The following is a 72,089-nucleotide window of genomic DNA, read 5'->3' on the forward strand; positions in this document are numbered from 1 at the left end:
AAAAAAAAAAGAGTTTCCATAAATCCCACATTCAGATTCTCCTACTATTGTCTTACATTAGAACAGTACATTTGTCACCATTAATTAATCAATCTTGATGAATTGTTATTGACTGAAATTCATACTTTATTCAGATTTACTCAGTTTTTTCTTAATGACCTTTTTCAATTCTAAGATCCCATCCAGACACCATATTGAATTTATTTATTTATTTTTAAAGATTTCATTTATTTATTTGACAGATAGATCACAAGCAGGCTGAGAGGCAGGCAGAGAGAGAGGAAGGGAAGCAGGCTCCCTGCTGAGCAGAGAGTCCAATGTAGGGCTGGATCCCAGGACCCTGAGGTCATGACCTGAGCCAAAGACAGGGGCTTTAACCCACTGAGCCACCCAGGCTCCCAACCATATTGAATTTAGTAGTTATGTCACCCGAGGATCCTTTCAGCTATCATGGTTACAAAGAATTTTTTGTTTTCATGGACCTTGATGTTTTCAAGAAAACTAGTCAGGCATTTGTTAGAATGGGCCTCCACTGGAATTTTTCTTACACTTTTTCTCATGAATAGACTGGAATTTGAGGTTTGGGGGAGGAAACTATAGAAATAAAATGTCACTGCATTATACTAAATCAAGATTGCATATTAGAAACATGGTTTAAAAAAACAAAAAATAACATGGCTTAACACTTCTGATATTAACTCTGATTACCTAGTGTTTTTGTCATGTTTCTCTACTGTTATATTAATCTTTTTGCCCTCACTTGCTTTCCATTCTATACAGTTTGTAATAGAGTCATTATGGATAGCCCACACCTAAGGCATGGGGAGCTATCTCTATCTCCTTAAAGGCAAAGAATCTGCATCAATTACTTGGAAATTTTCTATATGAAAAATGCGTCTATTTTACACCACTTATTTATTGAGTCACTTAATTATAACACTATGGACTTCTGGATATATATTTTATATCAGGGATTGTAATGCAATACTATTATATTGTTATTTAGACTTTCTAAGTTCAATTATTGGGACTTCTTTCTGTTGGTTCTGTGTCTCCTTGACATACTGCCATCATTATTTCTTTTACCCCAGTAAGCACTTCCTTACTTTGACAATTCCAAGTGCTCCGAGCTCATCTACGTCCTAGAATCAGCCATTTCTCCAAAGTCATTGTTTGATTTCTTTTCTTGGAGAATGGTACTAGAAACCAATATCTGTTGCTCAGTGTGTTCATTAAACCTGGGTATCACTTCCTCAAGGTTTTCCAGGCCAGGCCAAAAGGGTAAGGGAAAATATATATATATATATATATATATATATATATATATATATACACATATATATATACACATACACACACACACACATACATATACACATACACACACATATATATATACACAGACACACATACACACATATATACTAACCCACATACATGTACTTTATATCTATCATCTATCTATCATCTATCTACACATTTATATATGTAGACTTATATGTGTATATACACATACATATGTACATACAGATTAGACATTCATTTATATAACATAAATAGCAATATAGATATCTAGACATATAGAGATGGCACAATTCTAATTAATAGCAACCTAATTTTATCCGATGTCTCAAACTTTATCACTACATAGATTACTATAGCCTTCTATTCCTTTTTTTAAATTATTTTAACTTTTTATTTTAATTCCTATAGCTTCTATTCTTGTTTCTCTGAAAATGTTCTCCATGGAGAACAATTTTATTAACTAGAAAATAATTCTTTCACCCAGTTCCTTTTGACTTTAGCATTATAGATTTCACTGTTTTCCAAAGTTACTTAGGTCAATAATCTTATTTCCCACCACTTTCGATAAATTTGTAATTTAGTTAAATTCGTCTGTAGCATTTTCGATTCCATTATGTGATCACCTGACCTACTGAATGATTTTAACTGTTTTGATATATTAAAGTTTATTCTTTATTCTGTAAATTTTGATGCATTTTGATAAGTACATCATATGTTTCCACCATTACAACACTATACAGAATAGTTTCACGGCCCTAAATAACCCCCCCATGTATTCTCTATTCCCACACACCTACTCCTCAAATCCTGTAAAGTGTTATTTATTTCTTGTCTTTATTGTGTTTCCTTTTTCCTAAATGTCACAAAATAGAATCCCACAGTATGTAGAATTTGAGACTGGTTTGTTTCCTTAGCAATATACATTTAAGATTCATCCATGTCTTTTTATGGCTTGATAGCTCATTTATTTTTTATTGCTGAATAATATTCCATTTTATGGTTCTACCACAGTTAGTTTATTCATCCATCTATTGAAGGACATCTTTGTTGCTTCCAGTTTTTGGCAATTATGAATAAAATTGCTATACTCATTTGCATTACAGGTTTGTTTTATGTGGACAAAAGTTTTCAAATTAGTTAGTATATACCTAGAAGCACAATTGCTGGATAATCTGGCAAGACCATATTTTGGATTGTCAAAATGTCCAAGCCCACCTTGCATTTCTACCAGTAATTAATGAGTATGTTTCTTGTTCTGCATTCTTGCCATATATTTTTATTGTCAGTTTCGGGGTTTTATGCATTCTAGTAGGGTATAGTATTATCTCATGGCCAGTTTAATTTGCATTTCATCACAATTAAGGAGTATATTTTCATATGCTTATTTACCATTGGTATATTTTCTTTGATGAAGTGTCTGTTCAGAATTTCCCCCAGCATTAACTGGAATGTTTGCTTCTTCACTGTTGAATTTTAGAGTTCTTTGTATATTTTGGACAGAAAATATTGTAAAATATGTATTTAAAAAATATTTCCTCCTAGCCTATGGCTCATTTATTCATTCTTTAAGGGTCTACTATAAAATGGAAGTTTTTAATTTTAGAACACTCCAACTAAGCAATTTCTTTCATACAGCCTGCTTTTGATATTGTAACTAAAAACTCACCAGAAAGCCTAATGATATGTAACATTTCTTCTATGTTTTCTTATAAAAGTTTATAATTTTGCATTTTACAATTATGTCTTTGATCTATTTTGAGTTAAAACTTGTGTAACTTGTAAGATCTCTACATAGGGTAATTTGTTTGGGTGTACAATTGTTTCAATACCATTTGTTGAAAATCTTGGAGGATTACGATCTAATTTCACACCATTATGTATAATGTTTGCTATAACTGTTTACGGTTGTATATATAATTTTTATCCAATTGTGGAAGTTCCTCTCTATTCCTACTTGGCTGAGAGTTTTCATCATGAATGAATTTTGGATTTTGTTACAAGATTTTTCTGCATTAACTCATATGATCATTTGATTTTTATATCTTAACTGTTAATATGGTTGATAACAGTGTGTGATTTTTAAATGTTTTTTTTTGTTGTTGTTGTTGTTTGTTTTATTTATTTATTTGACAGACAGAGATCACAAGTAGGCAGAGAGGCAGGCAGAGAGAAAGGAAGGGAAGCAGGCTCCCCGCTGAGCAGAGAGTCCAATGTGGGGCTCGATCCCAGGACCCTGGGATCATGACCTGAGCTGAAGGCAGAGGCTTTAACCCACTGAGCCACCCAGGTGCCCCAATGATTTTTAAACACTGAATGATCTTTCCATACCTGAAATAAAATCATGCTTTGCCAAGATACATATTTCTTTCAATAGATTGTTGTATTCCATTTTTAAATATTTTTTAAGGATTTTTGTTTTGTTTTGTTTTGTTGTTTGTTTGTTTGTTTTTGCTTATGTTCCTGATAGCTATTGCTCTGCAGGCTTCTTTTCTTGGAATTGTCTTTAGTAAGAAATTACTGAGTCAGAGTGGAGAAAGTGCCTTAGATAAGATCAATATAAGAAGTCCTCTGAATGGAGGTACTTAGGCTAGAGATGCATATAGGTGTATGAGCATAACTGGCCTGAGGGATGTGACTGCAACTTCTACTGGAAACTATAGTGCACTTGCTGTGCACCCAAACTGATGTGGGTGGGCAGGTTCCTTCCCTCCCCTTACCCCATGAAGACTTCCAGGCAAAATCTTGTAATCACCTATGATAGATCTGAAAGATCACACAGGATCTGAGGCTAAATCCAGACCCTTCCAACTTCAAACCTTGATCCTTCAGGGGTCTTAGTGAATAATATGGTCTACCGACCATGAACTCAGATGAGCAGAACATTAAGGGGCTGTAAAAATAACTGGTTAATCTGTCTAAGAGAGATTATGTTCAAATTTGTCTCAAACAGCCTGGCAATGCTTGCTTAGAAGAGTAAACATAATTAGGAGTCCCAATAATTACCATTCTGGAAAAGATGTCACATAGATCACTAGGGTCATTTCTAGAGACCCAAGGCTTTCTGTCCAAGCTTCATAGAGAACTATTGTACTTTGATAGTTTGATTGATCCAGATGTAATACTAGGAGCTGACAATCAAATAAATTGTTCCAGAATCATTTATTGTAAGTTTAAGGGGATTATCATTCAGTTTCTCAGCATTAACTTTCTCAAGTCTCAGATTTAGTTATTCACCAAATGTAGCCATTGGACTGAGACCTCTGTTTCTGCCATATTAATGAACCATCTTCAGCTACTATTATGTGCATTTATAGTTTTAAATTCTTTCTTGACTAATTTCTCTTATTTCTCTGACTTATTTCTCTGAGTCATTTCTCTTGACTTATTTCTCATGATATCATCACTATAATGAATCAGTTTTGTTTTGATAGTGACCAAATTGAAATCTGGTTTCTGGATTCAATATAGCTGAGCGTTTAGATACATTACCTGAATGGTGATGGTGATGTATAATACTCGCTATAACAAAGTGAATTTTGCTTTGTTTCCTTGCAGTGTTAAAATGAAACAGGAAACATTCACCAAGTCTGTGGGATTTCCTGAATAGCTTTAATCATGTCTGATAATGTGGAGGATAAAATGCATGAATATGTTCTAGCCACAGTAATCAATACTTAGTCCTCATGAGCCATTTAATTTTTTCACAGGGTTCTCAAGACACATGTAAAGAAATCTGGTGGGCATCAGCACCGTTTCTCCTAACATTTCTGGAAAGGTGGGACTTCTCATCTTTGCAAACTGTGGTACTATTCAGTATGCCTGATAAAGTGGAGTTTGAGAAAATTTAAGTATCTGCATTAGTATGACCAATTAAAACTGAGCAAAATGCACATTTATGCAAGAGCCAACCATCGGTAATAAATGGCAAAGCCCTGTACACCTCACACTCCTCCAATCATGAGTTTCTCAGTAAGTGATGCCACTCTCAGGGCTACTTTATTTTTCATTTTCCACTTTGTTATTTCACCGTAGCCGTGTTGTCCTCCACTGAAGTGTCACTTTATCACTTTACCCACCAAAATCTACATTTGGCTTGCTGAGAACCCCTTCCCATTCTCCATAAAAACAACAAATACAATAAAAAAAAATGAAACTGTTTTGTTGAAAAATGTTTTTCTGACATTTGAATATGTTGAGGAGAAATGTGGCTCCCTTACACCATCCTTATTTCCAATCCCACCTTTCTCTCAGCTTTGTCTCCTTGCCCTTTTCTTCTGTTAGTTGCATAACTTCTCCAATTAGGCTTCGGTTTAATCAAGATTCAATGGTTTCTCCTCTCTTAGACTTCTTTTACAAAGAAGCTCTCCTCCTCTGCCACCTTCCTTACCTAGCCTAAATATGGCTTTCAGGAATACCTCTGTAATGGAAAAGTGCCATAATAACCTTTTTTTAGGTCTCCTGTTGTCCTTTCTTCCAATAAACCCTACACAAATGTTTCACACTCATCGAAACTGTTATTTATTCTGTATGTGTCTTTTTGCACTATTAGATGTTAAAATTTATTACTCAGACATGATGTATTTTTTGTTCATTGCTTTATATAAAATTTATATAAATTTTTATATAAACTTATATAATTTATATAAAATTGCTTTATATAAAAATTCGGTGAACAATAAGTTCTCAAATATATGTTAAATAAATGTATAAATTAAATATATTTTTCATCTGATATATTAGTTTGCTAGGACTACCATAATAAAATTCCACAGACTGGGTCCTATAAACAACAAAAATTCATTTACTCACAATTATGGCAACTAGAAGTCCAAGATCCTGGTGTTGGCAGATTTGGTTTCTCTTGAAGTCATTCTCCTTGGCTTGCAGGTGGCTGCCTTCTTGCTTTGTCCTCTGTGCCTGTGCATCCCTGGTGTCCCTTTTATTTCCAAATTTCCTCTCCTCTATCTCTCTCTCTCTTTTTCTTTTCCCTTCCAAATTTCTTCTTCTTATCAGGACAGCGGTCAGATTGGATGTGGGTCCGTCCTAGCAGCCTCAATTTAAATTAATCACCAAATTCCAAATACAATCACATTCTGCAATACTAGGTTTTAGGATTTCACCATATGAATTGGTGGGGTTGATTGGGAAAATGTAGTCCATAATGCCTGGGAAACGGAATCAAATATAGATGGCAAAATTCACATAGTTTGTTTTTATTTGTTTGTTTGTTTGTTTGCTTTTTTTTGTCTATTTCTCTTGAAACTAAGTTCTTAAGGACAAGGGTAGTGTCTTATTCCTCTCTCCATCTAATAGTCTAGCATTTAGTAGCAAATGGAATGACAAAAAAAGTGTTTGTTAAATTTAATTGCATTAAATTGAATTAAATGCAAGGACACAAAATGAGCTCATTTACCACTGAACAATAGAAGTTCACTTGAGCATGTATAAATTCTTAATGCATTAACTATGTAAAATTCCCACAGAACCTGAGAGAGAAACCAGCATCCCCTCTGTGATTGCCCTTGGAGTCTTAAAAATTTCCCATTAATCTTCTTACACAACTTTATTGTGTTGATGAATCCATAACCATCCCAAATTATCCAATGTGGATATATTCAGTTCTGTACTTTTAAATATTCTAGCTTGGATGCTCAAGTGAAAAACCACCAGAATTGTCACAGAGAAGTAATCAAACCAACTTTATTTTTTTTTTTTAAGATTAATCAAGTGTAGGGTAATTCACTGTATTCTTGCTCAGCAATACTAAGCTTGAAATTCTTTTTAGCATAAACAGATCATTTTATTATTTCTTTAAAATCCTGAATGTATATTTATACCAAACTATTTCAACAGTATGGAAAATAGTTAAAATATGCCTTACATGTGTGGGTTTTATCTATCTGTACACAACTTCAAGATGTTTAAGTTGTAGCTATGCATACAAGATGAAATTAAATCAGGTCTTCTAAAACATTTACATCTCCCAGAAGCAGAAGGGTATTTGATCATTTTTGGAATATAAAATTATGATTAAAGTTGATGTGATATGGTTTATATAAATATTTATAGCATGAATAAATGAACTCAAAACATTTGCTGTTCCATATAAATCAGTCAACAAATAACTTTCATGACAAGTTTTTTCATTAAATTTAAAATTTTGCTGCATGCATTTTTCAATTTAAAACCTTGAGAAGTGCGAACACTAGATTTTTTCAAAATATTTGTATATGTGTCTTTCATTATAACTGACAATAATGTTTTATTATGGGATGACTAACTAATTTCGTTGTGTGTGTGTGTGTGTGTGTGTGTGTGCGCACCAAGATTGGTTGAAAATTTTTACCTGCTTTACCATTTCTTTTTAAGCACTTTTATTTGAACCAGAATAGACGCACTGATATTCCTCAATGTGAATAATGAAAAGGTGCCCAACCTACACTAGAAGGATAGATCAGTGTCATAAAGGAAATACCAATTTTCAGAGTGTTATAAAAGGACAGATAAAAGATTCTCTGGAAACATACAAAAGGATATTAGATATAAAAGCAACCATCGGAATAAGAAGGAATAGAAAGTCTCAGTGAGGCTCCCTGCTCTGTATGAACCTTAGTTCCTGGTCCCTCAGTGAAAAAACTGCCACAAGCTATGAGCTATGATAGCCCTGGCTATCTCTTCATAAATTTTGCTTCTCTGAGGGATTTTAGCCTTGTGGTCCCTGTCACTCACTGACAAGAAACTGTTGCTTAATGTATATTATTCAGTTTTATATTATTTATGGTGGTAGGGCTAGTCTGGTGATAGGGCTAGTCTAGTACCTACTCTTACTAAAGCTTGAAATTTTATTTCATTTTATTTTAAACTATGGTTAAAATACATTTACCTAATGAAAAGTGATGCTTAGTAATTTCCATGATATGGAATATTCAAATATTCTCCTTTGACTTATCTATTTAAGCTTTTACCATTCTTTCAAATAATGTTTTAAGTCATGATGTCATTTTTCCATTTTCAACTCTTTACTTCAAGACACCACCATTTTCTCACTTGACTTCATCTCCTCATTCAAACTATACTAGTCAAACACAGTGACCATTCACTCTGCCTGAGTCTTGTCTCCTACTTTAGCGATAATTTGACTGTTTGCTATTGTGTGTTACACTCTATTAATTCCCTCTCCAAAAGGAACAGAATCATCTTTGCTCACAAACCCAACCAGCTCAGATAAACAATATCAGATTTTCAGTTCTAAGGATCTCTTACCTAATTTTACCATGAAATATATTGCTCATTAGTATTTAATCCAAGGAAAATATATTTTATAAGATTTTTTATCAGAAAGAATTAAGTGTGAGAATTTAGATTAGCAGTCTTAGGAATAGCAGTATATTAGTTTGCTAGAGATACCATAATAAATATCACAGACTGGGTGGCTTAAACAACAGAGAGTTATTTTCTCATACTTCCTGAGGCTAGAAGTCAAAGATCAAGGTTTTGTCAGGAGTGGTTTCCTCTGAGGCTTCTTGTCTCTGTTTGTAAATGGAAGCTTCTTGCTGCCTCTTCACATGGGTTTTCCCTCTGGGCATGTGTGCTCTGGTACATCTCATTGTGTCATGATCTCCTCTTCTTAGAAGGACACCAGTTTGATTGCATTAGGGCCCACCCAATGTCCTCATTTTAAATTCATCATCCCTTTAAAAACCTTATCTCCAAATATAGTCACATTCGGAGGTACTCGGAACCTTAACATATAAAATTGGAGTGGATGCAATTCAGCGTATAACAGGAAGGATACACCAGCTGTAGGTTGTTATTCCAGAAATGACTTCCAAAACCACAGAACTGATTCTCTGGGGATATTATTGCCTCTGCTACCATCTGGAAGATTGGGAACAGGAAGCCACAAATGAAACCACAGAATCCAAGCACCACTGTCAAAACTGGCATCAAAGGACCAGGAAATAACTATGAAATGCTCTGCAATTTTTGTCTGATACCCTACTCAGAACTGATTAAAATACTTTAAATCATCATGTCTGTATTAAATGCTTTTATTTTTGTAGCTTAATTCAAATTCTGATTGCTTCCATTTTCTTGGGTCTTTGAGTACAGATAGACAGATATTATATTTTAGCTTCGTTTAAATATTGTCATTAATTGTGTACACCTCTATCTCAGTATATTACCATTTTTGTCATTGACAGTCATCTTCAGTCATTAATTGTTAGACTTTACCTTTCAAATGTTCACTTTGCAATCATATTTAATGAGCATGTTAAAAACTGTGCATTTGTAAAACAAATTTCCTATCTAGAAATAAAGTGGTTTTGGCTCAGAACGTTTTCACTTTGTTTATTATATAGACGTTTTGAAATCTGTAATCAAGTTTGATTTTGGTTCTGTAATACTCCTCAGATTCACTGTCATCCATTCTGCAAAATGAATGTCTCAGTTGGAATATTTGTGAAAGACATATTCAAGCAGAAGTTTAAACATAAGAAAGGTGAGAGAAACTGTAAAGCACATCTTACAACAGATTAATATGAGTATGGAAAATCATGGAAATTCAGCAGCATAATTTACATTTATGGATAATCCTTTCGGTCTTTTTTAAAAATAGTTTTTGCTCTAAATCATTATAAATGTTAATTCCCAAAGTTATGAAAAATAGAGGACTTAACTTACAATATTTTTTCCTAAAAACACTATTGAATTGGATTGTTTATCTGATTCGATTCCATATTAATTGTATTTCTCATTAGTGTGTTGGTAGAGACTAAATTGGAAAAACAGATGAATTTTGTATTTAAAAAAGCTCAACTGACTTTGCATAGCTGATTGTGGTATTAAAAACTTTGGCCCAACAGATATCTCTCTGTGCCTCTACATGTATCTTCTTTCTCTTGTCTTATTTCATTATATCTACAACTCAGAAAGAGGCAAGGCTTATCTACATGAGCAGATTCCCGGCCTTGATTTGATCATATTTATTAAGGCTTAGTTCACTGTGTCAAAAGGTCATGAGTTTTCTTTTGTTTCTTCTTCTTTATGCTTTTCAAGTAAACGGATATAAAACATAAGCTCATTCCTGGGCTTTATGGTAAATTGGCATATTTGCTTACTTCTTTCTGTTCTTATACTTTACTTCCCTTTTTTTTTTTTTGTTTTCCTAAGATGTTATGTACTTAGATATTCTCTTCATTTTCTGTTTAGTGACCAACTGAAGACTAGAGAGTATTGGAACATACTCTCTATGTTAGGAAGAATGCCAAAGTCTTGATTGAAAATTTTACAAATCTTAACATTGAAACCCACAGAAAGATACATAATAGATGCCTTTCAAATAATAGTTAAACATCTATTGTGCCTTCAAGCAACTTACAGAAGGACAGATTGTGCTCCAGGAAGAATTTCTTTTTTAAAAAATCTTATTTTAATTGTAGTTACTTAACATACAGTCTTATATTAGTTTCAAATATACAATATAGTTCAACACTTCTATACATCACAGTGTACAGATCACAACAAGCACCCTCCTTAATCTTTATTACCTACTTAACCCATTGCCATGCTCTCTTCCCCCCTGTAACCATCAGTTTGTTCTAATTTCTGTATTTCTTATCAAATTCATATAGAAACACAATCATTACCAGATACATGTGCATATTAGAGCAGAAAAATGACTATGCGACAGGATAGGAGATTCACAAATCATTTGGGGATAACTGGCTCTAGAAATTGTAAAGTACTTTTCCTAACAATTAGAAATTTTTATTGTGTCACAGAAATGAATAGGAAAATGGAGTGAATTCTTGGACCTAGATAAGAAACTGGATATTAAAAGGAGTGATCAACTATATTTTAAATAATATGTTCTTTCTCTTAGAGGATTATACAAAAACTATACAAAAAGGGAAAATTATACAAAAGAGGCACCTGAACCTCTTAGGAGCAGTATTGAATAATATAGCAGACATTTGCTGTATTATTCAACATTGGGAATCTCTCCCTTTTTTAGCATGTCCTCCATGTTTTGGTCTTGGTGAAATCTAAAAGGAGGAAAGATCATTTTCTCACTTATATTAGCTAGTTTTCAACCACAGCCATGATAAACCATGTTTCCCAATACATAAATCTTGGGGTGGTTTCCTCACATACTAAATTAGGCAGGCCCTGTGATAGACTATAACCAAATGTGGAAGAGGCAACACTGTGACCATTCCATGATATGGCATATAAAGCCATAAAGGTTTCTACTTTTGCACTCTTAGAAACCCTGAGCTATTAAGTAAAAATTATAGCAACACTATCAGTGAGAACGCATGGAAAGAACCCATGAAGAAGCCTTCTGGACATAATGAAACAGGCCTGAGACAGACCTAGGCCTTCGGTGTTTTGCTGAGCCCATCTACCAGCTCCCCAAGAGGGGATCAGATACATGAGCAAAGCCATCTTGAGGCAACATCTGACTGTAGAGACATAGGAGACTCAATAGTGAAGAGCATAAGGACACCCAGCTGGGTCTCAGTCAAACCACAGAATTATAAGAAATAAATGTAATTATGGCCTTAATGAACCCATTAGGGAAGTTTCTAGGAAAATCACTAGCACAGCAATTGGTAACTGAAAAGCCACGTACAGGCAACTAAGACATAGGTACACAATTGTTTGCTGTGCCCTGAGAGAAATCTGTCGTTGTTTAACTGGATTAGTTGAATCTGACGGCAGTGAAAATGTAGTTCATATTTAAGTATGGGACTCCAGTAGCCCACAATAAACAGTGCCAAAGGAAATATTTTTATTATTACTTGGAGACCCTTGAAATGCTGTACCAGGCAGGACAATAAAAGCAACTTTTAGCAGGAATATCTTTTACTTTCACTTAAAGGACAGTAGAAATTCAAGACTTACGGGGGGTATAAGAGGGCATCACTGTGTGAATTCACAAATGAACCTGAAAGTGCAAAGTTTTCCCAAAAAAAAAAAAAAAAGAATAAGAGTATTTAAATAAAGAGTACTGTTGGTAAAGATCTGGAAAACAGAGTCCAGAGGATTTTTACTAAAAAAGAGCGAGCATGACTATATGTAAAAGAACTTATTTAAATATGTGTAAACATCAAGATGTAGTGCAGTGGGTCTAACAGCTGTGAATGGTTTTAATTAGTTCGTGGGATAATTGACTAGGAGATGACCTTGGTAGCTCCACATATGATATTAAGTCTCAATGTGAGAAATTCTTTGGTATAATTTAGGTAAAGAAATCATAAGGCTTTTGGGGATATTATTTCTGGAGTGACATTTTCTTGTGTTATATGTAGCCAATATTACTAATCAAAAGACAACTTCTGCTGAGAAAGTTCACGGGCTAGAGGAGCCTAAGAAGATATGACAATGATATGTAATGTGGTAAGTAGAGTCATCTCAGAACAGAAAAATAAAACAAGTCATTAATATAAATTAATGACATACAAATAAAGTAAGGATCCTAGCTAGTATAATGATGTACCAATATCGGTTCATTGGTTGTCACAAATGTACCATATTGATGCTAAGGTAGTAACAACAGAAAAAACTGGGTATAAAATACTGAATAAAGCATATATTAGATTTCCTTGAAGAGAACCATACAAATATTAGAAGTATGAAATTTTTATCTTACTCTTAGCTTTCTGTAAAGTGCATTTCAGTCCATGGCAGTTTTGCACTAAAACTAAAGGATGCGCCCAGGCCATGGAGTTAAATGGAAATGCTTCAGAAGTAATGGTAACTCCTGTGGACTTAGTAAGACTCTTGATACACTGAGGAAGAAGTGAGATTTATCGTGGACAAACTGCACAGACAGTTTTGATGTGAGTATGGGGTCTGGTTCCTTTGCTGACAAAGCTCAAGAAATATATAAAAAAGAAAGAAAAACCATTATAACCCCCCAAAAAGATGCAACATATAAGAAAAAAAAGCCACTAATGAAAACAGACTGAAGGGAAAAGTAAGACTGAGAAAGAGAAAGGTTTGTTTGTAAACAAGTTAAGAGTAATTGAGGTTATAAATCTCTAAGTCTATGTGTTTGTCCAAACGGGACCAGACCCAGTTTATAATAGAGATCGACATTCCATAGATATATGCTCTCACTATATATATATATATATATATACACACACACACACACACACACACACACACACACACATACATATATGTATATACAAATACCTATAATTGTATATAATAAAAATTATAACGCAACATTTTACAATGCAGTGTTTGGAGAGACTGAGTGTAATTTCAATTGGCAAGAGCCTTGGATTATGTGTGAAGCCCTAAACCAGTGAGTTGGCTAACTTTAAGGTAAGAATGACTAGGTTTTAGGGAGAAACCACTTGGAACTATGTGGAAGATACATACAATCATGGTATTAATTACATGCTCTGAATCCCATTATCTCTCGCTCAGCTGGTTTAAAATGGTAGTCTTTCGGATTGATAACATCTTTCTAATAATTGTTATCATCAGTTCATATTCTCTGATTACAAAACAATAAAGTGAAAAATCAATAAAACAAAACAAGCTAAAAATTTAAGAATACTGCAACTTTGGAAATTAATAAAAAATACTCTTGATTGGGACACCTGGGTGGTTCAGTTGGTTAAGTATCTATCTTCTGCACAGGTTATGATCCCAGGGTCCTGGGATGGAGGCATGAAATCAGGTTCCTTGCTCAGCAGGGAGCCTGCTTCTCCCTCTGCTTGCCTCTCCCTCTGATTGTGCTCTCTCTCTCTCTCTCTCTCTAACAAATTAACTAAGTAAAATCCACTAAAAAATGCTTTTGGTAATGCATGAGACAAATAAATCATAATGAAGATTTGAAAATCTATGGAACTAAGTGACAGTGAAATTCTAGACATTTAAACTCTGTAGAATTAAGTCAAAATATATCCATGGAATTTTTTCGGGGGCGCCTGGGTGGCTCAGTTGTTAAACATCTGCTTTCAGCTCAGGTCTTGATCCCAGGGTCCTGGGATTGAGCCCCGCATCGGACTCCCTGCTCAGCAGCAAGCCTGCTTCTTCCTCTCCCACTCCCGCTGCTTGTGTTCCCTCTCTCGCTGTGTCTTCTATCAAATAAATAAATAAAATCTAAAAAAAAAAAAAGTCCATGGATATGCAATGTTACATTCTGCCTTAGACAGTGTAACAATAACAAGTTCAATATTAAATTTATAATTTAGGGGAAAAACAGATTTTACTTAAAATCATTCAAAAAAGAAGACATAAAGTTAAAAAAATTTAGTAAATGAGAGAAAGAACTTTTAAAATTGTGAAGTTAAAGCTATTTTAAATTATTTTGTGAAATAATAGACAAACTTTGTAAAGAAAAAAAAAAGCACTGAAAGGCTAAACAACTTTTAAAAATATAAAGGAAATAAAAATGGCATTTATATCAGCAATTAACATGTGAGAGAAAATTATGAATTACTATAATCTTATAGACTTGAAAACTTACTTGAAATGATTAATTTAGATAAATTTCTAGAAAAATATCACATTGGTTTTGGCCCAGAACATTAGTTAAACTTAAGTATTCCTAGGAAAAGCTTTTAAAATATAATTAACAGAGGTGTCTGGGTGGCTCAGAAGATGAAGTCACTATTGATTTTGGCTCTGATCATCATTTCAGAGTCCTGGAATCGATCCCTTCTTCAGGCTCTACGCTCAGTAGGTCGTCTGCTTGTGATTCTCTCTCTCCCTCTCCCTCTGCCCCTCCTCCCATTTGTGTTCTCTCTCTCTCTCAAATAAATAAATAAATCTTTTTTAAAAAGTAATTAACAATATAGTAACTTTCATAAAATTATCACACTGAACCCAGACACTGTTACAGGTATATTTTATAATGTGGAAATTCTAGCCTTTGTTTTCTGTATTTTGCACTTTGAATCTGTACTGTGTAAAACTGGTAACTGAAATAATCTATAAACAATTCACAGAATATGAAAAGATATATGCTTCCATTTTTATGACTTTCGGAATAAGACAAAACTAATCTGCGGTAAAAAAAATAAATAAATAAATTGGAAGTGTGGTTACCTTTGAGGAAGTTGGACCAAGACGTTTCTATGAAAAGGCATGAAGGAACTTTCTGAGGATATGGCAGGGATTTATCTTTAATAGAAGTTTCAGTTATACAATATATGTGTTACTAAAAAAATCTCATGAATCCTACACCCACAGTTTGCATATATCACTGCATGTAGGTTTTACCTAAAGGAAAAAAATGTATAAATAGTGAATTCTAGCTGCTGACATGCTTGCTGAACTCTAAAGATGAAGTAGATTTATGTCTGCAATTTATTTTTAAACACATCAGAAAAATTAGGTTGACAAATGAACAGAAGTATTAGTAGATGGATAGATATGCATGTGAGAGACTGATAACACTAATTCTAGAATCTAGAACCTAGAATCTAGGTAGATAGGTGTATCTTTTCCACCTGTATGGTTAAAATTTTTTGTAAATTTTAAAATGAAATGACATATTTTATCTTCCCACCTACTATTAGAATTAGATTGTTTATAAGGAACAGAATGATAATTCCAATGTTTGATCCTCTATACATATCTATAGCAAAGGACTATGTTCCAAACTGCTCATGGGCAGAGAACATTTTTAAGTTGATCAACCTTAGAAGGACTAAGTAGTAAAATATCTATATTTCTAGCTAGTTACTTGGCTAGTTACTGAGAGAGGGCAGCTCCCCACTCTGCCCCATTTTGGGAAATAGTTACTTTTCTACCTGTGAGATCATATATCAATCAAAATACATAAATATCTTTTTTTTTAAGATTTTATTTTATTTCTTTGGCAGAGACAGATCACAAGTAGGCAGAGAGGCAGGCAGAGAGAGGAGAAAGCAGGCTCCCTGCCGAGCAGAGAGCCTGATGTGGGGCTCGATCCCAGGACCCTGAGATCATGACCTGAGCCGAAGGCAGAGGCTTTAACCCACTGAGCCACCCAGGTGCCCCCATAAATATCTTTTAAAAATTGAGAAATGTAAAAAAAATAGGCGGTCACTTTTCATTAAGGGGTCATGGACTTACTTTAACTTTTAGAGGCTTTTCAAGACTAAGAGATTTCCTTCCTCACTACCACGTCTTTCATTGACAATGTCTAATAAAGTTTTATTTGTTTATCTGTTATTTTCTCCGTCTTAGCCATTACAGAAATGTACCATCTTAACTTGTTTTCTCTTTCTTAGGCAGTAATGCAAAATTATGTGGTTGATCTACTAGTAGATTTATCTCTATAATTTGTAACCTCCTTTTACTGCTCCTTCCTCTCTTACTTTTTGATTGAAATTGGAAAAATAAGGCAGAATTGATAGAATAAATATAATATTGGGTTAATGTAAGAACAAGTCAGAAAACCCTCAATAGTAGGAATGAAATCACATATTTGATCCAGGAATTTGTGGAAAGAAAAATTAAACGGAACTTAATTAAACCTAGCACCAAGCTTAGTAGACCTAGTGTTTATTTTTCATTAGAAATTGGAAGAGCACACTCCTGGGAGTAGAGTGTTTTAAAGGAAAATTCTTGGCTTCATGTTAATTAAAAATCAGAACTAACCTCAGACTGAGTAAAGAAATAGCAATTGCTTTTTTTAGCACAAGCAGAGCACCAGAAAGAGGTTCATGGCATTTAATTGCTATGTGTGAACTTGAAGTTAATAGTATTCCATTCTAATAATTTATCACTCTGCACTAAAAAAGCCTCATCAGTATTTGTTGCCTACTGGGTTTGAGTATTAAAATGTTTTTCAGGTGACATATTTCTGCTATTATTTTGTGTTTCCTTTATTAATTTTAAATAAAATAATAAAACACATTTTCCTAAACATGATGGTTCAAACTTATATAAACAAATTCTTTCAAAATTATAATTTGTGTATTTTAAATTATAATTTTTTCATACTGAAATCTTTGTCATTGAAATACTAAAAATCCATTGCAATCCATTTTCAAGGAGGAATTAGTAAAATAATTTTGATATATGCATTAGTGGAAATAATGTAGTTTCATCACAAGCTTTGAAAAAAGGAAAACAGAACTTTAGTATAAAAATATTTTGTATATAATTTTCAAATAATTTTGTTAGAATCATCTAAGTAAACTATGTAGAGAACATGTAAATTTCCAATCCAAAACCAGAATATTTTATAGAACTTTGATCTAATGTGTGTTAATATACTAAATACTTTAAATATATAGTCAAATATTTTTAAAGATCGCTACACGCATGCACACTTTTCAAAATGTAAATGTATTTATGAATGAAATGAAAAGCAATGGTTGAATGAAACAAAATCACTTCTAGTATCTAATTGCCTGCTTCAGAAACAAAAAAAAAAAAACAATTTCAAAGTAATAAACTGCAATAAATTCTATAAAATATACCCCAGAAAAAAATAACTGACTTTTTGGACTACAGGCTTAAAATACTAGACTTGTTACAAATGTCATATTATTTTATTTTAATTTTTTTTGAATATTAATTTAATTAAATAAATCATATGGAAAACATGCAATAAATATACATAACTATTAGACTGGTTAGGATAAATTCCTAAATTAGGACTTAGATTTTAAAGGCTAAGATGTTAAAATGTGAGTATGCTTCAAAACAGCAAAATTTGAAAAAATATTTGTATTGATTGATTTTCAGAAAAATAGTAAATTTTGAAGTTTCTATGCATAATAATATGAATGTTACAAATGCAAAAATAAAAATTATTTTATTATAAGTATAACATATAATCTCTGCAATGGTTTATATAATACAAAATAACATTTAAAAAATAAATATAAAACCCACAAATCCCCAAGGGCTAGAAAGGAATGTTAAAATAGTAGAGCATTCTGAAGATTCCAACTCAAAAGAGAGACTACACAAAATCAAAATGAACCTGGAAACACTGCTGATCCAAAATGATAGATTATAATACATCCAGCGGACAGTGCAGAATCCAAGTCATCATGAATAAATAAATATATTATAAGGAGAGCCTTGAACAGCTTAATAAAATCCTGTAAATCATTCCTCAACTCGATCTACTGTGTCAGCAACAGCACAGATACACACATTGGTAAATGTGATCAAGCTTAAAATCTGATGAGGAGAAAAAGATTAAATAAGATTTGAAACCATAGTACTGAGATTTCCTTGTGAAAAATTTTGGAGCCACATTCCTATATAGAAATAATTATTTCTCTCTTTAAATTTGGCATCTGTAAATTTTCATATTCAGATGTTTATTAATTTGAAGATATTTTAATCAGAATTTCTAAATATGTATGTGTGTATATGAACAATCTGTGGATAACTTATATGTTTATTTACATATGAGTGTGATGAGATAACTTCCAATTAGTTTGGAGGTGTGGAGATTATGAGTCTAAAACAGGGTTGAGCAGCAAGGAAGACTAAAATAACACGTGCATATTTGTGGAATAAATGTCTTAATTAATGACTTAATAAATTCATAAATATATAAAAGCAGAAAATATTTTACAGATAATTTTTCAGCTCTAATTTTTTTAGAACCCAAGTTATTCAGAAGCTTTGAATAACATACATAAATACCTAGTTTTGTTTGTATTTCTCCCTCCTTTTAAATCCATTATTTTAAATGGGCTTCTCAGAGATCACCTAGAATGAAGGTGGCCCTGATGTCTCCAGCTCATTCTTTTCTAACCAGAACACTGAAATTTTTATCTAACTTATACTTGGACTCCATAAAATACTTTGAGTTTAAAAACCTCCTCTCCCCTTTCAGCACTAAAGAGAAATAAGCTGTCAAGTGGAAAGGAGACTCTGGAGACACACTGATCAAAGTGAAGCCATTTTGGTTTTAAGCTGACCCTCAACCTAAAAGTCAGCAGGTCATGAAAAGAGTCACAAGATCCACAGAAAGATCACAGAAAACCACAAGACCCATGTCTTCCAGCAGTAAAAGCCAAAAAAGCCAGATATACTAAAACTTGCTCTCCCTAGGTAACTTCACAGCCCTGAGACAAGGGAGAAAATAATCACCCAATGTAAATGATAAATCCAAAGTTAAAGAGTAAGCCCCTCCCTACACAGTTAGCTAATTTAAAAAACTTAAAAAGCCTTTCATTAGAGACAAAGCAGGAGTCCTCTAGCCCATCCAGGAGGAGAGACTTCTACTTTGTGAAGTAGCTCCTTTCTTACTTCTATACTTACTGAATCTTTGTCCCTTTCTCCAAAAGGCTTGCTCTTGAAGTCTTACTTGTACAAAGCCAGGAACTCTCTTGGCAAGCGTTCCTGAGTCCCTCCATCTCAGGGCCTCACCCATCATTTGGCACCAAAAAGACATGGAGAAAGCTTACATGCATATTAAGTGAAGGAAGCCATTCTCAAAAGGCTACATTCCAACACTATGACTTTCTGGGAAAACCAGAACTATGAGGACTGTGAAAGATTTGTGACTGTCAGAGGTTAGGGTGGGATGAATAGGCAAAGTGCAAGAGATTTTAGGGCAGTGAATATAGTCTGTATGATACCATGATGCTGGACACAAATCATTACATATTTACCCAAGCCCATAGAATGTACCCCAAGAGGGAACCCACTATGGACTTTGGTTGATAGTGATGTGTCAATGTAGGTTCATCAGTTGTAACAAATTGTGCCACTCTGGTAAGTTGTTAATAATGGCTCTTCCCTTTGGCCCACATTATCTCCTAAAACAGCTTTAAGCTTGGAGAAAACAATTAGCCCATCAACTCAGCAGGACCCACAGCTTCATCTCTGCTCAGCACTCAGCCCTATAGGGCTGCCCTTGGACAGAGTGAGAAGTCAACCTTCTGTCTCTTTCCTCTGCCGCTGTGGCTGTGGGATCCCACTTGTGTTCCTGGATGGCCAGGGCTGGGGGCCCTGGCTGCTTCCTGTTTTGGTTCCACTAAAGAGTCAGTGGTGCTTAATGATTCATTCCCACCCCCTAAGGGGTGTTTAATATATAGATATAGGTATATAGATATATATCTGTTAGGTCGGCAGCCCTGGGAATGCAGGAGGAACAATAAAATGGCTGCCAGGCCGCCATCTTCCCCTACCCTGGACTTTCCCACCAGAAGGACCTCTGTCAAGGACACTTCATCTTGAGTAAACCAAAACCTAGTCGAGAAACAGAAACCAGCCACTTTGGGACTTTCCAACCCCCAACGTCTAACCTTATCAAATACGGTTATGAGCCTCCATCCTACCTTGGCCCAATAAAAGCTCACTCAACCCCTTCCCAGGCACAACTTCCCCGACTCTCCTCTCCTGAGTTGTGGAAACCCACCTGAGGGCGCCTTTAATAAACCTTGTTTTGCGCCTATCTCACCTGGTGTCATGTGTATCTCGCCTGTAAAACCTTACAATATCTATATATCTATATATATGGTTATATAGTTATATTGATCAGGGGAGACTATGCATGCCTCCCTACCATAGGTATGTTCAGAGTATCTCTATCTTACCCTCAATTTTGCTACAAACCTAAAACTTCTTTAAATAGTAATGTCTACTAAAAATAACAGTACAAAAAGTTTCCTTTAGTTAAAAAAAAAAAAAAAGTATCATGGGTGCCTGGGTGGCTCAGTGGGTTAAAGTCTCTGCCTTCAGCTCAGGTCATCATCCCAGGGTCCTGGGATTGAACCCCGCATCAGGCTCTCTGCTCCGCAGGGAGCCTGCTTCCCCCTCTCTCTGCCTGCCTCTCTGCCTACTTGTGATCTCTGTCTGTCGAATAAATAAATAAAATCTTAAAAAAAAAGTGTCATTTGGATTTAGAACTTATTTTTAATGCATATATTATCACCCACTTCCCAATTTATTATTTCTTTATTCTGTGTTTATTCTAGGTATAGGTTCCCTGCTACATTTTAGGGTAATTTCCACTTAATACTGAAAATGACATTTTTTTTTTTGTCATCACTTGTCTAGGAAACTTCAGTAGATCATTTTTAAAATGATACAAACATAGTGATCCGAAGGGGCACGTGCACCCGAATGTTTATAGCAGCAAAGTCTACAATAGCCAAACTATGGAAAGAACCTAGATGTCCATCAACAGACGAATGGATAAAGAAGATGCGGTATATATACACAATGGAATACTATGCAGCCATCAAAAGAAATGAAATCTTGCCATTTGTGATGACGTGGATGGAACTAGAGGGTATCATGCTTAGCGAAAAAGGTCAATCGGAGAAAGACAACTATCATATGATCTCCCTGATATGAGGGAGAAGAGATGCAACATGGGGGGTTAAAGGGGTAGGAGAAGAGTAAATGAAACAAGATAGGATTGGGAGGGAGACAAACCATAAGTGACTCTTAATCTCACAAAACAAACCGAGGGTTGATGGGAGGAGGGGGGTTGGGAGAGGGGGGGTGGGGTTATGGACATTGGGGAGGGTATGTGCTATGGTGAGTGCTGTGAAGTGTGTAAACCTGGCGATTCACAGACCTGTACCCCTGGGGATAAAAATATATTATATGTTTATAAAAAATAAAATTAAAAAAATAATAAAAAAAATAAAATGAGTATTTAGTTGCAACAAACCTCTAGCATAATGTATGCTTTCATTTGTATAGTTCATTTTATTAACAGTTGGTTTATCTCTTTGTTTTGTCTTGGGATAATAGTTTCAAACTTTTTTTTTTTAATTCCAGACATAATTCACATACTTCTCCCAGATCTTCTCATTGTGCATTTCAGACATTGTTTCTTTAGCTCTCCTCATTGCATATTTAAGTGAATTTCAGTTTTGTTTTGTTTTAATCAGATTTAGATAGTGAGTGAACACTGCAGGCCAATATCTCTACATTCATCACAAATATTAGTGTTCCACAGACCTCAGTCATCCATCCCCTTATCTTTTCAATTCTGATGTCATCCCAGACTGATCTCATCCACCCAACTTTTGTTTCAACACTCCTCTGAGCTGTAAAAATGCACACCTATATTTCTTATCAATTCTTTTGTTTTTCTGAAGTTCTGAAATTACATCTAATTGCCTAAATGTACCTCAGTTGAGATGCCTTATAAGCACAACAATTTCAGCATGGCAAAAATTTACATAATTTCCCACCTAATTATGATTTTTTTTCACTTTTAATGTCTTGTGTGAAGTTAATTAATATTTGTCTGCGCCTTTGCCCTCCCTTCAGGTGTGAATTGACTGAAAAATTTACCACTTCTTCCTGAAACTACCATGAGGTCCTGACGTTGCCTTGGATCTTCTGACTAACTGACCCATTTTCAAATTTCTGGAAACTGAAATTTCTAAGTCATAATAACTTCTCAGTTGTTAACCTGCTTTCCTAAAAGGATATTAAATTATCTTGAATGTAGTTCGACTTTTCTGGACTCACTCTAGAAGTCTTGCCCTTCACTGAAATCAATCTCTAAACTCTGCACAACTTTATCTTCACCAACTGCTCCTACCATAATGAAATACATTTATGCTCTCCTACTGCCTCTTTCTCTGTAACTGACACATTTACTTTCTGACATTTCTTTACATTTACCCAATACAAAAGTCTTCCTTTTTTTAGAAATATTTTTCTAACTCTTCTCTTTGTCTCCTATGTCCTGTTTCATATACAAGAGAGGAAAATAACACTAAGAGAATACTAATTTATTTCATATGATAAGAGCACTTGATGAAGATATAGTTGTATAGCGTTTGGTACTGATTCCAATTATAATGTCTATCTCATTATATTGTAATGGGTATTTATTTTTTTCTGCTACTACATAGATGGTGGATATATTCTCAATTCCTGGATTCTTAGCATTTAGCACAAAGTCTTGAGACATATTAGATATCTAATAAGTAAGTTTAATAACTGAATGCATACATTTTTAATACATTAATGGTATTTAGATAATATTAGCAAACAATTAGTAACCTATTTTACACTATTTTTTAAATTTTAAGATAAAAATGTGAAGTATGTAGATTGTAGAGTTTGTATTAAATCTTTCAGATGGCCCCACATCCTCTCCTACAAAAACTCATCCTCCCAAAACAAATAATATTCAATGACTAGAAAATGTGTTCTGGCTCAAAAATTAAAATAAAGCATAATTTTATATTGTGATAATTGAAAGGATAAAGCTGGACATATTGTTTTATATTTAACTTGTTTTAATAAGATATAATTATTTCATCAATAGGAAATTAAATGTTCCTCAGTTCTGTTTGCATTATAGAAGGAAATAAGCCACTGACACTGAAGCTTGCAACTCCTATGAATGGTATAAAAGTCTTCAGTGAGCAGCTGGTTATGATTTGATTCAATAAACTTGTTGTGGCTAGCAAATAAACAAACAAGACAGATCCCTAAAACAAGGTTACATTGGCTGGAATTGCATTCATCAAAATTATGATAGTGACTGAGTCCAAATATTACTTTTCTTATTCTTAGAATTGAGAAGATAAATTATCTTTGATATAAGGAGGCTTGGAAGAATAACAAAAATAACATACAGAAAGCAGGGTGTGAGAATTTGGAGTGGGCTCAATGAGTGATAAAAATCAATACAAAATACTTTTTTATCCAATCACTTATTGATTAGTTTTCAATTCAGTTGAGCCAAGTGGGAGATTTAAGGAAAAATTGGAGCCAGCATGCATTTTTATACAGTATGTATAAACTACAAAACTATAAGAGATGTTTACACCTCAGACAATATTAGTGCTTTAGTGTTTATTGAGTATAAATGTATTCAATACATTAAAAAATACTAGGAATATATTTTATTTTTTAGGAATACATTTTAAAAATGTAATTCAGATATGTTCTCTTTAAGCTTTAAAGATTTTTAGCATATTTTATCTGTTCCTAGCAGTTTTAAAAATTACTATATAAAGTTTATCCAGTAGTCACATTTCTGCATCTTAAAAAGACAGCAAAACTGTATTGTTTTCTCTCAAGAAACACAAGACAACTAAAATGGGACCCTAGTTTAAGGGGGAGGGAAAGGTTAGAAAGAAAGAAAGAATCTGAGAGAAAGTATCAGATCCCATTATATGATTTTGTGATTTGTCCCTTAAAATGCAAAAGGAGACAATCCCAGGGATTGGAATAAAGGTAGATGTGTGTATATATATATGTACACATATATGTGTACATATATATATACATATACATATATATATTTCCTACATTGTGCTTATACCCCATCATACTGAAAGGCAGAAAGGCAGAAGCAATAGTATCTAAAGGAGTAGAATGGTCACTTCAAGCCAACTAGCAGTTTGGCATCCAATTGAGTTGGGTGAGAGAAGCAGACATACTGATCAGTTCACATGCATTTTCTCCTTAGCTCTAGGATATTTCAGTTCAGTAGAACTTTTGGAAAGAGCAGGTCTTCTCCAGAGTGCAAGGGGAGTTTATTCTGGTATTCACAGGTGTGGGAAAAAAAAAAAAAAAGGAAATGGTTGAACCAAACTGTAACATCAAACTGTAACATCAAAGTGTCTAAACTCAGGCCAACACCCTTCATGAAAACATTCTCCAAACTATCAGAAGGTGCATTAATTGGAACCTGAGCTGTAGTCCTTACATGGAACCAACTGAGAGAGCATATAGCCCCAGAGAAATATGAATTTAATGGATAAAGATACTTAGCAACCATATGATTTCACTCATAGGTGGAATTTAAGGAAAAAAAAAATGAGCATAGGGAAAAAATTAAGAAAGCGAGCCAAGAAACAGACTCCTAACTATAGGGAACAAACTGATAATTACCAGAGAAGTGGGTGGGGAGATGCGTTAAATATGTGATGGGGGTTAAGGAGCTCACTTGTGATGAACACCAGCTGTTGTATGGAAGTGTGAATTACCAATTCATACGCCTGGAACTAATATTATAGTGTACATTAACTAACTGGAATTTAAATGAAAACTTTGAAAAAATACCAAGCAACTTAATTGACCTAAAAGAAACACAATAAACTAAGACTAGTGAAATCAGGTAATGGGTTTAATATCAGAATCAACACAGAGGAGGAATGAGGGAAGTAAAATAATAAACCAAAGAATTATCCCAGAAAGGAGAAGGGAGGAAAAAGAGATGTAATGTGCCTAAGAACAAGTGGGTGGCAGAGAGTTTAGATTTAATATCTATATAAAAAAGGCCAAAAAGATATTGTAAAATATTAATGGCAGAGAGAAAATAATTAAAGAAATGACCAGAAATTGCCCATATTAGAAAATATATTAGCATTCAAAATGAAAGAGTTAATGCATTTCCAGTTAGTAATAATAAAAACATCACTGAGCCATATTAAAGTGAAAATTAATAATAATAAAAAGGAAAGAAAAACTAGGAGAAAAATCATTAAGCTTCTGAACAAAAATCAGGTCATCCAAAGTAAACAGAAGCAGGTTGAAGTGAGATTAATCAACAATAATGATGAATAGGGCAATGGATTATTCTTTTCAAATAATGCAGGAAAATAACTTCGATTTTATAGCAAGCTAAATAATTATTTAAATATGAAAACAATATAAAAGTATCCCAAGTCACACAAAATCCTCTTAAACAACAACAACAACAACAACAAAAACAAAACTTGAAGGGGTGCCTGCATGGCTCAGTTGGTTAAGCGACCAACTCCTGATCTTGCTCAGGTCTTGAACTCAGGGTCATGAGGTCAAGCCCCAAGTTCAGCTCCACACTGTAGCCTACTTAAAACAAAACAAAACAAAAAACAAAGAAGAGCTTGAAGAAAATCAGTCCTAAATTAAATGCATTTATAAAAATGTGGTTATGAGTAGAGTAAATAAGTAAATCAGTACCTTTTTGTTCCTAAAGGTAAATTAAAATAAAAATAATATTTATAAGACCACACACACACACACACACATACACAGATAAATTAAATTTAAAGAGTGACTCTTCAAAATCTAGCCTCACTTCCCCTTTATTAAAAGAACCCTGGAATAGAATACAGGTAAGTAAAACCTCTTACCTATCCAGACTTACCTGTCTGTTGGAGGCTACGGCATGGTTGGAGTCGTGCATCAAACCAGGCCCTGACTTGTGTCTCCTTTAAAGTCCAGACATCTTGATAAGGGGTTAAGGACAGGAAAGTTGAGTAACACTGAGAAAGGGTCTGTGCTACATGTTGTGCGCTCGCCTACGTGACTTCCCACACACTCTCCCTACAGAAGGGAACAATGTGGTCAGGGTCATGAATTCTTAGTTGGTCCTTGTTGTTCCTGTACTTTCCATAACCCACCCCTGGTTGATTGTAACTTCTTGTATCAATAGTAGCTAATGGCATTAGCCGTGACTACCTGGCATCACGAGATTTGTTTGTAGTTAAAGGAAACTTGTTATAGGACCTTGCGGTTATATGATTAGATACTGATGTATTACTCCTCCTGTTGTGGTCTGCCTTATAAATGCTTGTAAGATGTGGAATAAAATCGGCACTGTTGGACATCCTCCTCAGTGCTCCTCCTGCCCCCATCTCTCTGTCTCTTAATTTCCTTTCACCATCCTCTTACCCTCACGTTCCTGGTCTATTTGTTGCACCGGCCACGACACCTGTCTAGGGGAAGAATGGAAAACATGCCTACCCACTGAGATGGAAGGCAAAGATTACTCAGAAAATCTTTTTTCACTACATAGTAACCCAGGCCTTATTCAATTTATATTTTTCCACCTGAAAGGTAGAAAAATCAACATAGTTAAAACAGTCATATTGAGAGTGGAGCAACAAATAGTGGACAAAGACACACCCACAAGGACAGCAGAGTTGAAATATGGAAAGTGTCTGTCCTGATATAATCACTGAACTACTCTGTTTCATTTACTTCAGTCTTACTACTTTGTTTATGCTACCATACAAGAATTGTTTTTTCATTTTCACCTAAATTTATTTCACTCACACACATACAAATATCAATGTATCTAATGAAGGCCAGAAAATAAGAAAGATAAGTCATATTTTAAAAATAAATGGCAAATAAGAAACAAAATAAACGACATGCACTCTAATCACAATACTGACCAAAATAATAAATGTGCTTCATTCACACACACACACACACACACACACACACACACAGGCACGGGATCTATATTTTACAAATACAAATAAAAACAAAAAATAATTTTTAAAACCCAGAAATGCAATCCAACAATTTATTTAATGCTCACATGTGGAAACACAGAATGGCCAAATATTTAGAAAACTGGAAAAAGATGCAGCAGATAAAGATGATTGGAAAGAAACAAAGGGAACAATTTTATTTCCAGAAAATAAAATTGAAAGCAAATTATCTTAGCTTTATAAGCTTAGCAAATTATAAATTATATTTATAAATATCTTAAAAGATATTTATAAATATATCCACACATTCATTCACATTTTAATTTTATTGTACCTCGAAAACTTGAGGATATAAATATAAAAGTTAAAAAGCAAACATTTCATTAAATTTGCATTTTATGACATCTTATATATGATATTAATAGATGGAATATATACTCATACACTGGTCTCCTCCTATCCCAAAGTCTCCTGTAATTCTTCCTTCTCTGTGCTGCCTCTTCATTTCTTCCTTATTTAATAATTATCATAGAAGCATCACAAAGTACTGGTGTGTATGGTAAATGATGAGATAACTCTCAGAATCAATCCCTACCTCTACCTATTATAAAATTTCAGTACTGCAGAGGCTAGAATGCTAAATGGTTTATATTGAAGACCCGCTTGTGATGAAGGTTTCAGATGTCAGGTAAGTCCTGCCAACCAACTGCATCAAGTGGGATTTGGAAGCTGCCCTGGGAAAAGCGTGTGTCTTCTTGCATTTTTAGCTATTGCTGTCAGGCAAGCAAAGTCACAGAAAAACTGGAGGCTTTTGACAGCAGAGTGTCCCGTGTCATTATCTTAGTGAGTATATAGAGGCAAATGAAAGAGTCTTTAACTGTTGCTGGATCCTGCTTTCCTGAGTCTGGAGACCAGCTTTGTTGCTGCCAAGTAGTGATTGATAAAGTGGTGGTTGCTTTCTAGCCATTAAATACCAGCGATCTTGAAGTCAGTAACTCCAATGAAGAATTTGTGGATTCCACGTATCAGGGAGCTATCTGGAAGGAATATCCACCTCGAGTATTTCAAATTAGCAACCTTATGTGCTTATTTCAAATAAGCAACAGACAAAGGTGTGAACATGGGTAAAAGATCACAGAAGGGATGTTGAAGCACGCAGCAGGAGTTACCATCCCTAGGGCTGAGGCAGCAAGGCAACTGAAAAAATGTTCCTGGAGCCCAGAGAGAGCGCAAACTGAAAGAAGGACTACCTAGCAAGAGTTGACGTCTTCTGCTAGCAGTTTATGCTAGCAATCGATATTATCGTTTTAATATTTATATTAAATCTATTTAGTCTTAAAATAGTTGTGTGCTTTCTATTTCCTGTAACAAAATACTAAACCCTGAATGGTAAAGCTGCATCCTGACTCCATAGTCCTACTGGGCGGTTGTTATGCAATTATTCACTGAAACTGAAAAGTTTATCCAACTCATCGCCATTCCTTTTCTTGGTTCCTTTGTTTGCTTGTTTTTAGAGAGAGATAGAGAGTGAGTGAGGGGAGGACTAGAGGGAGAGGGAGAGGGAGAAACCTAAGCAGGCTCCATACCCAGCATGGAGTCAGAGGCAGAGCTCAATCTCACAACCCCAAGATCATGACCTGAACTGAAATCAAGAGTTGGACGCTTAACTGAGCCACCCAAGTGCCCCTCTTCTCTAGTCCTTTATTTGACTGACTCCATAGAGGCTTTCATCACCACCTTTTGGATCATGGTTTTGTCAAAGTCACTAGTGGCTTTCATTTTGCCAGATGTAACAATCCATTCTCATTTATCATCTCTCTGGACCATTTAGTTTCTTCGCTTGCCACAACACCATCCATGACTTCACAGAATCCTACTCAATCACTTTCATCATTCCAAATACTATATATTTAAGATATTCCCACTTTCAGTTCTCAGCCCTCTTCTCTTCCTTATCTTTGCTTGCTCTTCAGGTGATCTCATTTGACCCTTTGATTTTAAACCCAGTCTCTACTCTGATAACTCAGAAATTTATTTCTTCTATCCTCCTTTCTATTGCAGTCTCATAGAGAAAGTTCCCCTTAACATGATTATATTTCAGCTAATGTTTATTTCAAATGTAACTGACTTGATGCAACTTGATCTTTCTACAGGTTTTGTTTTGTTTTTTTTTTGTTTTGTTTTGTTTTCTTTTGTTTTTGTAATTGAATAGCATTTCTAACTTTTCTAATGTTCAGGCAAAAATATTTGGAGTCACCCTTGACCTCGTTCTCTCTCATACTTAGAGCAGATCTGTCAAGAAATGGTGCTGGTTCTATGTTTTAATGCATCCAGAAGCTCTCCATATCTCAATATATCTACTGGTTGCTTTGACCCAAGTTATCATAGTAACTTTGCTTAGATTACCAAGATACTTTCAGAATGATCTTTTAAAGATGTAGGTTAAATCATCCTATTCCTCCACAGCAAACACTCTAAATGTGTTCATATCTCACTTAGAAGAGCTTCCAAAATGATTGCACAGGCTAAAAGCCTACATAATACAGCCAAATGTTTTCTCTCATTTTCTTTCTCACTTATCCTTCCCCAGCCACAAGGTCCTTTTCCTCAAATGTGAAACTTACATCTATTTCAGGGACTTAGGGCTTGCTATTTTCTTTGCTGGAATATTCTTCTAGAATCTATGTGGTTTGCTTTTCCCTATTTTCCTCAATATCCCATATATCCTTTGATCTCCATTCCTTAAATTGCCCACATGACCACTGTGTATATGTGCATTGTGTGGTTGTTTCTTTGATATTCTTCTCCAATACCAGAATGTGAACTCCATGAGAGCAGACATTTTGTCTAATGTAGTGCTCTTGGTAAGGAGACTTCTAAGACGGCTCCCATTGATTTCCACCTTTTTGTTTTCTTACCCTGTGAAAGTCCCTTTCCTTAAGTGTAAATTGGACCTGGTCACTTGTTTTTAATGAATAGAATATAACAACGTTATGTCTGAGGTTAGGTTAGAAACCACTGTGACTTCCATATCGCTAGTCCCTCTCTCTCTTTCTCCCTCTATCTCAGATTCTTGGATCCTTGTTCTCTGGGTCCTTATTTTGATGAAGCAAGCTGGAGTGGCCTATGTGGTAAAGAACTGAGAATAAACTCTGGATAATCACTAGTAAAGAACTGAGGGTTTTAGTCCAACAACCACTGAGGAATTGAATCCTGAGCCCCATTAGCAAGTTTATAATTGGAACCTTCTTCAATCATGGTTCCACAGGAGACCAAAGTTCTGCCTATTATTTCTACTATAGACTGTGACAGACACTGAAACAGAGGACCCGGTTAAGTCATCCTAGGGTTCTCGACCCTCAGAAAGTGTGAGATATTAAATATTGTTTTGATTCACTAAGTTTGGAAGTAGTTGTTACACAGAAGATAAATAATACAGTGCTTTACCTCTCCATAGAGGAAGTACTCACCAAATATTAAGATAACTACATGGAGTTGTCATTTCCTTTATTTTGAGAAAGCTGAATAATAAAGAAAGCAGCTGAATATTTGGCATAGTACATTTGAGGCCTAAATTATCTTTTTTAAATACAATCTAGTTTTTAACATTAATCATTTATAATTTTATTTAAAATATTTTTGTAGAGTCAAGATAACACTACTAAGAGCCATTAATCAATCAGATGTAAGGTAAATATTCCCAGATAGTATCATACTTCAAAAGGAAAATGATAACCTTAGTTTTGAATCAAAGTCATATATTTAGGTTCAGAACTAGAACTTTTAGTAACAGTTTCTATAAAATATTCAAAAGCTAGAAGATATTTGTCTTGAATGTCAAGGAAGAGACACGTATTTTAGGAGCAAATCTTGGTGATTTATGTATGATTTTCTTTTCTTTTTTTTGAATTCAAATATATTACTAAGTTAAAACTTTTACAAATAATGAAGGAAAATGGTAGAAGAGAGAAAATCTTTATATTTTAGAAAGCCATGAAAGCTATTTTCATGACAGTTATCCAAGTAAAGAAAAAAACAGTAATAATTTGGAAAATATTTCAATATGTTTGGAAAACATAGGCATATATAGTATACACATGATGTTTGATCAAGGAAGAACAATGAGCATTAATTAACTGCCAATGGTCTCAACTTATATTAACAACTTTTTGCTTAAACAGTTTATTTTCCATTATTTATATAATATTTGTATAATATAATATTTATATAATAAGGTTTTCCTTTTAAAATATATTTGAATTTCCAAAGTAATTTATTCAAATTGGGTGATTCCAGATATGTCTTTTTCTCAGCAGACATCTAGTTATTTAAAATATACAGATGGTTACACACAGATAAAGAATGGTATTATGAAATTGAGTGCATATTGTGAATCATGAACTAAATATATTAGTATAATATTGACACAGCTGACATATCAAGAATGGAAACAAAATATGAATAAAATTTGTATATAAAAGAAATATTTTAGGATGCTAGAAAATATTATCATTAAGGACTTTAATATTTTTACCATTTCTTGCTTTATTTAATTATATAAAATTTAAACCGGTTGTTGTAATTTATATTTTTATTTTTAAAATGTGAGGTTATTGTTAAGAATAAAATATAATAATTCCACTGCATTTTTTTTCTTATTTTTTACCTCTGAGTTTAGTAAATTGAATAAATGTATTTATTGCAATAATTTTTCTTGTGCAGTACTGTGTAAATTATTAAAGTAATGCATATTTATTAATTAAAATTAAAATATGGAAAAATAGAAAGACGTTGAAATTCATAATATTCATAATAACCCCAACCCTTAAATACAGTCATGGCTGAATATTCTAGGACTTTTTAAAGGCTCCTTTACCTTGATAGCAACAATCAGTTTTTGGAGTTCAGAATTGTGGGCTCAGAAATTCAAGTGGATGCCAAAGGAACCAATGAACTGGTATGGTAGAGGAGCCAAATACAAAATATATAAAAATATGCATATATATGTGTATATATACACACACACACACACACATGTATGTATCTATAAATGTGTGTATTTATGTTTCTATATACACACCTTGAAGCTTCTCTGTAGACTTGTGATATGTGATATCTTGTGATTCATTCATATACGCACAACCAAAATTACAGAAGAGATAATTTCCCATAGGATTAACACTTGACAAATGGGAATTTGAGACAAGCAAATTAATTCTTTTCATTTTTTTCCCCTCAAAGACTGTCCTGTGATGCAGTTGTTTATAAAACCTATTGTAAGATGCTTTTACAAAACTATTACAAAATCCAGGAAAGCTCAGTAATGCACCTCTCTCACCTCCCTTTCTGAAATTGCTCATTTTTTTTTCCCCCCTTTACTCCATTCCCTGGAATATTAGTTCTTAATAGAGTGGTAGTACATATACAAATTTTTGCCTGGATATCTACTTGTTGGGAGAAAATAGGCCAAGATAGTTGGTTCTAGGGGTATTCCTAAAAAACCAGATCCCAGAATAGCATTTTGGAAGTAGATTACTCAGTATCCTGTGGGAAGTAATTTGGTTTTAGTTAACCCCTAGCATACAGCAGCATCATGATTATTATCATTCTCACCTATTATTAATTGAGATCAGGATATCCAACTAGTGATACGTTGGCATATGCAGTAACTGTGGGGCTGGAAGATTACACAGTGAATGATAATTAAAAGTAATATCATAAGAAAAGTTGCCTAAACCAGTCTCACAAAGATTTTCTCATATTTTCTCCTTAGGGATTTTATAGTTTTAGCTCTTACATTCAGAACTATGATTTGTTTTGAGTTTTGTTTTATGATGTGATTAAGACCTGAGGTTCATTGTTTTCCCATTCAGTTGCTATAACAAAGACCCCTTTAATTATCTTCCTTATGTGAGCAACTGCCTATTAGCAAATAAAATATGTTAGATAATATGAAATAATATTAGGAAGTAACTGTGATATATGATTCATATATGTATTTAAAACTATATAAATACTGATGTTTTAAAATGTTTCATATAAAATTAAATACCACTTATCTTTTAAAGAGTTATTAAATTCAAACATGCTCTAATGAAACATTTTGAACTTTGCTACAACACATATAATCTGATTGTAAACCACAATTTAACTTTTTTTTTTTTTTTAAAGATTGATTTATTTCAAAGAGAGAGTGAAAGATTAAGAGCAGGGAGAGGAAGAAGCAGGCTCCCCTGCTGAGCAGAGAGCCTGATGTGGGGCTTGATCCCAGGACCCTGGGATCATGACCTCAGCTAAAGGCAGACCCTTAACAACTGAGCCACCCAGCTTCCCCCCACCATTTAATTTTTAATGCATACTCTTTCAAAGAAAATTTTAATGCATACTCTTTCAAAGAAATGTGCTAGTTTGTATTTTCTTGCACATTTTATTCTTCTAACATGCATATTAACTATTCTTAAAGCATAGGGTTGGAATCTCAGATTAGGTTATAAATTTGTCAAAAGAAAAGACCCCTTTCTTTGCAAATTTGGAATTACCTTATGGCATATAGCATTGAATAAGGCAACAAATACGATTTTGAATTCTTTTTCATGTTTAATTATTTGAAATTTAGTTTCTAAATAAAATATGAACTATGTAGTGGGAGACATATACAAAGTATGTGAGTCAAATAATATCTATTAATCTCATAATTCAGAAAAAAACTAAGAAAAACTAGGTACAATTCTCAGAAGAAAAAGTTTAAAAATTGTGAAGTGTATATTAGTGAATTTTGCTACAGTAAAAGGATTCACTAAAGTTCCCATGTCTTAAAAGAAACATTTATATAGCATTCTCATTGCATGCCAATGTTGTGAGTTAGTTGTTGCTGCATTCTAGTATCTCTCTTAACCTTCTAGGATGTAAATCAAAGTGCACCCCTATTTGAGGTGTGCTGTACTTTTGGCAGAGAAAATGAGCAAGAAGGCTAGCAAAAATATGCACTGGCTTAAACCATTGACTCAGAAGTCATGTGTCATCCCTGCATAAAGCTCACTGGTCAAAGTAAGTTACTGTTTTGAGATCTTCTCCCAAAAAACAAACCTCCATACAGCAAGAGATAACGGATATAATCCTGCTTCACAAGAGGTGGTGCAAAATCAGTAGGAAAAATTAAAACTGTGTTGAGAGGAAAATATAAAAACAAAGAATAGCTTTATGTTTGCACTTTTAAAAGGAGTGCTCTAGTTACTTTTGTGTATGTGTGGTAAGAACATTAAATATTATTAAATATCTTATTACAGCAAATTTCAAATATGAAATACAGTATTATTACCCATAGTCACCATGTAGTACATTAGATCCCCAGAAACTATTCATCTTATATAAAGTTTGTACCCTTTGTCAGTTATATGTCAGTAGAAGCTGGGAAAACAAACAAAAACAGGTGTAATGCTAGAGCTGAACACTAATACTTCTTTTATAATCTCTATTTTTTATTTACTTGTTTTTATTTTTTAACTCTAACTATTTAATTCATTTAAATATGTAGATATTTAAAAGATATGTATGTCATCCAAGTTCCACTCCACTTCCCCCAACCCAAAAAAGAGGTTTTCATTAGGTCCTGATAAAATTATCTTAATTCTCTTGCCTGGATTATGTTAAGTGTGTGGTTTGAACACTTACAGAATGTAGATTGTACAGGACTGAATAATTTTAACTAATGTAAGATGACTGGCACAGAAAAGTGGAATGAAAAAGTTTCATTATCTTTTGTTTTATCTCCTAAGGTTAGCACTGTTAGGATTGCACAGCTTTTCCATGGAGACCGCTGACAACTGTCATCCTCAAATATTGAAATTTGTAGCTCATATTTTATGTCCTTTTTTTTTTTTTTCAAGATTCTGTCATGGGAGATCAGTAGAGTTATCAGCTTTCATTGTACACAATATAAACATGACAGTGGGATATCTAATAATAAAGTAACTACTCTGCAAATTTAACTAGAATAATAAATTCAGAAAACAACAACCAGATGATATTATTAGTACCTCTTTGTTAGCCTAATATGCCAGTAGAGCTACATATTGTATCTATATAGAAATTTACTTGTATGACTGATTACCAAATTCAGGTCATAGATCACATGATTATAAATTAATTCCAAATTGGAATGCTCTTATTTTTTTAAATGTTATGATCTACAAAATTTTTGTCATAGCAAACATTGGTTTTTCAACAATTAAATTAAGTGCAGCAGAAAATCCAGAATTAAAGTATTAATTTATAAGCAACCAAATTTCAAACTCCAAAACTAAGGTTTGGTTACATTACTGAAGATTTCATTATTTCCTCTTATATCACTGTATTTATTAATTCTAGAATGAAGAAATTAATGTCCCTTATTAAGCAACTCAGGCATAGCTGAGTTGCCATGGCAGAGTAGAGAAGCTTCAGGAAGAAAAAATGGGTCCACGGGAGGAGCCACAGTACACACCATTCACCAAGGCCGTCAGAAATGAATTGATGAGAGACACTGGCAACACAAAATGTTAAGTGGTGGCTCTTTTCTGTAAAGCTGGTTGATGACAGGAAAGGCAGTAAGAAAGATAGCATAGCTGACATCTATGAATGCGATGGAGGGAACTCAGAATAATGGGAACGAGGACCAATGTCAGAACACCAGCTATGGTGCATGGCCTAAAGGCAGTGGTAGAGATAGTTAATTGAGTGTAGTATTTCTACAGGCAAAAATGGCAGGTAATCAACTAAAGTGGTATTTAATAACCACGACAAGAAAATGGCAAGAATGGGGGCACCTATGTGGTTCAGTGGTTTAGTGTCTGCCTTTGGTTTGGGTCATGATCCCAGGGTCCTGCGATTGAGGCCTGCACTGAGCTCCATGCTCAGCAGGGAGTCTGCTTCTCCCTTTCCCTCTGTACCACCTCCCCACCCACTTATGATAGCTCACTCTCTCTCACTCTCTCTCTCTCACACTTTCACTCTCACACTTTCTCTCTCTCTCAAATAAATAAAATCTTTAAGAAAATGGCAAGAATGGAAGTGTAGGATGATGAGGGTGGTCACTCCAATAGAGAAACTGGAATTGTCCCAATTTTCACATCTGTAGCCTATTTACTGATGAGATAGCCAGATAGCTAGGAGGAAGGGTTTTTCCAACAATACAGTCAGTACACATAGTAATTTCTCCAGTTCTTCCCAAAAGGAACTATGGACATTTATTTAGGTGACAGCAGATTGAGGAGAGAGCTGTGGTTTGATTCCCAGGCCTGACTACTGTCAGAACTCTGTTTTCATTCCAGGAGATCAGTTGTGTTCAATTAAGGTCTTTAATTGATTGGGTGTGGCCCACCCATATTATGATAATCTGCTTTCTCTGGTCTACTGATTTAAATGTTGACCTTATCTAAAAAATACCTTCACAGAAACATCCAGAATATTATCTGACTAAATATTTGGTTACCGTGGCCTAGCCAACTTGACACATAAAATTAACAATCACATCACGTAATGTATTTTCTTTCTTCATTTTCTCCTTCCTCTCATTTTCTCCTGCTCCTTCTCTTTTTCCTTAATATCGCTATGCCTTTGTCTGGAAAGGAGATTAAGAGGTAATAACCAGGAGAGAGAGCTACATACAAATACCAACTAACTACATTCTTACAGTAATAAATAAAAATCAGAGAAAACTGAGAAATCATGATTGCTGTCAACTAGGGTCACTACTCATGATACAAAGTGTTTGTGTGACATGAACAATTTGATTCTGTATTTCTCACTTGCTTATTCTTAATTTACCTCCTCGTTCACTTTGGAGTTCAGTTTTTACTGAAAAAAAAAAAAAAAAGAAAAAAGAAAAGAAAGAAGAAAAAAGAGCCTTAATCATAGCTTTCCTCACAGCAATATGAAAGAAAAATGCTTTGTCTGATAAGTCTAAAACTTATTTAAAAGATACCAATCTTTACTTCTGTGATCTATGTTAAATGTCAACTATGTTTGACCATTTACTCAGAGCTAAAATTAATACTCAATTAATGTGATAAGATACAATTCACAGTCTATTTTTCAAGATGATCAGTGGGAGATACAGGTAACGTCACCAAAGCAAACTGTGCTTCTCATCACAGGGTTTCGCATATTGATAACTCTTTCTTATGAAAAAAAAAAATCATTCTTATTATTCATTTTTCTTATTATCTAAATATGTAGCAATGTTTAGAAGAGGGCTAATTTCTACTTCATGCACTTTGAAAATGAGACAGTACGTAATGACAAAACCCTAAACTTTTCACTAATTGGCATAACTCACCACCAGGGATATTTTGATACTTTCATATAGTCAACAAATATCTGGGTTTTCCTTTATAAATGAAAATGTCCTGTAAATATTTTCTCTATGCCTGGATTTGGAAAGTGTTATTTTTGAAATATAGTTATAATGAGTATGTTAATGTTTTCAGAATAATTGATTAGGATGGATCTATTTGTACATTGGTCTAGTCTTTGGGAGAATGAATAAACTGGCTTGATGTCTCTAATTCACATCATAGAAATAAAATAAAATAAAATGTCCTTAGTAATAGTACAAAAATATTGGTCACAACTTATATTTGATAAAGAATCATAGTTACAAATACAAAAAAATCTTGTTAAAATTTTGGGTAAGTGTTTTTTGTTTTCCGTTTTTAAATATTTGAGTGTCTATCTGAGGACAGTAACAAATCTGTTATCCTTGTACTTAATCAACCTGTTTATTGTGATAGAGATGAATTTTATAGGATAGTTACTTATTTTAGCTCTGCTAGATTCACCAGTTATTTTATAATAGGTTTGGTTCAGCTCAGCATCTAAATGCTAAGGAATTAGTCCTGCTCATTTCCATTTAGATGAGTACATGATTAAACTACAACAACACTCTGACCTCTTAATATAAACCTTTATATTTTTAGATAGAAAAGTGTAATCTTATTACACAGTTTAACAGACTGAAGTTTGGATGCCACTCAAATATTAAATATTTTTGTTTTAGTCCATATTTTCATTATGAGGTACTTATGTTCTCCAGTTTGTGCAAGTGTATAATGATTTCTAGTAACATTTTTTACCAGAATATTATTTTAATTATTATAGGGAACTTGAAAATTAGTATTTTGCATATGACAAGAAACATGCAAAGGATAAAGGGGTGAATAAAATAATAAAAAAAAATCAGAATTGAGGATGTGAATTAAGATACTGGGAAGAAAGGAAGGCTTCATCATCCTCTGAATAATTTTTCAACTTTCCTGGATATGTACATATTTTCTCATTCATCCTAAACATTTTAAGAGATTTCCATCTATTGGGGGAAAAAAAAAGAAAAAATAAATCTGGAAGTGTTCCTATTATTCTCCATTAGGGACCTATGAAGGAAATGACTCCTTTGGTTGCTTCTTTTTTCTGTTTCCTTTGTTCTCTTTCTGTGTATTAGACCATTACATCAACATTCTCATATGCTCTAGAATCCCTCACCTTAAATTGAAAATAAAAAGAAGGGGGTCGGGGGAGCACATTCAAAGGATTGGCTAGGACTCTCTCTTAATGCCTGGTGCAGAAGATAACCTGATAAGCATTTTGACACAGATACAACCTTCTCAAATCCAGAGAAATGTCTTTCTTCATTCTTTTTCTTTCCTCCCTAGCTTTCTCCCTTCCTCCGTCCCTTCCTTCCTACTTTTCTCTACCCCTTCCTTCCTTTTTTCCTTCCTTCCTTTCTTCCCCCTAACCAATTATTAGTCACTGTTTTCCTATCAGTGGCTACTAAATCCCTCCAATCCTACACCCTACAATTCCTCATTGGGATTTATCCTCTGCAAACTCTCATTCCTATAATGCTGATATAATCATTCCTTTCAACTTTAATTTGATTTTATACAAAATAAGGATAATAGTTAGTAGATACAGTGGCTGTCTACCCAATTTTCAGTCTCCTTATTAGGACACCAGTTTTGTTTTAATTCTCTTATTTGACTCACTGTTAAATTCTGCTTAGACCACGCCAATTACTAAAATCTCATTCTAACTGTCACTAATAGATGCAGGAAAGATTATGATACCTTGATCTGGCTTAAAGATATAAATATATTTTATTTATCATTACATTGTTATTCTTACTTATTCATATTTTGAGAACTCTAAAGGAAGGATTCTGGGGAAACTTCCTTCATGAAAAAAGGAAATTCACACAAGAAGAGTCACCTACATTTTCTACTATATGTCCTCACATTCATAGAGTCATAACCATTTTACTCTCATGAGAAGAGGAAGCCTGAGAGCAAGGCTGCTGAGAAGTGCAGGTCAGAACATAAGGAAAAAATCTGGGTTTTTGAAGACATCATTCAGCCACTGAATTAAACAACCCTGGGGGTGCCTGACCTCTCGAGTCTTTGCTATATGAGATAATAAATTTTCCTTATTGAATTGGGACAATCTATTTTTTTTTCCAGGCAGAAGAATTGTATCCAGTGTAGTGCTTACCCACAATTCTAGTAGGATGATTTAATAATTCAATACACATACAGAACATAGTTGAGATCTTGGGACATAAAATACTTTAAAAATATAAATTATTAGTATTGAATTTCTTCTGTTATTGTTGTGGTCATCAGTATTAATTTTACTACTTCATATGGTCTAAGTAAATTTAATTGCATGATAACATTATCATGTGTTCTTATGAAACAAAACAGGAAACAACAATTAATAATTAGATAAAACTTAAACACAAATAATTTTATGTAGTTTAAGAAATATTTGGGGTGCCTGGGTGGCTCAGTGGGTTAAGCCTCTGCCTTTGGCTCCGGTCATGGTCTCAGGGTCCTGGGATCGAGCCCTGCGTCGGGCTCTCTGCTCGGCGGGGAGTCTGCTTCCCCCTCTTTCTCTGCCTGCCTCTCTGCCTACTTGTGATCTCAATCTCTGTCAAATAAATAAATAAAATCTTAAAAAAAAAAAAAAAAGAAATATCTTCTAGCTTAGAAATTTTAAATGTGGAGGATTTTAAATACCTGCTCAGTTCTACAACAGGTTATCCATGACCTGGATACATTCTTCATCCTTATGCTTTATGAATATTTTCAGTTAGGCTTGTAACTCTTTTTCAGAGTGGTGCATTTTACTTAATAATGATGGATAATAATATAAAATTTAAGCAAATAATAAATGTAATAATAGAATACTATTTTAAATTTTATGTGTCTCACTCAGAAAGAAATGAACTTTACAAAATAATAGGGAACCAGATGAAAGAAATGTAATATTCAAAAGCAAATCTAAATATGTTATTTCAGTTATGATATGCAAAGATAACGATAGATATTTGTCTCTGAATTAAATCACCTCACCCATTCTCATAAATATTCAATCTTAAGTAATTTTCTTTAAGCCATAAATAATTTTGATTGATTTGAATATCCGTGTTATGATCAGAGTGGTCAAGATTTCACATACTATTTGGGAAAATTTGACCATCTATGCAACAAATCTTTTGACCATCTATGCAACAAATCTTTTGACCATCCATGCAACAAATCATAGTGAAGACATTAAGCTAAACACAAAGACTGGAAACTCTGAATAACTGACACAAAATCAGTGAAAAAAATCTGAACAACATAAAATACTGAGATAATTATTGCTTATTGTAAATTAACTATAAATATCACTGGTAAGTAAATGTTTTTATGTGGATTGAGATGTGTAAAATTATATAAAATTTAATAACAGAATGGTCCTTGAAAACCAAAAAGCAAACAATTGCATGAATAAATACGTTTGAGTCTAAATAATTCCGTTCTTGTTATGACAGTAGTTGGTAATTCTTAACATAGAAATTATTTCCTGATTTTCTTTGTTCCAAATAGATTTTTCAAGGTTTTTCAATTTAAAAAATTTCAAGATTCTCAATAAATTTTGCTCAACAGATTATTAGACAAGGCTAGCATCAAGATGGAAAATCCTTTGTTTTGTTTCAAGACCCTTTGCACTAAGATATTTGCACTGTCTCTTTTGCCGTGTAAGGTAACATGTTCACAGATTTTGGGAATTAGCATGTATACGTCTTGGGCAGAAATATTCAGCTACTACAGAGCTGATCAATTTTACTAAACTTTTTGAAGATTAATACTCATGGATTTTTTTTCTCAATTTTGTATCTGTGATCTTTCATCACTAAAATGTCCATCCTTCCTCTGGGTTTAATTTCTTTTTCCCGTTTTAGAATCTTGAGATAGATGATAAAACTTAACTATTTGTAAAACTTTTATTGTAAATTATAAATTTTATCCAAAGACTTGCCTGAATTATATAAATTTGGACAGGATAAATTTCTATTTCCATCCTGTTCCAATATATTTTTAAATTCCTGTTGCATTTTCTTTTAACAAGTGTTATTTAGACACATACTGCTAATATTCAAACACATGAAGATTTTCTCATTATTCTTTTTTTTTTAAGTTTTTTTTTTGTGTGTGTGTGTGTTATAGTCACAGAACATATAATCATTTGTGATTTCTTGAGACTTATTTTATAGCCCTAAAGACTGTGTATCTTATAGCTGTTAGATATAATAGTCCACAAGTTCCTTTTAGGTAAGTTAGATAATAATGTAGTTTAAAACTTCTATATCATTGCTGATTTCTGTCTTCTTTTTTTAATATGAGAAAGTTGTGTTTAATATAACCTAGTTGGTTGCATATTTTTCTGTATCTCTGCTAATTCTCTTGCTATAACATATTTTCTTTCTATATGTATTATCTATATTATATATATCAATGATAAAGTAGTAATATTTTTTGCTTTCAAGAGTTATATCAATTTAATATACTTTGAAAATATTACTTTATATCTACCTTCACAATTTCCTTTTCTAGTGATCTTAATTTTTTCCTGCAGGTACATACATGAATGAATAAGTTAAAGCTCATTTTTTTATTATTGTTTTGCTTTATTTTATGTAAAGAGCTACAAATAGTTTTTCTTGTAGTCCAGGTCAGTTAGCAATAAATTTCCTGTGTTTTTTACTTGAAATTTTTGTTATTGAAACTTAATTTTGAAACAAATACATTATTAGATATAAATGGTGGGTTGACACATTTTTTCATAAACTCATTAAATATATAATTTTATTGTTTCTGGTTTCAATTGTTTTTAATGAAGCTAGCTGTAATTCTTGCTATTAAGCTAGCATATAATGCAACTTTTTATTCTTTTTTTGTTTTTCACAACTTTCCTTCATCTATAGTGTTTGATTTGATTCTCTTCAAATGTATCCTGTTTGTGGTTTGCAGAGCTTTTTAAAAGAAATACATTTTTAGGACAACTTCAAGTTGACAGAAAAATGAAAGGGTAATACTGACCTTACTCATACACCTAGCCCCAAGTCACATTCTGTATCCATCCTGGATTCCCCTGACCTCTTAAATGAAAATCATTTTTTTAGAAGTGTGTTTATTTTAATATTTACTAGTTGAGCTATAAATCTCTGGGATTTTACAAATGCACTGCGTCATGTGCCTAGAGTACAAGCATTTTGCAGGATAATTTCAACACTCTAAACAGATCCCCTGTGGTTTGAATTACCTTTGCTTGTTTGTAAAATATCAGTTGGCTCAATTTGCGTGCATCTATTCCTGGGCTGTTTATATGTTTTCATTGATCTCCACGTCCATTCTTGTGCCAATAGAATGCTTTTTTGATTACTGTAAGCTTTAAAGTAAGTCTTAGGTCACGAACTCTGAATACTACAACTTTGTACTTAATTTTCTATTATTGTTTTGGCTTTTCTAGGTTTTTCTCCTTTCCACAGTAACTTTGTGTTAGCTTGTCCATATCTAGAAAATAGCTTGCTGGAATTTTGATTGGGGTTGCATGGGATATAAATATCCAGTTAGAAGGAGTAGGCGTCTTAGTGGTACTGATTCTTTTAATCCACAAGCACAGAATTTCTCTTGATGTATTTACTTTTTATTTATTTTACTAGCATTTTATACTTTTCTATATATGAATCCTACACATATTTTATTAGATTTATACTTCAGTACTCAATTCTTACGGGACTATGTGGCATTTTTATTTCATATCCCTTTTTTGGTATATATATCTGAATATATATACATGGTAATACTAACATTACAGAATAAGCTCCCTCCATTGTTATTTTCTGGAAGAGATGGTGGTAAGTAGTATCATTTCTTCTTTAAATGCTTGGTGAAATTTACCAGTAAAATTATTTGGGTTGGAAGTTTCCTTTTTGGAAGGTTCTTAATTACTGATTCAATGTCTTTAATAGATATGGGCCTAATCAGTTTATCTCTTTCTCCTTGTGTGAATTTTAACCATCCTGTGTCAGTCAAGGAATGTTCCATTTCATCTAAATTATCATAAAGTTGTTACTGGTTTTCTTTATGACGCTTTTAACATCCCACAGGATAGGTAATAATGACCTCTCTTTTTTGTTTTTGATGTTGTTATTAATAATTTGTCTTTCCATTTTTCTTTTCTTTTCTTTTTTTCCTTTTCCTTTTTCTGTGTTAGCCTGGTTAGAGGCTTATCAAATTTGCTGGTCTTTTCAGAACTCAATTTTTTAGTTTCAGTGATTTTCTCTATTGTTTTTCTTTTTTCAATTTCAGTGACTTTTGCTCAAATTTTTGTTGTTTCTTTTTTATTTTTTCTGCTTAAACAAATCTTAAATTCTATTTTGTTCTTTGGTTTCCTGAGGTGGAGCTTAGATTACTGATTACAGATCTTTATTTTTTCCTGATATATGCACTTAGTTTAACAAATTTTCCTCTCAACAATTTTTCCCTGTATCTACACATTTTGATATATTTTATTTTTACATTTTTCATAATTTTTAAGCTCCTTTTGAGATTTTTCTTTGACCCAAGTGTTATGTAGAAGAGTGTTGTTTAGCTGGATGATGGACATTGGGAAGGATATATGCTATGGTGAACCTTGTGAATTGTGTAAGACTGATGAATCACAGACCTATATCCCTGAAACAAATAATACATTATAGGTTAATTAAAAAAAAAAGAAGAGAGCTATTTAATTTCCAACTATGTGGACAATTTTTCAACTATTTTTTGTTATTTATTTTTAGTTAACTATTTTTGTTATTTATTTCTAGTTGAGTTTCACTGTAACATGAGAACATATTTTGGGTTACTTCTAATTCAAATTTGAGTAGTGTGTTTTGTGGCCCAGAATGTGGTTTTATTAGTGAATGATCCATTTGGGTTGTGTATTTTGTTGCTGTTGGGGAATATTCTATATATGTCAGTTATATTAGAATGATTGATATTGTTGTTCAAGTAAACAATGTACTTTTTTGTGCTTGCTGAATCTATCAATTTTTGTTTCACATATGTTGACACTCTGAAGTCATATTTTATACTTTTAGGATTTTTATGCCCTTTTGGAAATTGACACCTTTATTAATACATAATGTCACTTTTTTTTGTTATTTTCTTTATTCTGAAGTTGGCTTTGCCAAAATTATAGGTAGTCCAGTATTCTTTTGATTAGTGTTAGTTTGAGATGTCTTTCTCCTTCTGTTTATTGTTTCTAGACATTAGACTTTATTTTAAAGCAGTTTTAAGTTTACAGAAAAATTGAGCAGTGTTCATAGTTCACATATATCCCCTATTCCTAACTCTTTCAGTTTTCTCTATTATTAACATTTTGCCTTGGTGCAGTACATTTGCTGGAACTAATGAACTTACATTGACATATTGTTATGAGCTAAAGTCCATATTTTACAGGGTTCACTTTCTTTGTAATTCTCTGGGTTTTGCCAGATGCATAATGTGTATCCAACATTACCATATCATGCAGAATAGTTTCACTGTCCTAAAAATTCCCTGTTCTCCAACTACTCATTCCTTTCCTCTCTCCTCCCCAAACCATTGCAATCACAGATCACTCCATTTTTCATTGTGACCATGATAAATTCCAGATTTTCTCCAAACTTAACATGGCAGATTGTACTTTAACACATGGAGGTCAAATATCATCATAGTAATTTTTTTTTAAATATAATTACCCATGGTTTATGGCCCTCCTGAAACATTGATAATAATAAAGTTTCTTGTCTCTGAGTCTTGCTTGCCTGTGTTTAATAAGAACCTTTGAAAGAATCCACCAGACTTCCAATTTTTGTCCTGGAGAGAACCATTCATTTTTGTCTAAAGTTGTTTCTCTTCTCATTGTTCTTGTGACTTTTGCTCTGCCACTGTGTGAATCCAATGTTGAGAGTGTCCCTTGTGCATTCCCTGCTCATCAATACTGCCCCATGCTGTGGCGTAGTATCTGTTATTCACTCCTTACTGACATCATGGGAGGGTTACTCTGTATAGGAACTTCCTCTGGGCTAAATGAGGTTCTTGAGTGACTCAGAGGGATTCTTTATCCATAGTTCTTGATGCTTTGGACTTACTAGTATTGCTACAAGACGTTTTGTGGAAATCTTATTACCTTGAAACACTGTTTGTTCATTTGTTTGCTTGAAACTTGAGTAACATGAAAATCTTATTTTTCTGCTTAATCACCAAGATTGACATAGGGCTTAATCCCAGGACCCTGAGATTATGACCTGAGCTGAAAGCAGAGGCTTTAACACACTGAGCCATCCAGGCGCCCTTGAATAATTGTTTCTTAATGAGAATTTCCATTTCCCCTCAAATATCCATTTAATTACAAGGAGGAATAAATAACCTAATTTCCTAAAAATTTAGATCAATACTGATGTCAAATTCCAAGTCTTCATTGATCACCAAGTGTATAAATGATAACATGTGTGAAATTTTACAATTCTAGCAATAGCTTTAGATATAGATACTGAAACCTATGTGCAGGGAAATGCATGAAAGACAATAGAATAAGAAGCCAAAAATTAGGGGCGCCTGGGTGCCTCAGTTATTGGGCCTCTGCCTTCAACTCATGTAAAGATCCCAGGGTCCTGGAATCAAGCCCCGCATCGGGCTCCCTGATCAGTGGGAAGCCTGCTTCTCTCTCTCCCACTCCTCCTGCTTGTGTTCCCTCTCTCACTGTGTCTATCTCTGTCAAATAAATTAAATTTCAAAATTAAAGTTGATAAAAATTGGAATAATATCGCAATGTAAAAAGGCTGTTTATATTGAATTAAGTTAAATTTTGCTCACTAAAATTTGAACACCAAAGATATTTTGTTTCTCTTAATTGTACTGAATTGATCAGAGACTGGTGTTGTTGGTAATGATTTTATAGAAAGATGCCTTTGATTATTCTGCAAAGTACTACCATAAAGTAGGTAAATGTGATCAATTTGATGCAATGTGGTCCTTTGTAAATAACCTTCAAGCCTGAGAGAAAGGAAATTTTTTAAATAATTTTTAAATGGTCTGAATGTCTCTTGTCAAGTATATAAAATTAATCCACACCATTTAACATAATAATTCATTTAGTTAACAATAATTTTTCTGACCCATTGAAATCCAAGACCATTATAATGCTGTTGATGTTTTGTGATGGTGAAACATTAAGAAATGAATAATTTAACAGAAAATCTGGATAATAATGATATTGTGTGAATAACAGCTAACTATACTATTTCTAAAAATGAAATAAGTAATACCTCTGGCTATAGTTTCTTATAGTTTGAAACATAAAATGGACATTTTCTTTCTCAATAATGAAATCTACATACATTAAGAAAATCCCTGTTCTTATATAACAAAGCTGTTTATTTCCTTAACGTTAGTTTTTGAACAATATTCTTAGATGCATACTTGCTGATAAATTTCTGAATCACAATACCAAATTTCATTTCCTCCTACAGAGGAATATTTTCATATTTTAATGAGACTGTATTACTCTTAAATGTTTTTGAGCCCAGTGAGAAACTGAACTGGAATCTGGAGGAGTTTTCTCCATCAGTTGAGCATGTCTGTTTGTGTAAGGTACCACATCCACATCTAGGCATGCTTTTCCATTTTTTTTGTGTTTCTTATGTCTTATTCAAAGAAACAAGCTCTTGTTTCCTCCCTTGCTTTAGAGAAGCAGTTGTATTTCTGTCCATGCTAATAAAAATTTTTTTGAGCAGACTTCTAAAAAATATTTGTTTTCTGCCCTTCTCGCCCTTTGATGATTGCTGCCCCAAATTTATTAATCTTTCTGGAGTTCACTTATATAGGTCAGAATTCTCCCTCAATTACTTCAGAAACGTCTAAATTTCATTGATTTGCTAAATCAATTATAACTTGTCTATTCTCTTTCCAGACTTACTCATACTGTTGCTATTATCTTGTTTGTTTTTCTAATTCTTTGTTGGTTTATGGTTTTTTTAAATTTTATAACTTTATTATTATTATAGTGAGTCTTGGGTATGGAGGTAAACACATATGTTCAATCCAACTGTCTTTTCCAAATGTCTTTTATTTTTTTTTTATGTATTCAGTTTCAAATTACTTTATATATCTCTACAAAATTAATGTTCCATTACTTTATCCATGTCCTGCTTAATGAATTTTAAAGCACCACTAGGAACTTCCTTCTGGAACCATTTTCTGCCACAGTGCTTGATTCCCATTTTCTCAAACATGACATTGACTACTCCCACCCACATACTGGTTAATGCCATAGCACCATCCAGACCACTCTTAAGTTTTCTCCTACCATTGTCTGGACATATGCTACTCTCATTTAAGTGTGGGTTTCAGGAGGGCTTACCTTATTGGCTTAAAGTCAAATAACACTAAATGTCAATGCCAATATTTATAGCTTAAACCACTGATTTCAAAGCACAGGTCATTTGTGTTACACACAATGCTTTATAGCTGAATGTTCCAGTCTAAAGTCCTCTGGATTGCATCTCTACTACATTAATAACACTGTTTAACAGATATGTTATCAACTTGAGCTTTGTTAAACTAAAAACTCTCTGCCTTCCCCCTTTGCAAGTAAAATTATATATGCAAGAGAGAGAAGGATGGAGGGAGGGAGAATTGGCATGGAAGAAAGTTCTTGAGGGAGAAAAAAAATATAACAACAACGACAACAAAAAACCCTTTTGCTCATTCTCAGTACAGATTTGTGTATCTCTTTATGACAGACATTTTATTCTAAGAAAAACTCAGTAATCAGATTTTTATAGAACAACCTATTTGGGTACAAATCAGTTATATTAATTGAATATGATAACTGGACTTATCTAGTTTGCTGTGATATAAACAAATGCCTGTAAGTTCTACCTTAGAAACTAAAGATGAAATTTTATAGGTAAAAATACTCAAAATATTCTGTAACATGAATGTCTGAGTCTTTTTCAATTAAGTAAATCCTTGAGAATGCTTCCTTTTTCTGGAAATTTAGGGATTCTACCCAACCAAACTGTGTCTCCAGAATTTGATTATTAAAGAATTAAAATGTGTTTATTTCTCTGGATTCAAGCTAAAGGTTAGATGTCATAGTTTCCTGCTTAGGAAATCCTGCAGACAATATTGAAACCAGCTGGGCCACTTAGATTTGAGGTAAACTGCATATTACATGGAGAATTTCTAAGAATGTCAGGATATGATAAGAGTAAATTCAGAAATTAAAGTATAATTTCAAGCTGTAAAATACCAAAGTACAACTCTAAAATACATGAAAGTCAAATACAATGTGAAAGGCCTTAAATGCTTACTTCAAAGTTTGTTTTTCTATTGAATATATGTATATAGCAATAATAATCCTGGAATGTTTACAGATTTTGTCAAAATTATATTTCCAAAATTTCTCAAATATGTAATAATGATTAACTCATTTTATCATTTAATATATAGATACTAATGCAGACATGTAAAGAACATCCTTCAAGTATGATTTGCTGTCTCTTTTAAATTGTACTGTTATAGATCTGTATAGTTCAACATACCTTCTTTGGGGAGAGGTATACCTCAACAATATGCAATAGAAATAATCCATTCTGTTATTGAGGGACTTCAGAAATTTTTTCAAAAGTGACAAAATAACACTTGTCAATTTTTTTTAACACTTCTTGAACTAAGAAAATATTTCCTATACAAAAATGTCCATTGTGTATAACTCTAAATACTATTATTATAATCCTTAACAAAAAGGAAATTAGCAGAACACAATTTTAAATAAAATATTCACTGTTACCCATGGTCTGTCTAAATTGATTATCTAAAAACTGAATATCATTGAGAATGCTATTATTTGGTTTTTCATTGTTTCTGAGTTCCCACAAATAGTTGGAGTAGGAAGTTTATTTAACAATATTTTACATTGTAGTCTATATGTTCCCCTTGTTTTTCTTTTATCTTTTATTTCATTTGGCTTTGTTTAGTTTACTCACTAGCCAAGATATTTTGTTTAATAATTAATATTTCATTCTTTTGAGAAAACTGAGTAACAGCAAAAAATGTAAATCCACTCTCAAGACACAACTGCATCCTCTATTCTACTATGTGGTTTTTATGATGTGGATCATATTTTGATACATTTTTCTTGCACAAACACAGAAATTCATGCTTTAATTATCAATAAGGCAGAGCCACACCATCTTTCTCAATCAAGAAACTGATGTATTTGTTAGATGACATGTAGGTAAAGGTGAAAGTAAATTACCTTAAAATTACCTCTTACCAAAATCAATTATACGTTTACATTGAACCAAGATATATCTCAATGTCAAAGTTATTGAAAAAAACATTTTTTATTAGAAATGCTATCCTCAATATTAAGTAGCATTTTCTGCCCCAGATTGTTGGAAAACACACTGGAGACATTTTATCCTAAATAGCTGGTCTGCTCACATGATACCAACTTTTATGAGAGTGGAATATTTGCCTTAGTTCGATTCCTTATTATATTATGCTGTATTTAGTACCCAACTCTGTAGGGTAACAAATTGCCCTAATGTGTGTGTAGTTTCCAATATTTGCTCTTGGATTAAACAGTAAATAAAAAGAGTGTCCAGTTGAGAAACTGCCAGTGACATTCAAATGAGCCATATGCCATTAACAGGCATTATTTACACATAAATTCCATATTTATTGGGAGCTTTTGCAATTCCAGAAGGTGATCATAAAGTCATATTGGCTATGTGTTGGAACAGTAGCAAACAGGAATTGCAATCATGAAATCATTAGTCTGAAGCTCTGTCTGATGGTCTGAAATGCATCTTCACGTTGAAAACAACATCAAAGAGTATGACACTCTACAAGCCATTGGCTACTAGCTACTAGATTCAATATGGTTAATGACTAAGCACTCTATCAAAAATTCATATTGATTTTATAAGTATAAGAACTTTTGGATTGTTTTAGTTGCCTCAGAATGGCTTCTGAGAATTTTACGTCCAGGTAATATATCCAGTATGGTATTCTTTTATTCCAAAGCCATTTGATAAAAACAGATGCATCTCCTCTAGAACCATATTTTATTGCCACTTGATAAGAACAGATGCATTTCCTCTAGACCCATATTTTATTGATTTTGAAGGTAAGTCTCTCAAACTCCAAGCTTAGAGAGAGAGAAAGAGAGAGAAAGAGAAATAACATATGCACACACTTCTCAATGTATTGAAATGTTAAAGTATTAGAGTCATCTGTAAAATGGCCCATTTTGCAAGTGGGAGTATAATCTATCATATGCAATACAATATATAGCAATGGCAAGTAGGAGTATAACATGCTATATATATATATTTTTTTTTTTAAATCATTTGGAACTTTATAGGTACACTTTTTTGTATTATACACACACACACACGCACACACACACATACACACACACACATAACCTCTCCTATTTGTTTTTATGTTCCATACTCCAATGTTTATTAGAGCAAAATTTGTGCAGTACTTACCACAAAGTCTCGCTTGGTGGTCAAAAAAGTCTTGCCAACTTTTAATTTTTTCGAAGTAACAGTATAACATTAGTCTCTCTCTTTCTCCTCCTTTTCTCTACAATAAAAGTACTATTATTTATTTAATTCTTTCTCCTAATTAATATTTTTATTTTTTATTCCTTTCTTTTCTTTCTATTTGCATTCATAATCCTCATACTTTGTCATTTAAACATTTTTTTCCCAAACATATATGCACTGAGTCTTCAATACACTGGAGAAGGCTTGAGAAGGAGAGAAGATTGGTAGAGGCTGGTGTAAGGTGGATATGTCTATTACATATTTAAGTGTAAAAGAACAGTTGATCTAAAAAAAAAAAAGTCTGAAACTTAGGAAAGGAGATGGAATTAGAGTTTGAAATGAGAGTCCTCTGAAAATACTTTATGAGACCTCAGAGTTTGGATAACATTTTTCTAAGGAGAACATATAGAGGAATAAGAAGGGATGGGAACCTAAGACAGCCTGTAGTGCCCTCAGTTAAGGGCATGCAGAGTGGACAAATCCATCAAAGAACACTGTTAAAACATATTGAGTGTTGTAGTAAGGAGAGGTTGAGGTACAGAGACAGTACATATATACAGCTCTTTGTGGGAGGCCATGATAAGGCTTGAGACGAGGACCGAACCAGGCCCTGACTTGTGCCTCCTTTAAAGGCTGAATAGCCTAACAAAAGGCTTAGGTCGATAAAGTCGAGTAGCCCTGAGAAAGGGTCTGTGCTATGTGTTGTGCGCTCGCCTACCTGACTTCCCACACGTTTGCTAGTCAGATAGAAACGATTTGCTCGGGGTCATAAATTCTTGGCTGGTCCTTGCTATCCTTGCACAGGCTATAGACTACACCATTGTAAGATTGTGCTGTGCTTACATAAACTATGTCTTGAGTAGCCTTGAAGTTAGTACATCTGGCGCTAGAGGGTCTGCTATTGGTGCTTGGGAAATAGATAATGGGAAAGCTTGAAGGGTTTTCTGTGCATGTTGCAAACTCTTTAGTAATCGGCTAAAAATAGATACTTTCTTATGATTGTTTCTGTTAGCTATATAATGCCTCACAGCCTTGAATAAACTTGGCATTATTGGACATCCTCCTTGGTGCTCCTCCTGCCCCCATCTCTTTGTCTCTTAATTTCTTTTCACCATCCTCTTACCCTCATGTTCCTGATCGATTTGTCGCGCCAGCCGAGACAGTTCTTACTATGAGTTTTGTTGTCGAAATTAGCAGAAAAATGAGGTGGTAGCTAGAAATGTATATACATTCAAGCAATTGCTGTTAATTTTTATTTTGCCATTTAAGATGGGGGATATTACATATGTATACATGACGGTGGGGAAAGAAACCAATGACAATAAGAGCATGGTCCATAAAGTTAAGAAGGAATGAATTCTAGCACAGAAGTTGAATGGCTGGGCTAAATGTGGAAGAGCTAACTTTCCCAAGTAATAGCAGATGTGGCAGAGTATGTAGATTCAGATCCTTGTAGACTGGATGCACATACAGTAATCCATCCTCATCCTGGTTTCACATTCCAAAGTACCAGTTATTCACAGTCATTGTGGTCAGGAAACAGACGATCCTCCTCCTGATGTCTGGTCAATAGGGCAGTAGTAGCCTAACACTATATCATAATGCCTATGTCATTCACCTAACTTCATCTCGTCACAGAGGTATTTTATCATCTCACATCTTCATGGGAGGGAGAGTGAGTACAGGGCAACAATGTATTTTGAGAGAGAAAGAGGGAAACTATGTAACTTTTATTATGGTATATTGTTATAATTATTCTATTTTATCATTAGTTATCATTGTCAATCTTTTCCTGTGCCTTAATTATAAATTAAAATTTATCATACATATGTATAAATAAACATAGCTTATATAGGTTTTGGTACTAACTATGGTCTCAGGCATCTATGGGGGGGTCTTAGAATATATTTCCATCAGATAAGGAGGGACTATTTTACTCTGCACACACTTTGTCTATGAACTATGTTGTGAGGCTCACAATATGAGAGGGAAACATTCCTCTAGGGAATAGAAAATACTACATACAAGGGAATTGTCAGGGAGTTGTCTGGGTTTATAGAATTCAGATTTAGGAATGTTGTCATAAATACAAAATGAATCCAGTCATCACCGTTCCTTTGGCAATAATCACCTACTTGGATATAGATTCATAAAATGCATAGCTAGGTTTACTGAGGGCCACATTTTGCCAAAGAACAACAGAAAAAAGAAGAATCTTGGAGGAATAAAAAGCAAAAGAAAGTCAGCTTTTAGAGGGCTTCTCCATGTGACCTAAACCAGGTAAAAGGATGAAAATGTATAGGGTGTCGAAGTTCCACCTCACATCCCAATTCTAAAATAACCCACAGGTCAGTAAGCATGTCATGTGCATGCTGATAGCTTCCTTCTCCAAATGCCATTTGTTCTCAGCTCATTTGCCTCAAAGACTTTAATACTTCAGAAGTTTTCTCAATTTATCTTCAGCACAGTCTGACATCAAATAACAAGAATTGAGTTGCACAATGCAAACCTTAACCAGTGAATATATGGAGTCGATGGGTAAATTTACCAGTTTCTACATCCATCCGTGAAAAACTTCTGAAGTGTGCCTAATGCACTTCCACACAGTGCCCCTAGTAAAACTGTGCTCCATTTGTAGAATTATAAGCAGCTCATTACTGCATATTATGTCGGTTCTTCTCCCTTCCCTGGTTGACATTCTCAACATACTTATTTATTTTTTTTTTAGATTTATTTATTTATTTTAGAGAGAGAGAGAGAGAGGAAGAGAGAGAGAGAGTGCAGCAGAGGGAAGGGCAGAGGGAGAGGGAAAGAGAAACTCAAATAGACTCTGAGTTGAGCACAGAGCTGGTTGTGGGACTTGGTATCATGACCCTGAGATCACGACCTAAACTGAAACCAAGAGTCAGTCACTCAGCTACCATGCAGGTGTCCCTATACACAGCATCTTTAATTGTTCTTCCTAGGATCACTTCCCAAATGATCTGCATACACACAAGTACTTGTCTTGGTGTCTCCTTTAATAGACCCCAAAGCAAGAGAGCATGGAGATGAAAATGGAGTGCTGCAAACAATGAATGAGAAGTATTGCTGGGCTAGAGAATCAATTAACTTGTACTAAATTGTATAAGCTGGAAAGGTGGGAAGTAATACTTGGAGAATGGGAGGCAGGAAAATGAGATTCAGAGGTAGTGAGACTCTAAAGTTTTATCTCCAGAGAAGGTTTGGAATATAAAGAGATGAGTAATCCTGGTGAGAAATATTGACTGGATTATCTATATGAATGCTGAAGCTATTAAGAATATAGCAAGTGGGGGCGCCTGGGTGGCTCAGTGGGTTAAGCTGCTGCCTTCGGCTCGGGTCATGATCTCAGAGTCCTTGGATCAAGTCCTGCATCAGGCTCCTTGCTCCGTGGGGAGCCTGCTTCTCTCTCTGCCTCTGCCTGCCTCTCTGCCTGCTTGTGCTTTCTTTCTGTCAAATAAATAAATAAATAAAATCTTTTAAAAAAAAAAGAATATAGCACGTGTTTGGTGGTTAGATTGTAGAGCTAAAATTATGAATGTAGATGGAGATGATAAGGAAATTGGTAGAAAATTTAGGCTGATGACATTTGTTTCATAGACAAGAGGACCTAGGAAGTAGGAAGAAAGAAAAACTGAAAGCTACAGGAGACCAAGAGGAACATTCAACCTAGTGTGTTACTCTAAATTATTTGAATGTGGGTTTTAAAAAAAAATGTTTCCACTGTGAATGTTGCAAGAGATCAATATCCTCTAGAGACAGAAGACTTATTGGGACGATGGGCTATTCAGAACATTCAAGCACTATTACTTGTCCCCCAGTGAGGGGTTGACCCATAGCCCATTGCTGTATGTTATTATGTTAGTTAGTATGCTGCTCTGTAAGGTGGATAGCTGAATATGACATAGTTAGTTATGACATAGTATATGTCATAGTATATGACATAGTAGTTAGTTAGTATGCTGCTCTGTCAAGTGGATAGCTGAATACAACATATGATATGAAGAGTCCAAGACCACTGGTCTTTCCAACAAGAATTAACAAAAACTCTGGACAAAGCTCTAGGAATTACAAATTACAAAGTATTCATAACAACAATATGGCTTCAGGTCCATTTAGCAAAAGATATTAAGAGATCAAAAACATTAATCTTTACTGTGCTGTTAATGTGCTGTGACCCTGGGCTAGATTTAATCTTTATTTTTCCTGCTTTAGTTTCTTCAACTTGTAAAATGTAGATGAGATAACGTTGTGTGAGTTAATTAGTTAGTGTTTCTAAAAAATAGATCATTACTAAATGTAGTCAGAAGCTCTGATTACTCCCATTGACAAAAGGGCATGTTTGGGGCTAGAGGACACTACGTTCATGATAAGAGTTGCAAGTGCTCTTCAACTTCTAAATTTCATATTAATTATCTTGTCTTCATTATCAAAGACGTCTCCTGTTTTAATGCCCATAAATTGGACAGATCCTTCTAGTTCATGAATGTTTGTGCTAGCCAGATAGATATTTTGTTAATGTTCTCCATATAACTTAATATAATTAATCCCATGATAATAGACAAAATGATGTAGCAAATAGTGCTTGTGATCTGGGCTCAAAAGAAATACATGTAGTGTTCCCTAATTATGTGACCTTGTGCAAGTCACTTACATGCTCTGAGATTCAAATTTATAATGAGTGAAATATGCATAATTATCTCTCTTTCAGAATAGTTGTAAGGCTTTGCTGATATCTTAAAGTATTTTAAAATATTTTTTAATTGCAAACAATAAACAAACATTATTACTATCTACTTGCTTAAATTCTTCCAATCAAACATGAGAAGCAAATTGTTGTTTTAGTCCCTTCTTTCTGTGTGAATTCCTGAACATTTCATTACTGTGATAGAAAGCAGGACTCTTATAAATTCACTCAGTGATCAATTTAAATGTTTCAAAATGTTAATAATTTAGTATGAGGTAAAGAGAAAAGTAACAGAAAGTTCTATATAAAATGATAAAACAATGTGTTATTTAAGAGAGGGAAGGGTAAGAAAAATCATTTAAGAATGTTATGTTAGTGTTTTGTATAACAGATTGGTGTGTAACAAATTTCCACAATCTCAGTAGTTTAAAAATACACACATATTATCTCGTAATTTCTGTAATTTAAGGCATGGTTTAGCTGATTCTTTAACTGTCAACCTCACAAACCTGCAACTAAGGTATGGCGAGGCTGCATTCATATCTGAATGGGGACAATAGACTTCTAAACTCATTCAGATTATTAGCAGAATTTATTTACTGATTGCTGTATGACTGAAGGCCCCGCTTTTGCATTGGCTGTCAGTGGGACATGGTCCAAAAAAAGTGACTTTCCTAGCGGTTGCTTGTAATTCCTTATCATTTAGATTTCTCCAACACTGTCACTTACTTCATCAACACAGCAAGGAGACTTGGCATCTTAGAGTCTCTCCCTTGGGAATTTTAACCTGATTGTGTCAGGCCCACCTAAGATGATGTCCTTTTTTATTTACTCAAAAGCAACTGATTTGTAAACTTAATTACATTTGCAAAATCTCTTCATGTTTGACATATTGCCTAGAAGCAAGTCATGTCCTGCCCACAACAATGGTGGAGGAGTCTATAGGATGTGAACACCCTGGGAATTTCCCCTAGGATCTGGCCACCACAACCATGAAAGAGTTTGAGAATTTAAAAAAAAAAAAAAAAAAAAAGATGTCAAATAAATTAAATAATAACAATAAAAATAGCTAACATCATGAGCCCTTACATTTGCAAATATAGAGACTAAATTCACAAAGAATACAATTTTAAGTTAGTGTCATTGAATCTACACTACAATATGAAGTAATAAGTATAAAAAACAGAGCAGGAAGTGGATAGGAAATGGTATGAAGAAGAGAAGCTCTTGTTTTATATAGGATGATCAGGGGAAGTCCCTCTGATACAGTATGTTAGGCAGAGACCTTAAGGAAGCCATGATTCCAGGCTGAGGTGAATATTGAGGAAATGTCCATTTATGGGTGAAGAGGTGTATAAAATAATGGAAGTGGTAGAAGATTATATGATAATGGAGGTAGGTCACCTTGGGCTTGCAGGCCATAATTATGTCTTTGAATTTTACTCTGGGAGAAATAAGAAAGCATTGGAAGTGACCATTTTATTTATTTATTTATTTATTTATTTATTTATTTAATTTAAAATGTATGTATGTATGTATGTATTTATTTTGGACAGAGAGAGCAAGAAAGCACAAGCAGCAGCAGAGGGAGAAGGAGAAGCAGATTCCTCGCTGAGCAGAGAGCCTCACAGGGGGTTGGATCCCAGGTCTTTGGGCTCATGACCTGAGCCAATGGCAGACACTTAACTGATTAAGCCACACAGGTGCCCCTGGAGGTGATCATTTTAAAAAGATGGCTCAAATGTCATCACATATTAAAGATGACCTTGGGAGGGGATGAGGAAACAGGATGCTTAGTTAGGAGGCTACCACTTAGATCTGTATGAAAGTTAAGGTCTGTATTAAGGATTGAATATGTGTTAATGGCACTCAAATCCTAGATTTATTTTCAACATAGAGCTGGAAAAATTTGTGGATGAATTGGATGTGGGTTGTAACTCCAAAGATTTTGACCAGGACAACACAAAGACTGGTATTACCATTTATCTAGATGGGGAAATCTGTGTCAGAAACATTGTATGAGACATTCATTTTCAAGCCTCGATTCTTGGAGCACCCCGCTATTGAGAAAGTGAAAGATTTGGGGGACAGTCAAGGACAACTGAGTAGAAATGGATAGAATCTAGTAATAGAGATAATCAAAGTAGAATCCCAGAAACCAATAAAGTGTTTATAAATTTAAAGTAAGATTGTTTAGTTTTATTTATTTATTTAGTTTTCCCCAACTACCTTCTGCTATTAGTTGGAAGTGTTAATCAGGGTTGAGTCTCTTCGGGTAATTAATACAGAGAGAGAGAAATATAATAAGAGCGAAGGGTTTGTGGAGTTGTATAAGAGAGTGATTATTATGGATCATGGATTACAGTTTAGAAGAAAAGGAGGGGAGAACAGAGGAGCACTGAAGGACAAAGTGTTGTGACATACCATAGGGTGCCAGAGAGAGAGAACTTCATGAAACGATAAGGTGTAAGAGACTAGAGTCTGGATACAGAAATGCAGTCACTAAGAATGGTAGGAGTACAACTTAAACCCAGGTCTTACTGGGGCTCACACTTGCCCTCTAGCACAGTGCAGTGCTTTACATGTTTACTCAGCATCAATATATCAGGAGGAGAAGATTTGAGCTGTTCTGTTACTTCGGGGCCATGCCCAGGAATTGCACTCACTATTTCTGCTCTTGTGCCTGGATCCAGCCCCCGCGTTGTTCATTTCATGATTCCCATAAGTCCAAGCCCATCCCCTACTGCAGCCCCAGCAAAGTGGTGGAGGCCATCATAGGTCTCATAGTCTCAGGTCCTTCCAACCTATTTTCAGCCTTGGGGGCAATAGTTGACTTGCCTTTCAGAGTTATCATCCTTCTCATTTCTAATCTGAAAAGTCTATTTCTTTACTGTTTAGGGTATTATAAAATATTTAAAGAATCTTTGGCTTTAAGCAGCTTCTTTCTGCTTTCTTTCAACAAATATCCATTAAGCAAGAAAAACCATTATCTGCTAGAAATTATAGAAGCAGAGATATGTGTTTTATATATATATATATATATATATATATATATATATATATACACACACACACATACATACATATATATACATACATACATATATATCAATACTATCTCATTTGCATACATATTTCTGATCAGAGAAATTTCATCATGGGGATGAAGCAGTGTATGGTAATATTCTATAGCCTCAGAAAGGTTTTCCAAAAAGAGATCTTTGAATGCTTTGTCAAAACTGACCACATCTTCAGTATTAATTGTTTATTCCTTTGGGGTAACATGGAGTTCCTACTGAAATGCAAACACTCTTGGAGAAAATAGCACTGCTATTACCAGTTACTATGCCTTAGTGTAAATTAATTTGTCAACTCTGAGACTATGACCACTGACAGCCAGTAGATTACAGCTCCTTAAGGTTGGATATAAAGTAGTGTTTAGCTGGAGGGTGGGAAAGAGGAAGTGTTTTGAGCCTAATTGATATTCTTAGCCTAATTCACAATGTAGTCTTTCTTGGGAGCTGTCTCTGTCTTTGGAATAGAATAAGCCAGATTGTGAAAAATTGTAGGAATATTTACCTTCTGTCTTTCTTTTTTAGTTATAAATTTATCTCATTTTTTAAAAATAAAAGGCCTTGTAATATATTCCAAATGTATCTTTATTAATAGGATTAGCAAAGGATTCATTCAATCAAATTAAAAGTTAACCTGTCACAAAGGAGACAATCATTTGTCTGGAATTAGTGTACAGTTTGGCTTTTAATATAGAATGTTTTTACAAAAGAAAACTATGCTGAATTGCATTAATGATAATTAAATTTTCAGATGCAATAGCTTCAAACTATTTATGTTTCTTGAAAATATATTACTTCCAAGTAATTTGTTGCAAATTTTTGAACCGAAGCCCAGTTGTTATGGGTATTACAGAAGCAGGAGCTGCTATTCAGCAGGGCAATGCTTTACACTCTCTGTCCTTTCAACAACTCCTGGCTGGACATACAAGGGCACAAAATTATAGGAGATTTGTAACTGTTTTGCTTTGAACATCTCACAAGACATCTGTTAAGGCTCCAAGAGTCTAGCCTATAAGCTGTGGGAGTCGGGCCGAGAGTTTGAACCTACATTATAAAATCTCTTAGTTCTACCATCTTCACAATATCAAGCAAACCATTTATTTCACTAGGTTTACAGAGAGCCATTTAGTAATGTGAAAGAGATATCCTATGGTAAAAATTTAATAAATATCTCTTACAGCCTGAGGCATTAAAGTGCTAATTTCCAGCTCTTCTCTCTCAGTGTCTTGTATTCGAGTTAGTGATGTACATATCTATTCACAGTTTCTCATCCCAACACATTGTAAAGTCCTTGAAATTGAGGGTATGACTTAGTCAAACTTTTTTTTTTTTTTTCCCCAAGGAGCAGACATTCATAATATGAGTGCTGATTATATTTTATAATTAAATTATTTTTTCTAATATAAGCCCTGTGTTTCTCTTTAGCTTTCATGCTAAGAAGACATGATTCACAATATTTGATAAATGATTCTCCTTCCTGATGATGTTTACTTGCATATTACTTTTTAACTGTTAGAGTGAACAATTACAATTGTGCTTTGTTTTTCAACAGATGGAGAAGAACAAAAAAGAAAGGGTGCTTCTAGCAAAGGATGCTGACAGCTGGAGAAAATGCAAAAGGTTCTTTAGGATAGGCAGTGTTATTAGTGGTGGAGCTTAGAAGACTCTGTACTCCAGTAAGGTTTCTTGTTGTTCTGTTTTTCCTCTTTGAAGTTTGTGTTAGAGCAGCAACCCTATGATTGGTTAATTATCTACTAATTACTGATAATTATTAATTAATGCACCATCTTTATATATTTTATAAAATTTATTTATATTTTATAAAATATCTAGCTTGTTTACTAGTTAAAATGCTTTTGTAACCTTGTAAAAAATATTATCGAGGGTTTGAATAATGATCAAATCTTTTTATAGCAAATACATTCTGGACTTTTAGAGAAAAGAACCATTTTAATGTGTGCAATTTTCCTGAACTGTGGTTGTAGGAATCCATATGAAAATATCAGCCTTGCCAAGCTTGTTATATTCATAAATATATACTAGTTAAGATGTTGAATATTGGTTCAAAATTATAATGGTGTCAATTAGAACAATTACTAGATGGCATAGGGGAGAATGGCTAGCTAACTAAATATTAAATTTGTCTAAAAGGATCTAGAAGCACAGTCCTTTTTAGGGACTGCACATAATGACATAAAAAGGTGAGATATTTTTTGAATCTCATTCAAGAAAATAAATCAATTCTGGAATTATCTGTAAGCTATACCTGATCATTGCTTATTTCTCAATCTGCTGGGCCCAACTCTGAGAAACATATTTTGGAAAGACAAAAGGAAAAGCAGTTTGCTTATGACTTAAGCCTTGCCTCAACTCTTCTCCTTAATTTTACTGTGTCCTGGGATAGCATATTTCAAAGTATTTCATTGAATCTCCACACCAAATAATTCACACTGAAATGTAGTTATTGTACTAAAAATATCTCACCAAAAGCAATTCTCCACAGAGGAGGAGTGAATGTGTGCTGTCAAACTTATAACTTAGAGTAATAACCTTTTAAAATCCTTTGAATATTGGATGTGACCAGTGTATAAACTAGAGAGTCTCCGATTCAAAGACGTTTCAGGGCATTTCCTCAAATCAGTGTACTTATTTGGATTTGCAATATTTCTACAATCTCACATCTGAATTACAACAGTAGCTTCATAATTAGCAAACCTGATTTGACCCTTATCCATCTTCCGTGACTTCTCTACACAGTAGCCAGATTATCAGTAAAAAACATAAGTTCAGTCTTTCACTTTTGCTAAGAACTTTGAATTAGGTCCACATTTCACTCTGAATGTAATCCAAACTCTTTACAGTGACTTCAAATCCTATATGATTCACCCTCTTTAGTGCTCAGACATCTAAAATTGCTATCCCCTTTGTTCACGCTCTCTCTCCCTCCACACCAGCCTCAGAGGTCCCTCCAAGTGAACCGTGCAGGTTTCATGTTTAGGATTTTGCTCTGAATCTAACTGGGCTAAATTTCCCCACTTAATCTTCATGGTGAACTTCCTTATCCCTTCACATTTTTGGTCAAATGTCACCCAAAGGAGGCCTACTCATTTTAGCCTAAATAAAAGTTAACCCACCTCCAGTCTCCACATTAAATCCCAAACACTTTCTTGCCCTACTTTATTTTTCAATCCATAAAAAATCACCTTTTAATGTAAAATATCATTTATATGTTTATGCTTATAATTATCTGTCTCCCCATCATCTCTAGAATATAAACTCCATGAAGGTGGCTGCTTTTGGTTCACTAAAATATCTTTGGAAAATAGAACATGGCTCATTGTAAACCATCAATACATATTTTTAAGTTGAATCACATGAAAAAGAAACAAAAATATATGCTTTCGCCTAAATTTAAATGGTGGTACTGAACTGTCAATTGCCCTTGGAAACAACAGGACAAAGTGAGGCAATCTTTTTTTTTTTTTTTTTTAATTAGCAAATTGTATAGAATTGAGAATTCACTTTTGGGCAATTTAGATCCCACGTGTTGTTTGAGTTTTGAAGAAGCCGTGTCTTTATTTAAGTTCACCGAAATCACTTGAGAAAGCAAATCTGAGAGTCTAAAACCAGACTTCCTTATGAAATACATATTAAATGATCTTTGAAATTAAGCATTAATGATCATGAACAATGAAGCAGGTTTCAAATACCATATATCGGAAAGACCTTCATAGGAAAAAATGTCATTTGACTCATTTCAATAAGCATTACTATGTTCAACAAATCAAGGGATAATATAATTTAATTTTTCATATTAATAGTTTGCAAATTTCATCTAGTTTAATGTTCACAGGCTCTCATAATTTTGTTCACTTGGTATTTTTTTAATTAAACACTTATATTGTAACATTTTCCCTTTAAATTAAAATTTCCTTGCATTTTTCAAAAAAAGTTAACATGCTGCAATATTCAAATAACATATATTATGCACCTGCTCCATCAACATATCAACAGATTTGCTATGGAAACAGTATGTGTTGTTGTGTTGGTTTTGTCTAAAACCTTATTGAGTATTACATACAAAAACTTCAAGTAGTGATTTGGTACAATCTCACCTTCCTTTTCCTATCCTTTGCATTTCATTATAACAGAGAATTGAAACATAACTCTGAGCAAAAGCCCACTGCAAAATCACTCCTTTCCCTTTTGAGTAACGGTCTTCTGAGAGCGAAAATGTGAAATGATGAAAAGGTTAGAATATGCTTTAACTCATTCTTTCAAAGGTTATAATTGCATCATTATTTGGGTCAAAATCAAATCAATGCTTTCATTCTTCATCTTAGCCAGATTAGTGTCAAATAAATGTGATACAATATTTGTTTCCCCATTTAATGATAATATGCTATTGTAAACCTTTAATGACTTTCAAATTTACCTTGCGCTTGAATATTTATTTCTTTAAATGTCAACCGATTCTTTAAACTATTGTTCATGTAAAATGAGAAGCAGACTGATCTCAGGAAGTTTGTCTCATATGACTGTGTAAACATTGCAATCAGGATGTAAAGGGTTTGAAAATCAATTGCACGCTTTCAGCATGTAATCTGCAGCACTTGATCTGAAGTATCAACCCATAAGCACAGAAAAAGGAAATCGTCTCAATAGCATAAGTGATGTTTCAAGTATTTTCTATTTCAATACCAAGAGGAATCTAAGAAATGTGGCTGTTAGCCTTAAATGTTTCAGCCTTTAAATGATCATTCACTGTTCAAAACATTTTCAATTCAATTAAAGCCAGTAAGGATTTTCATCACAGTAAATTGTTATCAATATGAACAGACAAATACACCTACATCTCCTACCCCTGGGACAATTCCTCTTTGTCTATAGGTTTGTGTCATTGTCTCTGAAATCTTTCAGTAGCCTGTCACCTACATGCTTGATACATTGACAATTCAAGTGTACTGTTAACACAGGACAGTAAAAAGAGATTTAGTCTTTTGAAAATGTTAAAAAAAAAATTAAGTCTAATAATTGCATGAAGAAACTAAAATTCCCACCATATACCAATTAAAATTTCCCATTCTAAACATAATATGTGCAGTGGTGCCAAAATGATACATTTTCAATTACATTTTTGTTTGTTTGCAATTAAATTTTGTTCACGTGTAAATTTGAGAAATTTAAATAATCAAAGTTCTTCAATGGCTACTAAGTTCTGCATACTCAAAACTTATATGTTGTCAACTCACAGTCCTATTTAATAATACTTTATGACTTCTTATTAACTGTAAATGATTTTTTAGTTTTTCAAGTCTAATTAATTAAAAATAATTGATATGATTATTATAATTATTATTTATCCTGGAGAGATCTTTGAAAAACTGATCAAATCTCAAGGAATCTCTACATATCTCTAGGTATCTCCAGATATCTACATATCTCACCATACATAAGAAAACCAGTAATTGTAGATAAAACAATCTAAAAATAATTTTCAATGCCCTTTTATTTAGATAATATTTTTCCAGGTCTATTTAGGCCAATTTTTAAATCCTAATTTTATGTTTAATCTCTCTTCCCACAAGAACATCAACTTCCATGTGCATTTCTTAGTATAGGAAAAAGAAATTTTAGCCTCCTTCAGACTTTTTTCATAAAAACAACAAAAAAAAGTCCTACTTGATAGTTTTCTTTTATCTAAATAGGCCTAAATTATCTTATAACAAATTACTAATATACAATATTCTAGTAAGCTATGTTTTTTAGCATATGATACATAAAATATTATTTTTAACTGTTGCATTTCAGTGATTTAAGTGGAATAAAGAAAAAAGATAAATACATTTTCTGGAAAAATAAACATATAAACAAAAACAGATACTGGAGGGGACTTAACAATTGGAAACAAGGACAAACACTGGATCTTGGTGAGTTCCTCATTTATTTTGTATTTAGCTTTTAGCCAGAGACAAGTCCAGAGTTACATGCGACAGGACTGTCAAATTTTCAGTAGTAAAAACTGCAGCCTCATTTTTTTGACAAAGCAGAAGGCAGAGTTCATAGGAATCACTGAAATTAGAAACCAGAGAGAAAAGTCTCAGAAAGGAAAAAGCCAAGGAAGGGGAATTCCAAATTCTATGTATATATTCTGACCAAGTATACGGCTGACCCCTGAATCAGACAAACATAGGACTGAAGTTCAAAACGTAAGATGAAACTTTGAGCTGTCTCTCACTACAAGGAAGAGTTTTGTCATTGAATCGTCAGTTTAATTGACCACTAAAAGCAGAAAATATTAGCACTCTTCAGAAGACTATGCCAGAAATCAGATTTTCTACATTATAGCATTCAAAGTGTCCAGGATCCAATTCAAAATTACTAAATATGTCAAGAAACAGGACAGTATTATCAACTCTCAAGAGAAAAAAAAAATTATCAGCAACGTCAGAATCTAGATGATATAGATGTTGACGTTGGAAGATAAGGAATCCAAAACAACTATTTTAATTATTCATCTTATAGAATTTTCATCTTCTCTCAAAGTCAAGTTTTGAGGCTGAGGAGAAGAGTCAGAGAAAGAAACACTACGCAGTTATACGTTTGTGTTGAAAGGAAGGAAAATATATTGTATAAACTTGTCAGTTGGATCTCCCAGTTGGCTGACAATAAGCCTGTGACTTACTGATGTTCACTTACTCTCTGTATCCTAAGCAGTAATAGGAATGATTCAAGATTTCCTCTTGTAGCATGATTTTTATATCCGGTTTCCTTGAAATTCCAAAAATCTTACAACAGAAGAAAATATTTTTTCCAGAGTCTTCCAGAGTCTAGCTCAACCAGATCATGTGATGACAAATGTCTGGTAAATGGGCTAGTTTCTGTAGCCATTCCCCATCTTCAAAGAACTCAGCAAAACTTGCTAATATTTTTTTCTTGTATGTATTCATATATTTTATCTTTCGGCTCAACACCTAAGTGGAAAATTCATCTCTTGATAACCTACAAGATTTTTACCAGCAAAGATTTTTTTGTCTTAAAAGTGAGGTTTTCAGGAATTTTTTTTTTTTACTTAAACATACTCAGATCAACTAGTTTTTAATAAATGTGAGCCTCTTTGTAGCATCATTCACAATTTTTAAATTTAATCTCCAAAGGTTTTGGCAGTAGCATCTCTCTACAGAGAAATCCATTTGTTGGGAAGAAAGAGAATTTTCTTTATTCTATAGGAGGTGCTATTTTATAGTTCAGTGTTTTCTAAATTTTACTGGAGCCATTGCCATATTTACAAGTTATTCCTCACCACCTTTCCCTTTAGACTGTTTCTAACAGAATTCAATAATTTGGATTATCCACACATGTAAAACTCATTGATGAGAAGACTTCACTGCAAAGACTAATTTGGGGGGAGTTCCTTGTTTGCAAGGGCAGGAAAATGACTTATAAGTCTGTAATTCTTCATCAGTAACCACCTCAGTATGTCTATAGGCCTAGACACTGAATCCTCCTTTTGACCCAACACTTGACTTTAAAGAAGACAAAACTGTGTTCTTAGACATGTTTGCAAAATATAAACACTTATTGAATATTAAAAAAAGAGCACAAAAAAATAACACATTTAAAAAAAAATCCCCGGGGCACCTGGGTGGCTCAGCTGGTTAAATCCTCTGCCTTCAGCTCGGGTCATGATCCTAGGGTCCTGGGATCGAGCCCCACATCGGGCTCTCTGCTTACCAGGGAGCCTGCTTCCTCCTCTCTCTCTGCCTGCCTCTCTGCCTACTTGTGATCTCTGTCAAATAAATAAATAAAATCTTAAAAAAAAAAATCCCCAAACACAAAGACTTCTCAATGTAATTCACTTTTGACCAATATAATTCATTGACATGTGGTATTTACAATGGGAGAGAGTGGTAGCTGGGAGATGAGTAATGTTACAGATCATAAAAATTCTTTCTTTAGAAACAAAGTTGTTCTACAATTTTCTGTTACACCAGTAGAGTCCCTTTGCCCTTGTAAGTCAGTAGAAAGTGCCTAGGGGAGGATGGGAGAAATAATTCAGGAGAGGCCAATTATATCTTCTACCTTCTATCTTCTCTTGGCAACATAACCTTCAGAAACTGAGACTGTATTCAACCAAAAGCAACAGGATCTCACCATATATTACATAAACTCATCCTCTGGGGATGAATATCTATAACAAAATTACTAATGGTGTGGTTGTTACCTCTCTATTATTATTCATATTTTCTAATTTAGTGCATCTATTCCATCTGTCCATAGCGTTTGGGTTCCTGTTCTCTTCTCCCACCTTCAGGGTCTTATTTATTCTAAATGACCCATCACAATATATTCCACGCAGTTTCTTTCCTAAGAATAATTGTGATGTTAGTTGTGAGAGTGATAACTCATCCCTCACCCTATGTTACACAAGTTACTTTAACTTCTCTGTAATAAATGGGGCCTGTCAGGACACATAACACTCAAACATCAGTATAGGGGAAAGGATGGCTACTGAAAAAGCCAAAAAGTGAAACATTTTGAACTTATCACATGGACCTAATGTACAGAAGAGTGCCTGTTTTCATAGAACCAAGCCAAACACTTCTTCTCTAAAACATAAAATTATAGAAATACAGACTGAAAACAAGTCAGTGTTTATATAAAAATATGTCACTGCAGGAGCACCTAGGTGGCTCAAGTCGGTAAGTGTTTGTCTTCGTCTCAGGTCACGATCCCATGGTCCTGGGATAGAGCCCATCATCTTGCTCTCTGCTCAGTGGGGAGCATGATTCTCCTTCTCGCTCTGCCTATGCTCTGCCTTGTGCTCTCATTCTCTTTCTCTTTTTGTGAAAAAAATAAATAAAATAGTATATATATATATGACATATATATATATATGACCACTGGAGATAATATTTAGAATTATGGAAATCAGTATATATAGGCATGTCAATATGTAGTACAAACCACAAACAGCTGAATTATCTCCATGTAACCTGCTTATATATACATATATATGTACACTGTGTGTGTGGTTTGTGTACAAAGACTAAGGGGGAAGGATGCATTAGTTTACTATTGCTGCTATAACTAATTACTACAAACTAATGGCTTAAAAACAATAGAAATTTATTATTTATTATTTTGGGTTCTGTAAGGGAAAATCCTTTTCCTTGCCTTTTCTAGCATTTAGAGATTGTTCTTCTTTAGCCATGGCCCCCTTCCTCCATCTTGAAAGCCAGCAGTAGAGGCCTAAGTCTTTCCAACTTGGCATCAGTCTGAAACAGCTTCTGTCTTCACATTTCTTTTCCTCTCATCTTATACCTACATCTTCCATTTTTAAAAACCTTTGTGATTATATTGGGACCACAAAGGTAATAAAGATAATCTCCCATTTTAAGGTCAACTGATTATTAAACAGTTTTTTTTAATTTGATAAATTTGATAAATAAACAGTTTTTTAATTTGATAAATTAACATATAATATGTTGTTAATTTCAGAAGTAGAGGTTAGAGATTCATCAATCTTATATAATACCCAGTGCTCATTACATCACATGCCCTCCTTAAGGGACATTACCCAGTTACCCCATCCCCCCTCCAGCAACCCTTAGTTTTTTCCCTATGATTAAGAGCTCTTATGGTTTTTCTTCCTCTCCGATTTTGTCTTGTTTTATTTTTCCCTCCCTTCCCCTATGCTCCTCTGTTTTGTTTCTTAAATTCCACATATGAGTGAAATTGTCATTTCATATGATAATTGTCTTTCTATGATTGACTTATTTTGCTTAGCATAATACCTCTAGTTCATTTATGTCATTGCAAATGGCAAAATTTCTTTCTTTCTTTCTTTTTGGATGGCTGAGTAGTATTCCATTGCATATATGTGTCATTTATTCTTTATACATTCATCTGTAAATGAACATCTGGGGTCTTTCCATAGTTTAGTTATTGTAGACATAGATGCTATAAAGATTAGGGTGCACGTGCCCCTTCAGATCACTACATTTGTATCTTTGGGGCAAATACCTAGTAGTACAATTGCTGAATCATAGGGTAGCTCTATTTTTAACTTTTTTGAGGAACCCTCATAATGTTTTCCAGAGTGGCTGCACAAGCTTGCATTCCCGCCAACATTATAAGAGGGTTCCCCTTTCTCTGCATCCTAACTAACATCTGTCATTTACTGACTTGTTAATTTTAGCCATTCTGACTGGTATGAGATGGTATCTCATTGTGGTTTTGATTTGTATTTCCCTGATGCCATGTGACATTGAACCTTTTTTCATGTGTCTGTTGGCCATTTATATGTCTTCTTTGGAGAAACGTCTGTTCATGTCCTCTGCCAGACAATTCTGTATTCACCCTTAGTTTCCGTTTACCATATATGAAGATTAGGACATGGACATCTTTGGAGGGCCAGTATTTTGATTGCCACAGTACATATTTTACATTTGGGGAAATAAATCTATAAGTTTCTCTTGATGAAGTACTAAAAACAGAGGAATTATTATACATATTCTTTTTTTTTAAATTTTATTTTATTTTATTATTATTTTTAAATTTTTTTTATTATACATATTCTTGCAGGATGTTGAAGTTTACCCTTATTCAAGCAAATATTTTCCTAAACTTACATAATATTAAAAGCTAGAGAGAAAGTCAATTGATTGAAAAAGTATGTGATTTATGAGTCAATATCTCTACAGTTCATGCCAACCTCATTAAACTACTATTTATGAGAAGCATTTATAAACTGAAAAATTTTATTTTTCATTCCTTTCTAAATTGTCAGTCATATACATGCATGTATATTTTTTCATACACACATATATATGTACATGGGCACAGAAATGTTTACATATATATTCATAAATGCACTATTCATATGATATATATATTCATATTCTATACATATGTATGCATACTTAGGGTGTGCAAATATTCATAACCTCATATAATATACATTCAACCTTCCCTTTTCCTCAGATTCTGTATTTTTGAGTTTACCTAGTTGTTAAAATTTATTTGCAATCCCTAAATTAACATTTGCAGGACTTTCGTGGTCATTCATAGACCTGTGCTGAGCAACAAAAATTTGAGCGGTCTGACACTCTTGGTCTCAGATGAGGCTGAACAAGGCGCCACTTAGCCTCCTTGTTTCAGTTTTTGTATTGAAAAGTAGTGTCCCTTTTTTGAAGTCTGTTTAGTGCCACGTTTTTCACATTTTAATGCTGTTTGTTCTTGATTTTCCTATTTAAAATGCTCCCCAGAGAGTGCAGCCACTGTGGAAAACAGTACGGAGATTCCTCAAAAAAATTAAAACTAGAATTAGAATTACCATATGATCCAGTAATTCCATCACTGGGTATGTACCAAAGTGTACCAAAAAATTAATTTGAAAAGATATATGCACTACTATGTTTATTGCAGCATTATTTACAATAGCCAAAATATGGAAGGAACCGTGTCCATCCATAGATGAATGGATAAAGAAGAGGCTCATATAAACCTAATCCTATATGTCCAGAAAGCAATAGTTTAGTGTTGGCTAATTTCATGTTTACAGTGATTTTATCAAACGTAATGATCACAAATAATGTGATAAATATGTATGTCACATTATATATCTATATCTACATATCTATATCTATATTGAATCAATAGCATAATTAAAGGCTTAAGATCTGTTAAATGAGACCAGTGAGGCTATTGTTGACCCCTATAATTGATTTTTTTTTTTTGACACCACCTAGAGGGAGGATTTGTGGTGGTGAGGGAAGTTTGGACCAGATCAGAATATGACAAAATTTTATATCAATATAACATTCTACAATGTATGTATCTTAAAAGAATAATCCTTGTTTTTTCTGGTTTCAATAATAGACTTACTTCTTAAAAAAAAAAAAATCATATGTAGTCATTGTTAATAGTATAAAGGAGACAGACTCTTCAAGACCCTATATGCCCTTTTAATTTCAACAATGACTTTCTTTGTGATATGAATAATACACATTTGACAAGGGAAAACAACAGAAAAAATAAATGCTAAGACATAATTAATCTTTAATCTCTTTAACCTCATAACTCAGAAATCAACTGTTAAATATGTTTAATATTCTTATTTACATTTAAATTGCATTCCCATGGTCTTTTGACTGATTGCATATTTTAACAGTGAAAGTTAACAGAGAAAATTAACATTTCCATGTATGCCACCACTTAAGAAAAAACAAACGTTAAACTGTTGATTCTCACTATTAGAGATTTCATAGGAAGTAAAAAGTTGTAAATTAAAGAAAAAAATATGGACATAAATTCTGTTTCATTTTGTCTTTTCTTCCTTGAGCTTCAAATTCCATTTCAGAGTTTGATGATTTTATTTAAGACAAAAGAGCTTAAGAAGCAGTTTAATATCTAGTTTGGGAACTTACTCCAGCCTAAGGAAATAAAGCAATTTAAAGTTAATTCAAGTTACTCCTTCTTTAAAAGTAGATATCTATCTCCTTAGGGAATGAGTTTATTGTTTTGTTTTGGTTGGATTTATTTTTTCCCAAGATGGGATTCACCAAAATTTTTTAAAACTTGCATTAATTATTTTTTCATAAAATATTTGATAGAACATTATTTCCCAAATTTAAAAGTATCTGTACAATTATGTGATCATACAAGATCATATGATTCTAACTTTGTATGCTAGCAACAAGAGTGCCAGAGGCCTTCACTCATTAAAGGTAACCCATGAATTACCTTTTGAATAACAGTCTGAAAAGAGAAAGAGTATGGGGTATAAAGTCTTTTATCTGTACATGGAAATATATAAATTCTCAGATGTGAGAACAAATGATTTCTGTATAAGAGTGAGCTATCGCAAAAGATAGCATGCTAAGCAATGATTTCATTGGCAGAGCAATTGATACTCA

This window comes from Enhydra lutris, unplaced genomic scaffold, assembly GCF_002288905.1.
Source record: "Enhydra lutris kenyoni isolate GAN:26980312 unplaced genomic scaffold, ASM228890v2 scaffoldscaffold32, whole genome shotgun sequence".
Classification (NCBI taxonomy): Eukaryota; Metazoa; Chordata; class Mammalia; order Carnivora; family Mustelidae; genus Enhydra; species Enhydra lutris.